The sequence below is a fragment of the Gorilla gorilla genome, chromosome X, assembly GCF_029281585.2.
Source record: "Gorilla gorilla gorilla isolate KB3781 chromosome X, NHGRI_mGorGor1-v2.1_pri, whole genome shotgun sequence".
Classification (NCBI taxonomy): domain Eukaryota; kingdom Metazoa; phylum Chordata; class Mammalia; order Primates; family Hominidae; genus Gorilla; species Gorilla gorilla.
Genome location: NC_073247.2, coordinates 147493751 through 147562512, shown reverse-complemented (window position 1 = coordinate 147562512; position 68762 = coordinate 147493751). Strand labels below are relative to the sequence as shown.

The window sequence follows — 68762 nt, the reverse complement described above, 5'->3', positions numbered from 1 at the left end:
TACCCCTGAAGTATTTTGAGCCTTTCGCATACAAAATGCAAATTACAATACCAAAGTCATTTGATGTGGCCAAATGGGTGGGGATTCTTGGGATTAAGCACCCCATCTTCAAAGCTGCATTCTTCTTCAGGTACCTGAGGCAATGTCTGGGGTTATTACGGGGAAACTCACTGGGGTACCAACAAATGCTGAAAGGAGAGAACATTGGTAGAACCGGACAGCCTCACAGTGGTGGCCTTGGACTGTAGCAGTTGGAGCTGGCTCTGGCAGCTGCCCTCATCTTGGGTCCTGGGGTGCCTGCCCATAGGCTCTCAGCTGCCCTGCACTGCCGGGGCTCCGCATCCTCGCCTGGCAGCTGCAGCTCATCAGACTAGGAGCCGCCAGGGCTCAGTGTCACCTCGGTCCTCCCAGTTCAGCACCCAGGTCTGTCCTGGGAGAAGCCCTGCCTGAGCCCCACCCCAGCCCTCTTTGTTCCCTGTACTGCCAGCGGACTTGCCTCCTGGGCACACTCATCCATCAGTGGCCAGGGGCCTGCAGGACCCAGCCAAGCAGCCTCTGCCCACTCCAGCAGTGACTGGCTGGGGTGGGCTTTTGCAGATGGCATAAACTCCATATCTCAGTTATCCCTGAGGTGTCTCTGTGGATGGGCCTGCCACACTCAATTGAGTCCTTTAAAAGCAGACAGAGATGGGCGTGGTGTTTCACGCCTGTAATCCCAGTGCTTTGGGAGGGTGAGGTGGGCAGACCACTTGAGTCCAGGAGTTCGAGACCAGCCTGGCCAGCACAGTGAAACCCCTGTCTCCAAACACAATTGTTTTTTCAAATTAGGTGGGTGTGGTGGTGCGTGCCTATAGTCCCAGCTACTTGGGAGGCTGAGGCGAGAGGATCATTTGAACCCAGCAATTTGAGGCTGCAGTGAGCCATGATCACATCACTGCACTCCAGCCTGGGAGACAGAGCGAGACCCTGTCTAACAAACAAACAAACAAATGAACAACACCACTGATGCCCCCCCACCCACCCCAATAAAAACACATAAAAGCAGACAGATTTCTTCACCAGAGAGCAGAAACAGAAGTACAAGATAGTCAAAGGACAAGAGGGATTTGATTGGGCTTTACTGTTTTGAAGATGTAGGAGTACACAACGAAGCTATGCCGGAGGGCCTAGGAGCTGAGAGTAGTCCCTGGCTGTCACCCAGTAAAGAAACCAGGACCTCATTTCTACAACCTTAAACACAGGAATAGATCATCAATGTCCTCAGACATCAAGGAAATGGAAATCAAATCCACAAGGAGATACTACTTCACCTCACTGGGATGAATATTAACAAGTAATTAACAAGTGTTATAGAGGAGAAATTGGAACCCTCCACCATTGCTGCTGGGAATGTAAAATGATGCAGCATCTTTGAAAAATAGTCTGGCATTTCTTCACAGAATTGATAATAAAGTTATCGAACAACCTGCAAATTCCACTTCTAGCTAAATATCCAAGAGAAATACAAGCATATATCCACAGCAAAACTTGCACACAAATATTTGAAGCCAGATCCAATATTATATTTTGTACACCTTCATACCCCAGCCTTAAGAACTACTCTCACACATTTACCAGAGACCACTATATTGGAAAAATCATACAGTTGTTTTGGTGACTATCACACCTCTTGACAGGGCTCAGTGTTTAACTCACTGTTTTGCCAGCAGGAACTTGAATTTAAGTGTAGGTTAAGAAGCAATGAGGGGTGCTGGTGTTAGTTTCAGAGGAGGAGCAGCGGTGCCCTTCAAGGCAACAATCTCAGGTGAGACCCTTACAGCTCTTCGGGTAAAGGGGAACCTCGGGCAGGAGGAGTGGGAGGGCTGCTTCTATTGACAAAGACACCGGGAGAATTTAGGGATTTGCAATGGACTGAATGTTTGTGTCCCCTGCCACATTCATTTATTGAAATCCTAACTCCTATTGTGATGTTATTAGGAGGTGGAGCCATTGGAAGGTCATGAAAGTGGAGCCCTAATAAATGGGAATATTGTCCATATAAAAGGGACCCCAGAGAGCTCTCTGTGCCCTGGCAACATGGAAGAGGGCCCTCACCAGAACCTGACCATGCTGGCACCTTGATCTCAGACTTACAGCCTCTAGAAATGTGAGAAATACAATTTCTGTTGTTTGTAAGCTACCTAGTATATGGTATTTTATTATAGCAGCCCTAACTGACTAAAACACAGTTCTAAGTGCCCAGATTCATTGGCATAAACCTATATGTTTCCATTGCAGTTTTCAGTATCTGATTTCTCCCTATTAGTGCCCTAACATTAGCAGAAGAGACCCTTTTGAGGTTGTGAATTCAATTTGTGTTGTAATTCAGCCACTGACAGGAGTAGACTTTGGATTTCATTTCCCAAATCTTGGCCTGGTTGCTATAGGAGATGACAGTTTCTTTCAGGCCAGTCATAGATGTTATCAATTCCTTCATTCAGACCTTGAGCAAGAACTTTAACGACTTCTTCATGTTCTACAGTACATTAGAAACAACAAATCAACCACTCAATACTCCTTATTTTGACCAAACCATTCTAAGATATCAAAGCACAAGAAAGCCAACCAGGTCAGGGCTGGTGGCTCATGCCTGTAATCCCAGCACTTTGGGAGGCTGAGGCAGGAGTATTGCTGGAGCCCAGGAGTTAGAGACCAGACAAAAAATTTACAGTTAGTCACCCAGGGACTTGTCTTTTATAGGCACTTCATTATAGGACTCTAAAGGTGTAAACGTGAGTAATTCTTTTGCTATTTCTTACTGTGCACTACCAGTGCTCATTTTACTACTGCAAACTGTTGGGGTGATCAGACCCAGCACCAGGTCGTGGGAGCGACAAAGTCCAGCGGGGTGAAAGGATTGCGAAAAAGACAGTTTGAGAAGGAAAGTGGGACCATGGGGCCATCATGATTGTGGAGGCTGTGAAGTCCCTGAGCTCTGGGAGCCCATGCTATTTATTGGTAATCCAACAAAGAGACAGGTGGTGAGAATGTAAGGGTCAAAAGGGCAGGTGCATGATCTACAGCTGTGACGCTTTACCATTTATATGGAACATGTTCTGCTACTTGAGATAATGGGAATAGAATTGATCTAGGAGCCTAGGAGGTCTAGAAGCAAGGAGCCAGCAAGTCTGGACACATTCCAGAGGACATTATGTCAGACATGCAAGCCCTGCCTCAATTTTTTTTTCCCAACACTCAGCATTTTCCCAAGAAAAACAGGTTCATTAAAGCCTCTAAATTTAATCGCAATTAAGAAATATTCCAGAAAACCCAGAATGAATTCAAGGAAGGTGTCATTAAGAATTTCTTTGGAAGCACTCTCAATGTTGAAATCTGTATCAGTCAGCCTTCAACGAAAAGGCAGAACTAATGGGAGATTTTAATGTGTGTATACACACACACACACATTAAAATCTCCCATTTATATATACACTTTAAAATACACACACACACACACACACACTTTAAAATCTCCCATTATACATGTAATACACATTATACCTGTGTGTGTGTGTGTGTGTTTGTGTGTGTGTGTTCGTAGGGGGTATATATACATACACACACACACTTTATAATCTCCCATTATACATATAATACACATTATACTCATTACACATATTATATATACACGCCCATATATATATATGTATGTGTGTGTGGGAGGGTATATCCAATATATATAATATAGGTAGTTCCTAGATAGGATTGGTCTGATACAAGAATTTGTAGCTGCAGTAGCAGTGCCTGTAAGGCTGTTGTCTCCAGATATGACTTGCACATTCTACACTTTTTTATTTCATTTTTTAAAGACAGAATCTTGCCCTGTTGCCCAGGCTAGAGTGCAGTGGCATCATCACAAGTCACTGCAACCTCCACCTTACCCTGGTTCAAGCGATCCTTGTGCCTCAGCCTCCCAAGTATCTGGGATTACAGGTGCACCACAGGTGCCATCACGCTGCTAATTTTTGTATTTTTAGTGGAGATGGGGTTTTGCCATGTTGGCCAGGCTGGTCTCGAAACCTGGCCTCAAGTGATCTGCCCGTCTCAGCCTCCCAAAGTGCTGGGATTACAGGCATGAGCCACTGCACCCGGCCCATTCTATGATTTTAAAGCACAAAAAGAGCAAAATATTGTGTGGTTTTACCTTTAATATTTTACAAAGGTTTACATTTATAAGTAATGTTTTGTTTCTTATTAATTTGCAAACATTTTGTGTACAAAATGATTTCAACTTTTCATATATACAAATAAAACATTTTGTTAATTTTCACAAATCCATTAATGCTGGAGAAATTTCTAGTTGTCTTTTCTTTCTTTCTTTCTTTCCTTTTTTCTTTCTTTCTTCCTTCCTTTCATTCTTCCGTTCATTCTTTAATTCTTTCTATCTTTCCTTCTTTTCTTTCTTTTCCTTTCTTTCTTTCCAACAGAGTTTTGCCCTGTTGCCTAGGCTGGAGTGCAGTGTCAGAATCTTGCCTCACTGCAGCCTTGGCCTCCCAGGCTCAGGCGATCCTCCCACCTCAGCCTCCCGAGTAGCTGGGACTACTGGTGCACACCACCATGTCTGGCTAATTTTTGTATTATTATTATATTTTTTGTAGAGCTGGGGTCTTGCCATATTGCCCAGTCTGGTCTCTAACTCCTGGGCTCAAGCAATCCTCCTGCCTCAGCCTCCCAAATGGCTGGGATTACAGGCATGAGTCACCACACCCAGCCTAGTTGTCTTTCTTGTGCTTTGTTATTCCTTCATAGAAAAGTAAATTGTACTATTTTCTTTCAGAATATTCAGGTAAGAACATCACAATTTAGACTTCAAAACTACACTCACTGTCAACAGTGGTATTTGTTCATGCTTGATTATGAAATATTGACCTTAGCAGCAAGGACATTTTTAAAAATGGATTTCAGGACAGGCCGTGTGTACTAGTTATCAGCATAGAGTAAAACTATGCAACTCTATAAGCAGGTGATACAATGAGGCTTAATAAAGGCAGTGGATAGATGCACAAATTGAATGATTGATTTATTAAAAAGAATTGGTCTTACACAATTGTGAAAGGTGGTAACGCAGTCTCTATAAGGCTTTTATTGTCTCTACTGAGGATGGCGATGTAACAAATAGGCTGAAACCTACAAAGAGGATCTGGAACATTATGAGGGCAGATGGAGGTACACGTTCATTTTTGTTGCCTCTGATCTTAGTGATGAGGGCGTCCTGCGGTAGCCAGGAAAGGCTCTTTCAGAACCTAGCAGAGCTAAACATATACACCTGGCCCAGAAGATAGAGAAGGTGAAAGAGCATCCAGGGGAAGGAAGAGAAATTGCAGGTCTGGCTGTAGCTTCGTACCAATAAGGTGAATCCAGAGAGCAGCAACAACATGTGTAGCTACAAATGGCTGCTGCCTCCTATCCACTGCCCTGCACAATTTTCAAAGAACCTCCACGGGGAACACCAGATACTTCCCAGAAAGACAACTGTGGCTAATATAATTCGGCCTAGCCAAGCTGACAAATTGCATGTTATACCCTTGTCACTTGAAAATACGAACTCTTCTCCAAAAGAGGGCACTAAAGCCCCACATTTTTCTTAAATCTTGTTCAATCTGCTGCTACCTAATTCACACTGTGCCTTTAATATCCTGCATCTTAAATTCTGAAAAATAAAGTTAACTTAATAACACATCTTGTGGTAGATCAGGGGATGTCAGGAGGTCAAAACCAAAAATATTTAGTTTATATATATATTATAAAACATATATGTGACACATGTAATATTAATATATATGCAAATGAATTAATATCAAAATAAGGAAGTGATACTCTTTATTCTGAAACAAACAGAGAAACAAGGACTTATGTTAGTGTTTGTATCTGCCTATGGTCATGTAGTCACTTCTCCCACTACCCATTTCATACTCCCTTTATCCTCATCAAGCACCTTCCCTGGTGACAGACCTTTTCAGAGTGGGGTGACTCAAACCTCCAATCTTGAGGTTCATGGCCATAATCAGTCCTGATTGAATTAGGCTGTTGTAGTTTTCATTGACTTTCATCACTGGACACAGGAGTACTAAGAGGTGCTCTATAGGATCTCCTGAATTTTAGACATATCCCTCCTTAACCCCATGATGACTGAAAGGTTGTGCCTCAATCAACTTGCAGACTTGACTAGTTTATAGACCTAAAACCTCATGAATTAAGACAAGGCCTCTTGAGGAGGGACCTTTCTAAAATGAAAAAGTTTATACCACCACTCTTTCTCCCATTCTTACTCAAAGAAGGCCTGTAGCCCTTCACTAAGGTGAAAGTACATGTGGAAGAGAAATTATTAGATTTCTCAATGACTACAGGACCCCAGTTCTGAATTGACACGAATTTCTTGAAGACACAAACATCATGCTGATTCTTTCGAAAAATATGTGATTTATTACTGAGCCTTGGGTGACATTCAATGTTTGACCATGGACGCCAAATTATAATGCTACTTAGACATGCCTGTCTTATCCTAGGTGCTTTCTGACCCACCAAGTTACAGCAATGGGTATGCATAGAAGCACCCCATTATTAAATGGAAGTGGTATGTACAAGATCAAGCATGTCCTGAAGGCGAAAGTAAGTTCCATGATGAAGTGGCCAAAATACACATGGATCCTATTCCTGCTACACAACTTTCTCCATCTATGATTGGCAGGATACTAAAATGGTCCCCATGAATTTCACCCCCTGATTATGTCACCTAGCATGACAAAAGCGATTTTGCAAATGTAATTAAGGTTACTAACGTGTTAACCTAAATATAGAGGAATTCTCCCGGTGGGCCTAACCCACACACATGAGCCTTTAAAAGCAGAGTCTTTTCTCTAGCTGGTACCACAAGAGGATGAGACAGTTATGAAGAATGAGAAGAATTTGACATGCTGATGCTGGCTTGAAGATAGGGAAGGGACCTCGTGAAAAGATCTGGTAAGCCCCTTTATGAGTTGAGAGTGAGTCCCAGTTCACAGCCAGCCAGAATCAAGGATTTCAGTTCTGCACGGCAAGGAATTGGATTCTGCCAAATATCCGAATGAATTTGGAATTGCATTCCACCCCAAACTTTTTAGATGAGAACACTGCTTGCATACAATTTTGATTTTGGCCTTTTGAGACTCCAAGTAGGGAACCAAGTCAAGACCTCCCAGATTTCTGAACTGCAGAACTGTGAGATAATAAATAATAATTCGGTGATGCTTTTAGCCATTTAATTTGGAGTTGTTTGTTACACGGCAATAAAACTAATATATTCTCTCAATCTGTACCTATATCCCTAAGGGGAGTACACTATAACCAGTTGAATGAAGAAGCAGTACCTCAGGGCTAGCTTACCAATAGAGGTGAATGATATGCAGGCACCACTTATATTAGTTTTCATACAGGAAAAAAGAGAGAAAATATAAATTACAATCTCCTTTGTTGGATTTATATTTAGGTTAAAATGTAACATATAGGAGAAGACTACTGGAATCACGGAGGAGAGACCAGTGAAAATCCATGCTTTTATTTTTAAAAAGTGGCAAATATTGTCAACATAGAAATTCTTGGAATTCTGGGAATTCAACAGTCCGAAGAATATTTATTCAAGAAAAATGGCTAAATCACACTACAAACCATAAGCTTTGTGGTGATTTAACCTGTTCCACTCCCCCATTCCCCTCCTCTGCTCCATGTTAGCCTTTAAACTTACACCCTCACAACTCTGGTAGCTCTGAATATCAGCAAATTATCAGCCACTGCAGGGAGCTACTGGTTGGAGCTCCCCTAAAATCTCTATTTCCAGACAATCACCACTATTAATACTAGTATTATTATTATGTTTGAGACAGGGTCTCTCTCTGTCTCCCAGAATGGATGGCAGTGGCACAATTATGGCTCACTTCAGCCTCGACCTCCTGGGTTCAAGAGATCCTCCTGCCTCAGCCTCTGGAGTAGCTGGAACTACAGGCATGAGCCACCGCGGCCAGCCTAATCATCACTATTTAGCATGCCACCAAAACTCCCTGAGAAGCACCATTCTCAGAGCTTGTGTTTAATTAAACTGTCTGATAGCTGGCTTTGTGTGAATACCCCACCCGCTATATTCAGGTGTAAGCTAGGAATTCCTGTAGGGCTGTGTTGCACAGAAGTGATGGCAGTGGGCAATTCTGTCCTGTTTTGGTTTTACAAGGAATGCATCTCATATTTCTCCCCTAGGAATAATGTGTGCAGTGGATTTCTGATAGACCCACAGCTAGTATGATACTGAATGATAGAGACCTTTCTTAAATGCTTTTACATTTTTTCTCATGAATAGGTTATTGCATTTTTAACATGATTTATGCTTTAAATGCGATGATAACATACTTCTTTTTTGTGCATTAATATAGTGTGCCATCCATGAACTTACTGGCGGTCAGGTACAAATTCACCCCATTCTTTTTGAGACAGGGTTTGGCTCTGTCGCCCAAGGTGGAGTGCAGTGGCAGGATCTCGGCTGATGGCAACTTCTGCCTCCCAGGTTCAAGTGATCCTTCCACGTCAACTTTCTGAGTAGTTGCGGCCACATGTGCGCGCCACCACGCCCAGCTAATTTTTGTGTTTTTCTTTTTCTTTTTGGTTGGTTGGCTGTTTTGTACAGCCATGGTCTGGCTATGTTACCCAGGCAATTTCATCCCGCTGTGTGAGAAAGTTCTGCGTTCCTCTCCCTACGTAGCTGTGCAGTTGTTACTGAAGGCCGACTGTAGAGGGCGCCAGAGTCAGAGAATGGGAGGGCTGTGCTTCCTGGTTCTCCTGGCTTGCGCCCGAGGTCCTACAAAGCGCGAGGGCTTCACCTCGGGACTCTGGCGACCCCAACAGGTTCCCAGTGTTCAGCTGGGGCAGGACAAGTGGTGGTGGGCAGCTTCCCTTCCATCCCTCTTGGGCTGTATGGGATCTGTGCTTCTGGTGAGATGAGTCCCATGCACATCATTCGCAGGTGCCCTAAGGGGCACATTTCCCACAACTCTCAGAGGGCAGGTTTCTAGAAAGTTCAGCCAGTGGTGCAATTTTCGCTGCCATTTTGTGAGGTGTCGCCGCCGCTCCTCCGGCAAGGTCAGGACTTCAGAACTGTGAGTGGGGCGGTTTTTCTCTGGATGTTTTAATTTCGCCCTGGAAAGTGTCTTTTCTGGGCTGCACTGAATCGGGTGTCGGATGTGTGATACGGCACCCTGCGTGATGTGGTTCTGCTCTGGAGGCACCACCGTGGGTGCCTGTGTTAGCCGTGGGAGAGCGTTTTCCTTGGGCACCTTGTCTCGGCTATGTTGTGGGGCCAGGGGGCTTTTCTTGGGGGCTCCCTCTCGATGATGTGAGGGACTTTTCCTGCTGAAATGACCTGAGCCCGGGGGTGGGGACCCTGCCTTGGGTCCCTTTGTCAGACTCGGGTTTGGGGATGTTTCTTCCCCATTCAGTCACAGCCCTGAGTGGGGACTCTGCCTTGGGCACTCTGTGCTCAGGAGCTGGGGTGGGGGTGACTGTTCTCCGGATGCATGATCGTCGCCCTGTGGGGTTACTCTCCATCGGGGGCTTTATCTCAGCCCGCGAGGGACTCTTCCTTGGGTGCTGATGTCGGCCGTGGGGCGCATTTGTCCTTGGATGTCGCTCATTCTCAGCTAGGATGTGTTCGCTTTTCTTTGGATCTGTTTATCCCTGATGGGGACGCTTACCGGATGCTTTCTCTTGGTGCTGGGTTTTAAAATAATATTATCTGTGGGTTCTCTCTCTCGGTGCCACGGGAGGGTGGAGTGCTGTTCTTTGGATTCTCTAAGCTTATGGTGGGACTCGGGGAGCTCTGTGTCAGCCATGAGGGAGGGCACCTGACCTTGGGAGTTCTGTCTCGCCCTAGGGTGGGGTGCTTTTCCTCAGTTGGTTGATCTCAGTCCTGAAGGAGCTCTTCTTTGGGGTTCTGTCTGACCTTTGGGCCATAGCCCTGGGTATCTGTGTGGAAACCGGGGTCCAGAAATACTCGAAGGTTCCAACTGTACCACTTTCGCTCAATCGCTGTACAGTTACTCTTTCATTCCAGCCACTCCGATGGGTGTGCAGTGATCTCTCTTTATGTCTACACTTGCATTTCTCTGCCGATTAATGAGATTGAGCACTATTTTTTAAAAAATTGTTTTCATTTATTGATTTTTGTTTGTCTTCTGAGACAGGGTCTCACTCTGTCGCCCAGGCTGGAGTGCAGTGGCATAATCTCGGCTCACTGCAATCTCAACCTCCCGGGGCTCAATTGACTCTCTTCCCTCAGTCTGCCGAGTAGCTGGGACTACAAGCGCACACCACCAAGCCCGGCTAATCTTTGTATTTTTTGGTAGAGACGGGGTTTCACCAAGTTGCCCAAGCTGTTCTCCAACTCTCGGGCTCAAGTGATCCACCCCCTTGGCCTCCCAAAGTGCTGGGATCACAGGCGTGAGCCACCGCGCCCAACTATTTATTGATTATTTTTTTTTTTTTGGAGTATCTTTTTATGTGTTTATTGGTCCTTTAACTACAGCTTTTCGGAAGTTCCTTTTCAGGTCTTTTCCCCCAAATTTTATTGAGATGTTTGTATTTTAAAAATGGATTTGTGGTTTACATATATTCTGGATTTCAGTTATACACAGGCATATATGTACATATAGACAAATATGTATACAATTTTAGTATCTTCTACAAATCTGTTTTGCTTTTACACCATCTTAATAATGTGTTTTAGATGAACAGATTCTCTTAATTTTATTCATCAGTGCTTATTTATGGCTATTCCTTTTTATTATTTTAAGAAACATCTTTGCCTCACCCAATGCCATGATGATAATATTCTAAGTATTCTTCTAGATCTCCCATTCATCTCAAATAAATTTTCATGGAATGGAGTACAGTCAGAGTCCAGGTATATTTGAGGTGTTTATTAGCTATTTGAGTATGACTCTTATGAAGTGCATATTCAGGTTTTCTCCCCAGATTTTATTGAGATGTTTGCTTTTTGAAAATTGATTTGTAGTTCTGGATATATTCTGGATTCCACTCAGTTGTTGTCAGATGTATATACAGATGTATATGTGTGTGTGTGTGTGTGTGTGTGTGATTAATATATATTTACATGTATAACCTATACATATATACTGTATGATATATAATCTACAAATATACTTCGTTTTTTCATTGTCTTAATAGTGTCTTTTGAGGAATAGAAGTTTTCCATTTAATTATGTGTAATTCAACAATTCATTCTTATTTATTTATTTATTTATTTTTGAGACGGAGTTTTGCTCTTGTTGCCCAGGCTGGAGTGCAATGGCACGATCTCAGCTCACTGCAACCTCTGCCTCCCGTGTTCAAGTGATTCTCAGGCCCCAGCCTCCCGATGAGCTGGGATTACAAGCACCCACCACCACGCCCAGCTAATTTTGTATTTTTAGTAGAGATGGGGTTTCTCCATGTTGGTCAGGCTGGTCTCAAGCTCCTGACCTCAGGTGATCTGCCCACCTCAGCCTCCCAAAGTGCTGGGATTACAGGTGTGAGCCACCGCGCCCAGCAAACAATTCATTCTTTATGGTTAATGCTTTTTTATCCTCGTTAAAAACATCTTTGCCTATTCTATAGTTGTGAAGATAATATCTTAAGTGTTTACTAGATTGTCTATCCATCTTCAGTAAAGTTTTTGGAGTGGGATGAGGTAAGATTCAAGGTTTGTATTTTCCCTGCATTTATCACATTTATCAAGTGCATTTATTAAAAGCACTGTCCTTTCCACAATGATTTCCAGGAGCTCTCCTGTGGTAAATCTAGCTATTTTGTATTTCCAGATTGTTTCTGGCCTCTGTGTCCTCTTCCGTTGGTGTATTTGCCTGTCAATGCTCCAATATCACACTGTTTTAATTACTCTACCTTTATAGTAAATCTCATATTTAATAGTGTATATCTACCAACTTAGTTCTATTTCTGTTCTTTTTTTTTTTTTTTTTTTTTTTGCAGATGGAGTTTTGCTTTTGTTGCCCAGGATGGAGTGCGATGGCATGATCTCCACTCACTGCAAATCCGGCCTCCCAGGTTCAAGAGATTCTCCTGCCTCAGCCTCCCAAGTAGCTGGAATTACAGGTGCCTGCCACCATGCCCGGCTAATTTTTATATTTTTAATAGAGATGGGGTTTCACCATGTTGGCTAGGCTGGTCTCGAACTCCTGACCTCGTGATCTGCCCGCCTCGGCCTCCCAAAGTGTTGGGATTACAGGCGTTAGCCACCGCGCCCGGCCACTTCTATTTCTTAAAGATTGTCTGGGGTTTTCCAAATCTTAAATGTCCATATACTTTTAAAAATAATTATCAGCTTGTCAATTTTCAGAAATCTTTTTTTACATGGTGGAATTTTAAATAAGATTGCTATGATCATTCTGGGAGAATTAAAAATAAAGCCTCTTAATAATGTCTTCCATTCCATGGAAATAATATTTTTTCTCCATTTACTGTAGTCTTGAATTTCTCTCAGTGATGTTTTATAATTTTTATGTAGTGCTGTAGCACATCATTGGATTTATTCCTAAATATTTTATTTTTTTGGTGCTGTTATTAATGACATTTGAAATTTTATTTTTTTCAGTGTCACATCTACTCTTTTTTTTATTATTATACTTTAAGTTTTAGGGTACATGTGCACAACGTGCAGGATTGTTACGTATGTATACATGTGCCATGTTGGTGTGCTGCACTAGAAATACCATTTGACCCAGCCATCCCATTACTGGGTATATACCCAAAGGATTATAAATCATGCTGCTATAAAGACACATGCACACGTACGTTTATTGCGGCACTATTCACAATAGCAAAGACTTGGAACCAACCCAAATGTCCAACAATGATAGACTAGATTAAGAAAATGTGGCACATATACACCATGGAATACTATGCAGCCATGAAAAATGATGAGTTCATGTCCTTTGTAGGGACATGGATGAAGCTGGAAACCATCATTCTCAGCAAACTATTCCAAGGACAAAAAACCAAACACCACATGTTCTCACTCACAGGTGGGAATTGAACAATGAGAACACATGGACACAGGGTGGGGAACATCACACACCAGGGCCTGTTGTGGGGTGTGGGGAGCGGGGAGGGATAGCATTAGGAGATATGCCTAATGCTAAATGATGAGTTAATGGGTGCAGGACACCAACATGGCACATGTATACATATGTAACAAACCGGCACATGTATACATATGTAACAAACCTGCACATTGTGCACATGTACCCTAAAACTTAAAGTATAATAATAATAAAAAAATTAAATTAAATTAAAAAATTAAAAATAAAAAAATAAAAAAAACTTTTAAACAGCCAGTAAACATTGTTTCTGATTCAGCTTATGTAGTGCAAGCCAAACAAAATATTGATTGTGCCTTAATTCGAAATGTGACTGAACAACTTAATTTTTTATTTCATTCTTTACAGCAAGCAGTACAACAAAGGCATTCACCTTTCTATATCACTCATATGAGAGCACATACTAACCTCCCTGGCCCTTTAACTAAACTTAATCAAAGGGAGGATGCATTGGTGTCTGCAGCTTTTGCTGATGCACAAACATTTCATTCTTTAACCCATCTTAATGCTGCTGAAAAAGATATGGTCTATAATGGAAACAAGCTAAAGAAATTGTGCAACACTCTTCTGCCTGCCAAGTCCTGCATTTGCCACATCAAGGAACAGGAGTTAACCCTAGAGATTTATCTCCAAATTCCATTTGGTAGATGGATGTAGCACATATTCCTGCTTTTGGAAAATTGTCCTTTGCTCATTTTTCAGTACATACTTATTCATATTTTATCTGGCCCACATGTCAAACAGGGGAGGCTACAGCTCATGTTAAAAGACATCTTTTATCTTGCTTTTCTGTTATGGGAATCCCAGAAAAAAATCACAACTGATAATGGCCCCGGATACTGTAGCATTCTTTCAACAATGGAATATTGCCCATACTACAGGTATTCCATATAACTCACAAGGACAGGCAATAGTGGAAACAGCTAATCATACTTTAAAAACTGAAATACAAAAGCAGAAGGCAGGAGACCAGGAATATAAAATACCACATATGCAATTGCATCTAGCTTTATTAACATTAATTTTTTTAATGTACAAAAAGATCAACCCATAACTGCAGCGGTACAACACCTGACAGGACAAAAGGAAAATAAAAAGGCTGGAGAAGATATATGGTGGAGGGATGCACATACAAAGAACTGGGAAAAAAGGAAAGATAATTATACGGGGAAGAGGATTTGCTTGTGTCTCTCCAGGTGACAATCAGGTGCCTGTGTGGGTGCCCACCAAACATCTGAAGATCTATCATGAGCCACAGCATCTAGTGGACCCACCTGTACAGTGCGAATTGAAGGTTTGAAAAGCCTCGATTTGCTTTCCCTGTGCCTTCTGTTAGAAGGGGCCTGTTTCTCATTTTCAGTGGCCTCCCAGCTACAGCTACAAAGGTTTTTGCTTCTGTTTCAGTAGATTTACTAACGTGGGGGTGAGGGTGTGCATGTGGATGCCCTCAAGATGTGTACAACCATGGAACGGGAGACCGGAGGGACCCATGGATCCCAACCATGGACCAGGTTCCCCCAGTACGAGCCATGAGCCAGTTGAATCTGAATGTGAAGATGGAGTGAAGACTGACCAGAGTCACGATGCTTAATGGACTAGTGCTTTCTGACTCAGCTCCTCTCTACCCTGAATACAAGAGACCCTAATAGTTAGGCAGGAATATCATTGCCCCTATTCAGCATGAAAAAGTTACAGAAGACGGACCTTCATCCTTCTGCAACCCCTAGAATTAAGGGTCCTCTTGTAAAAGGGAAAGGGGAGATATGTGGGAAGCATTCAAATCAGAGTGACTCCAGTTTGCATAAGGGCTAAGAAAAATGAAGCTGGATCACCAACCGGCAATTAAGGGCTGCACAACCTGCAATTGACTTGCGGAATTAAAAGAGGCCACCTTTTATGCTAGTAATAATGATAGCTAGTAATAATGATAGTAATAATGATACCATCTCTTTTACGAAAAAGAGAAGCGGGGTATATTGGGAAAAAGCTGAGTGTTGGGAAAAAAACTGAGGCAGGGCTTGCATGTCTGACATAATGTCCTCAGGAATGTGTCTATACTTGCTTGCTCCTAGCTTCTAGCCCTCCTAGGCCCCTAGATCAATTCTATTCCCATTATCTCAAGTAGCAGAACATGTTCCATATAAATGGTAAAGCGTCACAGCTGTAGATCATGCACCTGCCTTTTTGACCCCCACATTCTCACCACCTGTCTCTTTGTTGGATTACCAATAAATAGTGTGGGCTCCCAGAGCTCAGGGCCTTCACAGCCTCCACAATCATGATGGCCCCTTGGTCCCACTTTCCTTCTCAAACTTTTTCTCAATCCTTTGACTCTGCCAGACTTCATCGCCCCCATGACCTGGTGCTGGGTCTGATCACCCCAACAGCTTGCAGTAGTAAAATGAGCACTGGTAGTGCACAGTAAGAAATAGCAAAAGAATTATTCGAATTTACACTTTTAGAGTCCTATAATTAAGTGTAGGGACCAGCCCCACAGGGTCGGTGGGTTTCTCCCCATGTGTGGAGACGAGAGAGTGTAGAAATAAAGACACAAGACAAAGAGATAAAAGAAAAGGCAGCTGGGCCTGGGGGACCACTAATACCAAGACGCAGAGACCAGTAGTGGCCCCTAATGCCAGGCTGCACTGATATTTCTTGGATACAAGACAAAGGGGCAGGATAAGGAGAGTCAGCCATCTCCAATGATAGGTAAGGCCATGTGGGTCATGTGTCCACTGGACAGGGGGCCCTTCCCTGCCTGGCAGCTGAGGCAGAGAGAGAGAGGAGACAGAGAGAGAGAGACAGCTTACGCCATTATTTTTGCTTATTAGAGACTTTTAGTACTTTCACTAATTTTGCTACTACTATCTAAAAGGCAGAGCCAGGTGTACAGGATGGAACGTGAAGGCAGACAAGGAGCGTGCCCACTGAAGCACAGCATTACAGGGAGACGGTTAGGCCTCCGGACAGCTGTGGGCGAGCCTGACTAATGTCAGGCCCTCCACAAGAGGTGAAGGAGTAGAGTCTTCTCCAAACTCCCCCGGGGAAAGGGAGGCCCCCTTTCCCAGTCTGCTAAGTAGTGGTTGTTTTTCCTTGACACTTATGCTACCGCTAGACCACGGTCCGCTTGGCAATGGGCGTTTTCCCAGACACTGGCGTTACCGCTAGACCAAGGAGCACTCTGGTGGCCCTGTCCGGGCATAACAGAAGGCTCACACTCTTGTCTTCTGGTCATTTCTCACTATGTCTCCTCAGCTCTTATCTCTGTATGGCCTGGTTTTTCCTAGGTTATGATTATAGAGTGAGGATTATTATAATATTGGAATAAAGAGTAATTGCTACAAACTAATGATTAATGATATTCATATATAATCATATCTAGGATCTATATCTGGTATAACTATTCTTATTTTATATTTTATTATACTGGAACAGCTCGTGTCCTCAGTCTCTTGCCTCGGCACCTGGGTGGCTTGCCGCCCACAATCAAGTGCCTATAAAAGACAAGTCCCTGGGTGACTAACTGTAAATTTTTTGTCTGGTCTCTAACTCCTGGGCTCCAGCAATACTCCTGCCTCAGCCTCCCAAAGTGCTGGGATTACAGGCATGAGCCACCAGCCCTGACCTGGTTGGCTTTCTTGTGCTTTGATATCTTAGAATGGTTTGGTCAAAATAAGGAGTATTGAGTGGTTGATTTGTTGTTTCTAATGTACTGTAGAACATGAAGAAGTCGTTAAAGTTCTTGCTCAAGGTCTGAATGAAGGAATTGATAACATCTATGACTGGCCTGAAAGAAACTGTCATCTCCTATAGCAACCAGGCCAAGATTTGGGAAATGAAATCCAAAGTCTACTCCTGTCAGTGGCTGAATTACAACACAAATTGAATTCACAACCTCAAAAGGGTCTCTTCTGCTAATGTTAGGGCACTAATAGGGAGAAATCAGATACTGAAAACTGCAATGGAAACATATAGGTTTATGCCAATGAATCTGGGCACTTAGAACTGTGTTTTAGTCAGTTAGGGCTGCTATAATAAAATACCATATACTAGGTAGCTTACAAACAACAGAAATTGTATTTCTCACATTTCTAGAGGCTGTAAGTCTGAGATCAAGGTGCCAGCATGGTCAGGTTCTGGTGAGGGCCCTCTTCCATGTTGCCAGGGCACAGAGAGCTCTCTGGGGTCCCTTTTATATGGACAATATTCCCATTTATTAGGGCTCCACTTTCATGACCTTCCAATGGCTCCACCTCCTAATAACATCACAATAGGAGTTAGGATTTCAATAAATGAATGTGGCAGGGGACACAAACATTCAGTCCATTGCAAATCCCTAAATTCTCCCGGTGTCTTTGTCAATAGAAGCAGCCCTCCCACTCCTCCTGCCCGAGGTTCCCCTTTACCCGAAGAGCTGTAAGGGTCTCACCTGAGATTGTTGCCTTGAAGGGCACCGCTGCTCCTCCTCTGAAACTAACACCAGCACCCCTCATTGCTTCTTAACCTACACTTAAATTCAAGTTCCTGCTGGCAAAACAGTGAGTTAAACACTGAGCCCTGTCAAGAGGTGTGATAGTCACCAAAACAACTGTATGATTTTTCCAATATAGTGGTCTCTGGTAAATGTGTGAGAGTAGTTCTTAAGGCTGGGGTATGAAGGTGTACAAAATATAATATTGGATCTGGCTTCAAATATTTGTGTGCAAGTTTTGCTGTGGATATATGCTTGTATTTCTCTTGGATATTTAGCTAGAAGTGGAATTTGCAGGTTGTTCGATAACTTTATTATCAATTCTGTGAAGAAATGCCAGACTATTTTTCAAAGATGCTGCATCATTTTACATTCCCAGCAGCAATGGTGGAGGGTTCCAATTTCTCCTCTATAACACTTGTTAATTACTTGTTAATATTCATCCCAGTGAGGTGAAGTAGTATCTCCTTGTGGATTTGATTTCCATTTCCTTGATGTCTGAGGACATTGATGATCTATTCCTGTGTTTAAGGTTGTAGAAATGAGGTCCTGGTTTCTTTACTGGGTGACAGCCAGGGACTACTCTCAGCTCCTAGGCCCTCCGGCATAGCTTCGTTGTGTACTCCTACATCTTCAAAACAGTAAAGCCCAATCAAATCCCTCTTGTCCTTTGACTATCTTGTACTTCTGTTTCTGCTCTCTGGTGAAGAAATCTGTCTGCTTTTATGTGTTTTTATTGGGGTGGGTGGGGGGGCATCAGTGGTGTTGTTCATTTGTTTGTTTGTTTGTTAGACAGGGTCTCGCTCTGTCTCCCAGGCTGGAGTGCAGTGATGTGATCATGGCTCACTGCAGCCTCAAATTGCTGGGTTCAAATGATCCTCTCGCCTCAGCCTCCCAAGTAGCTGGGACTATAGGCACGCACCACCACACCCACCTAATTTGAAAAAACAATTGTGTTTGGAGACAGGGGTTTCACTGTGCTGGCCAGGCTGGTCTCGAACTCCTGGACTCAAGTGGTCTGCCCACCTCACCCTCCCAAAGCACTGGGATTACAGGCGTGAAACACCACGCCCATCTCTGTCTGCTTTTAAAGGACTCAATTGAGTGTGGCAGGCCCATCCACAGAGACACCTCAGGGATAACTGAGATATGGAGTTTATGCCATCTGCAAAAGCCCACCCCAGCCAGTCACTGCTGGAGTGGGCAGAGGCTGCTTGGCTGGGTCCTGCAGGCCCCTGGCCACTGATGGATGAGTGTGCCCAGGAGGCAAGTCCGCTGGCAGTACAGGGAACAAAGAGGGCTGGGGTGGGGCTCAGGCAGGGCTTCTCCCAGGACAGACCTGGGTGCTGAACTGGGAGGACCGAGGTGACACTGAGCCCTGGCGGCTCCTAGTCTGATGAGCTGCAGCTGCCAGGCGAGGATGCGGAGCCCCGGCAGTGCAGGGCAGCTGAGAGCCTATGGGCAGGCACCCCAGGACCCAAGATGAGGGCAGCTGCCAGAGCCAGCTCCAACTGCTACAGTCCAAGGCCACCACTGTGAGGCTGTCCGGTTCTACCAATGTTCTCTCCTTTCAGCATTTGTTGGTACCCCAGTGAGTTTCCCCGTAATAACCCCAGACATTGCCTCAGGTACCTGAAGAAGAATGCAGCTTTGAAGATGGGGTGCTTAATCCCAAGAATCCCCACCCATTTGGCCACATCAAATGACTTTGGTATTGTAATTTGCATTTTGTATGCGAAAGGCTCAAAATACTTCAGGGGTAGGCTGGTGTTCGATTTTTGCTAGAGAACAACCACTACTTTACCCCAGACTTTTACCATGTCTTCAAAAAGATGTAGCTATCAGAGTGGCAAGAGTGCCCTGGGTGTGATGTTCTCTTTCCAGGGACTTACATTGCCAGCTGCAGTTTCTACAGCACTGCTGATGAAGTGCATATAAAAACTTGGAAAAGAAAGGAAACTAGTATATGAAAGAGGTATCTGCACTCCCATGTTTGTTGCAGCACCATTCACAATAGCTAAGATTTGGAAGCAACCTAAGTGTCCTCCAACAGATGAATGGATAAAGAAAATGTGGTACATATACACAATGAAGTACTATTCAGCCATAAAAAAGAATGAGATCTCATCATTTTCAACAACATGGGTGGAACTGGAGGTCATTATGTTCAGTGAAATAAGCCAGGCAAAGAAAGACAAACTTCACATGTTCTCACTCCTTTGTGGGAGCTAAAAATTAAAACCACCGAACTCATGGAGATAGAGAGTAGAAGGATGGTTACCAGAGGCAGGGAAGAGTAGTGGGGGTGTCAGGGGGAAGCAGGGATGGCTCGTGGGTACAAAAATATAGTTAGGTAGAATGAGTAAGATGTAGCATTTGATAGCACAACAGGGTGACTGCAGTCAATAATTTATTATAAATTTTAAAATCACTAAAAGAGTATAATTGGATTGTTTGTAACACAAACGAAGGATAAATGGTTGCGGTGATGGAGACTATTTACCCTGATGTGATTATTATACTTTGTATGCCTTATCAAAATATCTCGTGTAATCCATAAATATATACACCCACTAGGTACTGACAAAAATGAAAAATGAAAAAAAAACCCTGGAAATCCACAGAGCATGATATGGGTCTAGCCTTCACCTGGGATGGCAATTAGACACTGATTGAATGCACAGACATTTTCTCTTCTGATGGTGATTATAACCGGGACTGGACTCTTCAATATTTGTATCTTGGCTTCCAAAATTCTGGAAAGCACTAGTTCCTCAAGTTCCTAGGGTTATTCATTCTGGAGACTCTAGTATACTCTGCAAGAAAACCTGTAGGCCATCCACTGGAATGCCCAAATGGAGTCACTCTTAAATAACAAGCCCTGCATGTTTCCAAAACCTCTAATTATCAGTGAAAAGTTTACTACGGCAGCCATTTCGCCACCCAGGGCAATTGGAGAATGGCAGATACTAGGGACCATTAATTCTGTAAAAGCTGTAGAAGACTGCAGTCAAGAATCACAGTTACAGAACCAAAAGTGACAGTCTTCTATTTTGGATGTTTGTACAAAGAGGATATACAATAAAGTGGTCGAGGAACAGTTTTCTGCTTTAACACCAAAAACTAACATAGAAACATGTAAAGGTGTCCAAGTATAGTAATCCTTTTCATGTATATCTGGTTAAGATTTAAAACCGAAGCTTTCTTTTCTAACCTTTTTAAAATTATAGATGCAAGACGGGTACATGTACAAGTTTCTCACTTGGATATAATTGCATAATGCCGGGGTTTGGGCTTCTAGTGAACCCATCTCCCAAATAGTGAAGAGAGTATCCAATAGGTAGTTTTTCAACCCTCCAACCCGCTCCCTCCCTCCCCTCCACTTCCCTTTTGGAGTCCTCAGAGTCAATGGTTTCTACCTTTATGTTCATGTGTACCCATTGTTTAGCTCCCACATATGAATGAGAACATGCAGTATCTCATTTTCTGATTATCTGATTTTGTTTCTGCGTTTCACTTAAAAGTAAGTTTTCGCTGGACACAGTGGCTCACGCCTGTAATCCCAGGATTTGGGAGGCAGAAGTGGGTGGATCGCTTGAGGTCAGGAGTTCCAGATAAGGCTGGCCAACATGGCGAAACCACAGCTCCACCAAAAATACAAAAAATAGCCGGGGCCTGGCGCGGTGGCTCGCGCTTGTAATCCCAGCACTTTGGGAGCCTGAGGTGGGCAGATCACTCGAGGTCAGGAGTTTGAGACTAGCCTAGCCAACATGGTGAAACCCTGTCTCTACTAAGAATTGCAAACAACTAGCCAGGTGTGATAGTGTGTGCCTATAGTCCAGCTACACAGGAGGCTGAGGCAAGAGAATTGCTTGAACCCAGGAGATGGAGGTGGCAGTGAGCCGAGATCGGACCATAAACTTAATCAAATTGTTGTTCCAACTGCAGCTGCTGTACTGCAGGTGGTTTTGTTGCATCGGCAACTGTGACATCCCTGGGAACCTGATATATAATCCTGATTAGGTGAATGTTTTGTTTTCTTTCAGTAGTTGTCATAAACGAGAGTTTGGGTCCAGCTAGAAAGGACAGCAATGTACTATCATCTCCTCTTTCAACCTTATATCAACTCTCAAGGTTTATATCCTAAACGAGTCCTTAGGGACCATGACCACCTTTCTCTTAAACCAGATGTAACACCATTCTTTGCACTGATGACATTATGCTGACTGCGCAGGAGGTAGCAACTAATCCAGACACATTAGCGACACACTTACAAGACATTATGTGAGAAATAATTCCCAAACAACGTCAGGGGTCTTCTACCTGAGGGAAACGTTTAACAGCTTAGTAGTCTGGCATGTCAAGATGGTAGTTATAAGGTGAACAGCATGTTCTTACATCTTGCCTTTTTTACCACTAAATAAGGAACGCAGAAACGAGTTCCATAATAGATGTTGTCTTAGTATATACCTCAATGTTGTGCAGTACTGTGACCCATTGACAGGTGCCTGAAACCCTGCTAGCATGGATTGGGGCCCAGAAAAAGAGAAGCTTCCTTAGTCCTGCACCTGCGGTCTCATGGGGAGTTCCCTGCGACCAGTTGATGAGAAAATAAAAAACATCATGCCTGATTTTCATTTGTTACTTCAGAATATGCCGGCACCATGTCTATTAAGTTTGTTACTACTGCAAAAGAAATTATCCCCAATTTAGCAGCTTAAAACAACACAAATATATAAGCAGTTCTGTAGATCAGAAATCCATGCAGCCTAGATTGGTATCTCTGCTTAGGATCTCACAAATCAAAGGTAAGGTATCAACCAGGCTGCTGACTAACTGAGGACTCAGAGAGAAATTATTTTCAAGCTCATTTGGGTTATTGGCAGGTCTAACTTCTATTTATTTATTCATTTATTTTCATTATACTTTAAGTTCTAGGGAACATGTGCACAGCATGCAGGATTGTTACATATGTATGCATGTGGCATGTTGGTGTGCTGTACCCGTTAACTCATCATTTACGTTAGGTATATCTCCTAATGCTATCCTTCTCACCTATGAGTGAGAACATGCGGTGTTTGGTTATCTGTCCTTGTGATAGTTTGCTCAGAATGATGGTTTCCAGCTTCATCCATGTCCCTACAGAGGACATGAACTCATCCTTTTTTATGGCTGCATAGTATTCCATGGTGTATATGTGCCACATTTTCTTAATCCAGTATATCATTGATGGACATTTGGGTTGGTTCCAAGTCTTTCCTATTGTGAATAGTGCTGCAATAAACATACATGTGCATGTGTCTTTATAGCAGCATGATTTATAATTCTTTGGGGATACACCCAGTAATCGGATGGCTGGGTCAAATGGCATTTCTAGTTCTAGATCCTTGAGGAATGGCCACACTGTCTTCCACAATGGTTGATCTAATTTACAGTCCCACTAACAGTGTAAAAGTGTTCCTATTTCTCCACATCCTCTCCAACACCTGTTGTTTCCTGACTTTTTAATGATCACCATTCCAACTGGTGTGAGATGGTATCTCACTGTGGTTTTGATTTGCATTTCTCTGATGACCAGTGATGAGGAGCATTTTTTCTCCCATTCTGTAGGTTGCCTGTTCACTCTGGTGGTAGTTTCTTTTGCTGTGCAGAACCCCTTAGTTTTATTAGACCCCACTTGTCAATTGTGGCTTTTGTTGCCATTGCTTTTGGTGTTTTAGTCATGAAGTCCTTGCCCATGCCTACTATGTCTTGAATGGTATTGCCTAGGTTTTCATCTACGGTTTTTACTGTTTTAGGTCTAACATTTAAGTCTTTAATCCATCTTGAATAAATTTTTGTATAAGGTGTATGGAAGGGATCCAGTTTCAGCTTTCTACATGTGGCTAGCCAGTTTTCCCAGCACCATTTATTAAATAGGGAATCCTTTTCCCATTTCTTGTTTTTGTCAGGTTTGTCAAAGATCAGATAGTTGTAGATATGTGGCATTGTTTCTGAGGGCTCTGTTCTGTTCCATTGGTCTATATCTCTGTTTTGGTAACAGCACCATGCATACCAGAATCTCTGGGACACATTCAAAGCAGTGTGTAGAGGGAAATTTATAGCACTAAATGCCCACAAGAGAAAGCAGGAAAGAGCTAAAATTGACACCCTAACATCACAATTAAAAGAACTAGAGAAGGAAGAGCAAACACATTCAAAAGCTAGCAGAAGGCAAGAAATAACTAAGATCAGAGCAGAACTGAAGGAAATAGAGACACAAAAAACCCTTCAAAAAATCAATGAATCCAGGAGCTGGTTTTTTGAAAAGATCAACAAAATTGATAGACCGCTAGCAAGACTAATAAAGAAGAAAAGAGAGAAGAATCAAATAGACGCAATGAAAAATGGTAAAGGGGATATCACCACCGATCTCACAGAAATACAAACTACCATCAAAGAGTACTATAAACACCTCTATGCAAATAAACTAGAAAATCTAGAAGAAATGGATGAATTCCTCGACACATATACCCTCCCAAGACTAAACCAGGAAGAAGTTGAATCTCTGAATAGACCAATAACAGGCTCTGAAATTGAGGCAATAATTAATAGCTTACCAACCAAAAAAAGTCCAGGACCAGATGGATTCTCAGCCGAATTCTACCAGAGGTACAAGGAGGAGCTGGTACCATTCCTTCTGAAACTATTCCAATCAATAGAAAAAGAGGGAATCCCCCCTAAATCATTTTATGAGGCCAGCATCATCCTGATACCAAAGCCCGGCAGAGACACAAGCAAAAAAGAGAATTTTAGACCAATATCCTTGATGAACATTGATGCAAAAATCCTCAATAAAATACTGGCAAACCGAATCCAGCAGCACATCAAAAAGCTTATCGACCACGATCAAGTGGGCTTCATCCCCGGGACGCAAGGCTGGTTCAACATTCGCAAATCAATAAATGTAATCCAGCATATAAACAGAACCAAAGACAAAAACCACATGATTATCTCAATAGATGCAGAAAAGACCTTTGACAAAATTCAACAACCTTCATGCTAAAAACTCTCAATAAATTAGGTGTTGATGGGACGTATCTCAAAGTAATAAGAGCTATTTATGACAAACCCACAGCCAATATCATACTGAATGGACAAAAACTGGAAGCATTCCCTTTGAAAACTGGCACAAGACAGGGATGCCCTCTCTCACCACTCCTATTCAACATAGTGTTGGAAGTTGTGGTCCGGGCAGTCAGGCAGGAGAAGGAAATAAAGGGCATTCAATTAGGAAAAGAGGAAGTCAAATTGTCCCTGTTTGCAGATGACATGATTGTATATATAGAAAACCCCATTGTCTGAGCCCAAAATCTCCTTAAGCTGATAAGCAACTTCAGCAAAGTCTCAGGAGACAAAATCAATGTGCAAAAATCACAAGCATTCTTATACACTAATAACAGACAAACAGAGAGCCAAATCATGAGTGAACTCCCATTCACAATTGCTTCAAAGAGAATAAAATACCTAGGAATCCAACTTACAAGGGATTGTGAAGGACCTCTTCAAGGAGAACTACAAACCACTGCTCAATGAAATAAAAGAGGATACAAACAAATGGAAGAACATTCCATGCTCATGGGTAGGAAGAATCAATATCGTGAAAATGGCCATATTGCCAAGGGTAATTTATAGATTCAATGCCGTCCCCATCAAGCTACCAATGACTTTCTTCACAGAATTGGAAAAAACTACTTTAAAGTTCATATGGAACCAAAAAAGAGCCCGCATTGCCAAGTCAATCCTAAGCCAAAAGAACAAAGCTGGAGACATCATGCTACCTGACTTGAAACTATACTACAAGGCTACAGTAACCAAAACAGCATGGTACTGTTACCAAAACAGAGATATAGACCAATGGAACAGAACAGAACAGAGCCCTCAGAAATAATGCCGCATATCTACAACTATCTGATCTTTGACAAACCTGACAAAAACAAGAAATGGGGAAAGGATTCCCTATTTAATAAATGGTGCTGGGAAAACTGGCTAGCCATCTGTAGACAGCTGAAATGGGATCCCTCCCTTATACTTTACACAAAAATTAATTCAAGATGGATTAAAGACTTACATGTTAGACCTAAAACCATAAAAACCCTAGAAGAAAACCTAGGCAATACCATTCAGGACATAGGCATGGGCAAGGACTTCATGTCTAAAACACCAAAAGCAATGGCAACAAAAGTCAAAATTGACACATGGGATCTAATTAAACTAAAGAGCTTCTGCATGGCAAAAGAAACTACCATCAGAGTGAACAGGCAACCTACAGAATGGGAGAAAATTTTTGCAATCTACTCATCTGACAAAGGGCTAATATCCAGAATCTACAATGAACTCAAACAAATTTACAAGAAAAAAACACACAACCCCATCAACAAGCGGGCGAAGGATATGAACAGATACTTCTCAAAAGAAGACATTTATGCAGCCAACAGACACATGAAAAAAATACTCATCATCACTGGCCATCAGATAAGTGCAAATCAAAACCACAATGAGATACCATCTCACATCAATTAAAATGGCAATCATTAAAAAATCAGGAAACAACAGGTGCTGGAGAGGATGTGGAGAAATAGGAACACTTTTACACTGTTGGTGGGACTGTAAATTAGTTCAACCATTGTGGAAGTCAGTGTGGCAATTCCTCAGGGATCTAGAACTAGAAATACCATTTGACCAAGCCATCCCATTACTGGGTATATACCCAAAGGATTATAAATCATGCTGCTATAAAGACACAATGCACACGTATGTTTATTGCGGCACTATTCACAATAGCAAACACTTGCAACCAACCCAAATGTCCATCAATGATATACTGGATTAAGAAAATGTGGCACATATACACCATGGAATACTATGCAGCCACGAAGAATGATGAGTTCATGTCCTTTGTAGGGACATGGCTGAAGCTGGAAACCATCATTCTCAGCAAACTATTCCAAGGACAAAAAACCAAACACCGCATGTTCTCACTCATAGGTGGGAACTGAACAATGAGAACACATGGACACAGGAAGGGGAACATCACACACTGGGTCCTGTTGTGGGGTGTGGGGAGGGGGGAGGGATAGCATTAGGAGATATACCTAATGTTAAATGACGAGTTAATGGGTGCAGCACACCAAAATGGCACATGTATACATATGTAACAAACCTGCACGTTGTGCACATGTACCCTAAAACTTAAAGTATAATAAAAAAAAAGTACCTGGCACAATTAATATTTGTTGAATAATTGAATGAATTAATTTTTTAAAAAAAAGGATAGAATGGGCTGGGTGCAGTGGCTCATGCCTGTAATCCTAGAACCTTGGGAGGCTGAGATGGGCAGATCACTTGAGGCCAGGTTTCGAGACCAGCCTGGACAACGTGGCAAAACCCCATCTCCACTAAAAATACAAAAATTGCAGCGTGATGGCACCTGTGTTGCACCTGTAATCCCAGCTGCTTCGAAGGCTGAAGCACAAGGATCGCTTGAACTGGGGTGAGGTCGAGGTGGCAGTGACTTGTGATCGTGTCACTGCACTCTAGCCTGGGCTACAGAGCAAGATTCTGTCTTTAAAAAAAATAAAAAGCATAGAATGTGCAAGTCATATCTGGAAACAACAGCATTACAGGGACTGCTACTGCAGCTCCAAATTATTGTATCAGACCAATCCTATCTAGGAACTACCTTTATTATATATATTGGATATACCCCCCCCACACACACACACGCATACATATATATATATGGGGGTGTATATATAATATGTATAATGTGTATAATGTGTATTATATGTATAATGGGAGATTACAAAGTGTGTGTGTGCATGCATATATACCCCCTACCAACACACACACACACAAACACACACACACACACATTAAAATCTCCCATTAGTTCTGCCTTTTCGTTGAAGGCTGACTGATACAGATTTCAACATTGAGATCGGGTTCCCACTACACCAGGGGCTAAGGAAGAGTATGTGTGATATGTCTAGAGAGCTTCTTAGTCCTCCCGTGTTTTTCGATTAGAGTTAATGGAAAATCACAGCAACTCCATCCAGGCAGGACATCTAATGGTTCAGACTCTTCCGTAATGAAGGTTTGAGTCATCCTGCCAGGCCAAGCATCATGACCAACTGACATGCTATCTTAGGGCAAAGGGAACGCGAAATGAGTAGCGAAAGAACGTAGTGATAAATACCAGCTACAACACTGTGAGCTGCTGCAGAAACCATGACTGTAATAGTATTTACCTAATGGGTTAATAATATCTACCAGCATAGGTGGGAATACAAAATAACCAAAACACAAGTTATCCTTTCAAATAAAACGCTTTGGGAAAAATAACATCTTTTACTAACAGAACTTTCTTAGCCTCTGGAAGGCTATTTGATTCGGTAACATATGCCAGGAGACTTCAGCAATATCCTGCTCCATTGTAGAAAACAGCAATCTGATCCTTTTCTCTCCTCAATCATTAACGAGATTATGCATTTGGGGTGTGATAATCCTCCAGGGACAAGTATTCTCAAATCATACGTTTCAGTTTCCTCTTAAGGTGCTTAACAAAGTCTCGTCTCATACATCTGAAAAGAAAGAGACATGTCATTAACCAAAAGATAGCTAAAGAACCTATGCTGTAGGAAGCACTGTGATGGATAGAAAGATGAAGTAACAGTCAGCATGGAAATAGAAATGTATCTGCATGGTAGGAGGTAGTCTAGCCGGCAATAACAAATGCTGGCGAGGGTGGGGAGAAAAGGGAACCTTCATACACTGTTGGTGAGAATATAAGTTACTACAACAACTATGAAGAACAGTTTGGAGGTTCCTCAAACAACTAAAAATGGAGCTATCATATGATCCAGCAATCCCACTGCTGGGTATATACCCAAGAGAAAGGAAGTCAGTGTACCGAAGAGATATCTGCACTCCCATGTTTGTTGCAGCACCGTTCACAGTAGCCAAGATTTGGAAGCAACCTAAGTGTCCACTAACAGATGAATGGGTAAAGAAAATATGGTACATATACACCATAGAGTACTGTTTAGCCATAAAAAAAAGAATGAGATTCAGTCATTTGCAACAACACGGATAGAACCGAAGGTCCTTATGTTAAGTGAAATAAGCCAGGCACAGAAAGACAAACTTCACATGTTCTCACTTATTTTTGGGAGTAAAAATGTAAAACAACTGAACTAATGGAGATAGAGAGTAGAATGACAGTTACCAGAGGCTACAAAGGTTAGTGGGGGTGGAGGGTGTGGGAAGTGGGGATGATTAATACGTAGAAGTATGGAATAAATAAGATGTCGTATTTCATAGCCCAACAGGGTGACTATAGTCGGTAATAATTTAATTGCACATTTAAAAATAATGAAGAGTATAATTGCATTCTCTGTAATGCAAAGGATAAAAGCTTGAGGTGATAGAAACCCCACTTACCTTGATGTGATTATTACACATTGTTGTCTGTATCACAATATCTCATATACCCCAGAAATATATGCATCTGCTATGTGCCTACACAAATTTTTTAAAAAGAGGTAGTCTAGCAAATACAAAGAGTGTCAATTGAGGGACAATGCGCACCTCAGACTATGGTGAAAATGGAAGTCTCCATAGTATTCGAAAAATGAGTTAGACTCAGATAACATTAGCCTAAGTAACTGTGGAGACAGCCATAACTGTGAGTGAGGACCGGGGTTTGAGAAACGCAAGGCAGGGACTGTTCCCCAACGCTCACCCCCAGTACTCTATTGAGCCCAAGTGCTTAAAGAAATTGGACAGTTCCTATTTCTACCCACCTTGCTGCTTCCTTGATGATGGAGTCAAAAAACCGTTTCCTGACTGCAGTAGGTCCTTGCACTCCTTCAAGCATTTCGAAGATTGTTTCATATTCTGAAGATGTTGAAAAAAAAACTTCAGTATTATCAAATATAAAGAAGAATAGAAGTGAATCTACACCTCAGCAATCCTGCTTCAGAGGCTGAAATGTTTTAAATGCTTAAATCAAGATACCTGCACATACAAAACCTAAATAATAAAAAAGGCACCTGCACATACATACGAATGTAACTCCTTTAACCATAACCAAGTAAGAAAAGAAAAAGAAAAAATGTACATGCTTTAGTCAAAGAAAAGAGGAACCACCATAAATTATGTCCAATCTCAACTCTGGCAAAGAATGAAACTCAACAGGCAACATGAATATCTTCTGAATCATAGAAAGAGAGACTTCCTATAGTTTTATAAAACAGACATTCTTATACTACTTACTTTGTCCAATGCATCGGAGTTCCTTCACTAATTGACGTTTTATATCAGCATTAATTTCTTCTTGGCTTTTGGGAGAGGAGGCTGTTTCTCTGCATTCTAGGTCATCTCCAGAGAAACTGCTGGTAACGTTTCCTCCCACAGGTGCATTGCTACCAGGTTTCCACATCATCCCATCTTTGGTGAAACCAGTGAAGTCATCAATCTGAGAATCCAATTGGCTGTGTGGAATAGCATCTCCTGTCATAAGCTCTGGTGAAACAAATTTTGAGTAAAAGCCATCAGTTGGTGTTTGACCACTTTCTTTCCCCTCCACATAGACCTCATGAATGACAGCTCTGGAAATCAAACTGAGAAGCTGAGCTGTGAGATATGTGTGTTTCATCACCCCTCTGGGTACATCTATGTGCTCCTCAGTTTCTAGGGAATTATTTATTTCATAAATGGGAGGATACACCAGGGAGAAATCCCAGGCCTGACAAACGGAGGCCAGGACACGTAATACAATAAAACCACGTCTTATTTTCTGGCCCTATGAATAGACATGGAAACCAAGTAAGGCAGTACAACTCTAAAGCAACATTCACAGATCCCTGGTACTCATGGGACAGTTTCAGCTTGTTATGCTTTACAAGTTGAAAGCAGCAAGTCTCACTTGATATCATGATTTCTCAAATTCACTTACAAACTGCCATGCTTTACTGAGCTGGAACCCAGGCAACTGGGATACAACTCAACCGCTCTCCTGTTATATCAAACACATTCTGAGAAAATAGAGGCGGCCGTTACTGCTGAAAGTTCTATACACACTCCATCACCAAAAAGTTCCTTTTACTGTATGATTTTCCTCATCCTTCCTTTCTGTCTCACAAAAGTGACTTTCTTTTCACTCCAGGTCTGACACCTCTCATTTATTCATCGTCTGTGGCAGGCAGCATGCCAGTAGCTGGGGATCAGCAGTAAACAGCCCAGAGAGCAACGTTCCCTGCCCTTGTGGAGCTCACATCCTCATGGGGCGGTCGGACAGTACGTGCACAATGAGCAAATGAAACATACAGTGTTGGGCTAGTGGTAAGGAAGCAGTCCACAGGCCTGTGGGCAACAGCAGCAGAGGGAGCCCCAGGAGCTGCTGCTGGTTGGGCAGAGCCTTCTGTGGAGGTACCCTTGGGCAGGGCTTGAAGGAAAAAGCAGAGCTGCCTGCGCAGAGGCAGAGGGGGAGTTCCAGGTTGCGGTGAGGCCAAGGATATGGGCTGGAGTGGGGATGGACCGGGCACTACGGGGTGAAGGACAGTAGCAGAGAGAGTCAGGAGATGATGGGGCCCGTGTGAGGAGAGGGTGACGGAGGCCAGGCCACGCAGAACCTCGCAGACCAAAGCTGCTTCACAGTCGGTTCTGAGTGCTTAGGAGTGTTGAGGATGGGTGTTCAGGAGCGACATGGCATCACGTGATTTACATGCCAACATCATGACCCGGCTGCAGGGTTGGAGGGTATGTGTTTGATGCGGGAAATCATGGGAAACATGGAGGTATCTCGGGAGCTCAGTGATTGATCGTGGCAGAGTGGAATAGAAGGAGAGAGAGAGATGCTGGGGTTCAGGAATTTTTTACAGTATTTAGAGAAGAGAAGAAAAAGAAATGTAGAAAAAAACAATGATGGGGTCGGGGGCGGTGGCTCGTGGGTGTAATCCCAGCATTTTGGGAGGCTGAGGTGGGTGGATCACCTGAGGTGGGGAGTTCGAGACCAGCCTGGCCGACATGGCGAAACCCCATCTCTACTAAACTTACAAAAATTAGCTGGGTGTGGTGGCTGGTGGTTGTAATCCCGCTACTCGGGAGGCTGCGGCAGAAGAATCACTTGAACCCAGGAGGCGGAGATTTCAGTGAGCCGAGATCGCGCCACTGCACTCCAGCCTGGCTGAGAAGAGCGAAACTCCATCTCAAGAAAAAAATGATAGGGATTCACCAATACGGACAAGAAATTAAAAAAAAAAAAAAAGATTGTCGGAAATGGAAATCCTAGAAGGTTTTCATGAAGAAGCGAGTGAACAACTGTCAAATGCTGCTGAGAAATTAATGGCAATGTCAGCCGAAATTGTTGACCTTGACAAGGACAGTTTCTCTGGAGGGGATGAGGCAGGAGCATGAAGAGGAGGTGAGGACAGGCTTACTTACTCTTTTCTTTGGACATGGCAGAGCCTGCAATAAGGCTGTCTCCTGCTCCTTGTTTCCTTGCCAACAGGGCCATCCTCTGCCTTTTCTGATACGAAGGACTGTCACATTCCCTGGGACGTTTAAACACAGTTTCAGGATCTACAGCCACCTTCTCTGTTTTATCGGTCATTGTTTCCTGAAAAACATCAATGAATATATTCTGTTCATGACAAAAATCTAACAATCACAAAATGGCGAGCAATCTGCATATGTGTATACAACCAAGACTTTGAATCATTAATTTCACTTTTAATCATGAGCCAAGATTTACCAAGTCTGAACAAACACTGTGTTCTCAGGAAAAGAAACCTAATTTTAATGTACACAAAGTAAAACAGAAGAAAGATGGTATAACCAAATCAATCAGAATGCTTGTGGAATAAGCAGCTGACATCAACCAAAAAGAGATAAAAATATTATTACCTATTTGAAGATGTATAAGCCAATCTGTATTAACCCTTATTAGAAAAAATAGATGTGTAAACCAATCTGTATTAACCCTTATTATACATTATGTTTTAAATTATATATTATATATCATATATATTTAATATATAAGTATTTATGCTTATATATTCAAACAGATGTATAAACCAACGTGTATTAACCCTTATTAGGAACCCTTATTAGAAGATTGATACAAAACTGATAACAACATCTGACAAGGACTTCAGAAGGAAGAAAAACTACAAGATCAAGCCAAAAATACAAGCCAAGATCACCCCGAACTTAGACACAAAAATTCCAAACTAAACGTGAGCAAGTAAAATGTACTAGTACTTAAAAAGGACATACATCAGCCATGGTGGAGTATATTGCAGAAAGGCAACATTGATTTAACATTTGAGTATCGACAAATGTAGTGCACCACATTAACAACAACAACAACAACAACAACAACAACAACAACAACAACAACAAAACCAGGGAAACACCGCATGATCATTTTCATACATGGGTCTATGTTTAAAGTCCATTTGTGATAAAAACTATCACCAATTTACAAAAAAGGCAACTTTCTTATTCTGGTTAGCGTATGTACAAAAAAATTGTAAATGCCATACTTTATAGTGACGTATCAGTATTTTCTCCCTGAGTTTGAAAACAAGACAAAGATGTCCACTATCCATTCAACAATTTACTGGAGGTTCTAAAAAGTGCCATAGCATCAGGAAAATACAATAGGTTTAAAATTTGGAAAGAAATAAAACTGTCATTATCCACAGATGACATTGTTCTGTGCATAGAAAAATGCAGAAGAATAAAATTATTATGGTTAATAAGCAAATTTAGTCAACTTACTAGATATAATGAAAACCAATGGCATTTCTGTATAATGAATAGCAATTCTGTATAGTGAATGGCATTATACAGAATGGCAATTCTGTATAACGAATAATTGGAATATGAGATTTCAAATGTCATTAAAAACAGTTCCAAAAACATCAAATATTTAGGAATAAATCTAATCAAGATGTGCTAGAGTACTTCACAAAAATTATAAAACATCACTCAGAGAAATTCAAGACTGCAGTAAATGGAGAAAAATATTCTTTCCATGCATTGGAAGACATTACTATTTTTTTTTTGAGTCGGAGCCTCGCTCTGTCACCCAGGCTGCAGTGCAGTGGCACAGTCTCTGCTCACTGCAACCTCCACTTCCCAGGTTCAAGCAGTTCTCCTGCCTCAGCCTCCTGAGTAGCTGCGATTACGGGGGCCTGCCACGACGCTGGATAAAGAAAATGTGGTACATATACACCACGGAATACTATGCAGCCATAAAGAAGAATGAGTTCATGTCCTTTGAAGGGACATGTGTCAGCAAGCTAACACAGGAACAGAAAACCAAACACCACGTGTCCTCACTCATAAGTGGGAGTTGAACAGTGAGAACACATGGACGCAGGGAGAAGAACATCACACAGTGGGGCCTGTCAGGGGTTGAGGGGCTAGGGGAGGGATAGCATTAGAGAAATACCTAATGTAGATGACGGGTCAATGGGTGCAGCAAACAACCATGGCATGTGTCTTCCTATGTAACAAACCTGCGCGTTCTGCCCATGTATTCCAGAACTTAAAGTATAATTTAAAAAAAAAGGAATATTATCGTAACGGCATTGGGTGAGTCAAAGATGTTTCTTAAAATAATAAAAAGCACTATCCATAAATAATACACTAATTAATAAAATTAAGAGAATCTGTTCATCTAAAACACATTATTGAGATTGTGTAAAAGCAAAAAAGATTTATAGAAGATACTAAAATTGTATATGTATTTTTATATATGTACATATACGCCTGTGTGCCTGTGCATATAACTCAAATACAGAATATATGGAAACTACAAATCCATTTTAAAAATACAAACATCTCAGTAAAAGCTGGGGGAAAATACCTGAAAAGGAACTTCATAAAAGGCATAGTTAAATGACCAATAAACACATAAAATGGTGCTTAAAAAGAAAAAAAAAAAAGAAAACAATAAATAGCTGGGTGCGGTGGCACTGCAATCCAGTCTGGGTGACAGAGGGAGACCCCGTCTCAAAAGACAAACAAAAATCAATAAATAAAAACAATTTCTTAAAAAGGTGCTCGATCTCATTAATCAGCAGAGAAATGCGAGTGTAGACATAAGGAGAGATCACTGCACACCCATCAGAGTGGCTGGAATGAAAGACTAACTGTACTGCGAGTGTTCGAATGTGGCACAGCTGGAACCTTCGAATATTTCTGGACTCCCATTCCCACACAGACACCTGAGGCTGTGGCTGAAAGGTCAGATAGAATCCCAGGAAAGAGCTCCTTCAGAATTGCAATCAACCAACCGAGGAAAAGCACCCCAACCTGGGTCGAGACAGAGTTCCCAAGGTCACGTGGCCTCCTTCATGGCTGACACAGAGCTCCCTGAGTCCCACCATAGGCTTAGAGAATCCAAGGAACATTATCCCATTCCCCGGCGGCACCGGGAGAGAGCACCTACAGATAATAATTTTAAAAACCCAGCACCAAGAGAAAGCATCCAGTAAGCGTCCACAACGGGGATAAGCAGAACCAAAGAAAAGCCAACACATTGTAACTGAGAGCGAGCAACATCCGAGGACAAATGCGCCTCACGGCCGACATCAGCACCCAAGGAAGAGTCCACCAGAGGTTGAGATAAAGCCCCCGACAGTGACCCCACAGGGCTACGATCATGTGTCCGGGGCACAGCCACCCCCACCACGTTCCATGAGCACAGATAGTGTCCCCAGGGCAGAGTCCCCCCTCAGGACAGCGACTGAGCGGGAAAGAAACACCGCCGCACCCGAGGCCGACACAGGCAACCAAGGCATGGCCCCCACCCCCCGGGCTCAGGTCACTTCAGCAGGAAAAGTCGCCTTTTCCATCACCGACAGAGAGCCCCCAAGAAGAGCCCCCAAGAAAAGCCCCCTGGCCCCACAACATAGCCGAGACGGGGTGCCCAAGGAAAACGCTCCCCTGCGGCTGACACAGGCGCCCATGGCGGTGTCCCCAGAGCTAAGCCACTTCCCCAAGGGAGCCCTCCCACACACCGGACAGAGAACACCACAGAAAAGACTCTTTCTGAGGAAAAAGGACACTTTCCAGGGCGAAATTAAAGCATCCAGGGAAAACTGCCCACTCACAGTCCTGAAGTCCTGACCTTGCTGGAGGAGAGACGGCGGCACCTCACAAAATGGCAGTGAAGTTGTGGCGCCTCCCCACTGGTGGCACTTTCTAGAAACCTGCCCTCTGGGAGTTGTGGGAAATGTGCCCCCTAGGGCACCTGGGAGTGATGTGCATGGGGAGGCGTCTCACCAGAAGCACCGATCCCGTTTGGCCCAAGGGGGATGGGAGGAAGGGAAGTAGCCAGCCACAGCGTGCCTGCCCCAGCCGACACTGGGAACCTGTTGGGGGCGCCAGAGTGCTGAGGAGAAGCCTCGTGCCCCAGAGAACCAGGAAGCGCAGCCCTCCCCTTCGCTGACTCTGGCGCCTTCTACAGGCGACCTTCAGTAACAACCGCACAGCAACGTATGCGGAGGAAGGCAGAACCTTCTCACACAGCGGGATGAAATCGCCTGGGTAACATAGTGAGACCCCGGCTCTACAAAGCAACCAACCAATCAAAAACGAAAGAAAGAAAGAAAGAAACACACAAATTAGCCGGGCCTAGTGGCCTCGCACCTGTGGTCCCAACTACTCAGGAAGTTGAGGTGGGAGGATGGCTTGAACCTGGGAGGCGGAGGTAGCAGTGAGCCACTGCACTCCAGCCCAGGCGGTAGAGGAGACCCCATCTCAGGAAAAAAAAAAAAAGAAAGAAAGAAAGAAAGAAGGAAAAGAAAAGGAAAAGAAAAACAACAACGACAAACTGAAATTTTCATTTGAGGGGGTTGTGTTTTAAAGTCAACCCCGGCCCGCCACAGTGGCTCACGCCTGTAATCTCAACACTTTGGGAGGCCGAAGGGGTTGGACCACCTGAGGTCAGGAGTTCGAGACCAGTCTGTCTGACCAACATGGTGAATCCCGTCTCTACTAAAAATACAGAAAATTACCGGGCGTGGTGGCATGCACCTACAATCCCACCAGCTACTTGGGAGGCTGAGGCTGGAGAATCGCTTGAACCGGGCAGGCAGAATTTGCAGTGAGCTGAGATCATGCCACTGCACTCCAGCCTGGGTAACAGAGTGAGACTCTGTCTAAAAATAAAAATCAATCAATCAATAAAAATAAATAAAGTCAACCTCTATCTGTTAAAGGTAACCATTATTGTTAATTGATAAGAAAAATGAGGTCCCCAGTGCGGTCGCTCACGTCTGTAATCCCAGCAATTTGGGAGACCAAGAGGGGTGGATTCCTTGAGCCCAGGAGTTCAAGAGCAGCCTGGGCAGCATGGTGAAACCCCATCTTAACACAAAATACAAAAATTAGCTGAGCGTGTAACTGTGGTCCCAGCTGCTTGGGAGGCTTGACACCAGGAGGTTGAGGCTGCGTTGACCTTTGTTCGCACCATTGCACTATAGCCTGGGTGACAGAGTAAGACTGTCTACAAAAAAAAAAAAAGAAAGAAAGAAGGAAGGAAGGAAGGAAAGAAAGAAAGAAAAGAAAGAAAGAAAGAAAGGAAGAAGGGAAGAAAGGAAGAAAGAAAGAGAGAAAGAAAGGAAGGAAGGAGGGGAAACCTTATTATATTGCATCTATTAATCATTTTAACCTGGAACTTTGTATATTTTTCCACCTTTTTTATTTTTTTTGAGACAGTCTGGCTCTGTCACCCAGGCTGGAGTGCAGTGGCATGATCTCGGCTCACTGCAACCTGCGCCTCCCAGGTTCAAGCAATTCTCCTTCCTCCGCCTCCCGAGAAGCTGGGATTACAGGCATGCACCACCATGCCCGACTGGTATTTGTATTTTTAGCAGAGACGGTGTTTCACAATGTTCGCCAGGCTGGTCTCAAACTCCTGACTTTAAGTGATTCATCTGCCTTGGCCTCCCAAAGTCCTGGGATTACAGGGGTGAGCCACCATGCCCGGCCCATTTTTCCACTTTCACAACTTATTTTAAGTGCAGCAAAATTTACTTGAATTGTCCATAGTGGTAAAAAATATTACAGCGAAATTTTTAGAGTTTTAATGGAACAGGCAGTTTCACTATTGACACAATTATTTGGAAGGGATTACTTCACTGGTTTTGTAATTCAAAAGTTATGTTTGTAAAAAAATTAAAATTAAAATTAAAAAATATAGCCAGGCATGGTGGTGGGCACCTGTACTCCCTGCTACTAGGGCAGCAGAGGCAGGAGAATCACTTGAACCTGAGAGGTGCAAGCTTCAGTGAGCAGAGATCGCGTCACTGCACTCCAAAGGAGCAGAGATCCATTGTCACTGGGGGACAAAGGGAGAGTCCGTCTCAAAATAAATTAATTAATTAAAATTAAAATTAAAAATTATGTTTGTTAAGTACCCTGTTAGAAGAGAGTCATATTCAGTATTACAGCTTCTTAGCCTATTGTGTTAATATTTGCCTGTGCTTCAGAACCTTCATAGAACACATTTTCTTTTGGAATATATTTGATTGATAAGAAAGCTTAAACATTGTTTTCACTTGGATGTAGGAACAGTTGTTTTGTTTGTTTCGTCTAGTGCTATCAAAATAAAATACTCATTTTTTGCATTAAAAAATCCCACCAGAGCAGTACTCATAGGAGTATTTGATTGAATAACCATGAGACTGGAATCTTGGTGGGGCTTAATTAGAATCCTGCCTACCACACAAGCCACAAGTGGACAGCTGCATACGACAGTCCTGACTGGGACGGCCCTGAAGGACAGTGATGAAGGGAAATCCTCCCAGAGGGAAGAACTTTGAGCAGTGCACCTTCTTGGAGGAGGCATATCCAGACGTGTAAGTATGTATCATGCATAGGCTGTGTCCCACTCATTCGCTGAATTGTCAGGGACTTTGAGAACACACGATTAAAAATGTGTGACAAGGAGGTCTGAGAAAAAATATATGTGGACAGGCCTGTCCAAACGGACATACAATGTGAAGATATTGGGGTCTCATGAGAGTTCTCAGCAAAGGGTATCCTCAGCAGAGCAGAATTTTAATAATCAGATGGATAAGGTACTTATTATCTGGGTATTAATCAGCCTCTTTCCCCAACACGTGTGTCACAATCTTACCGGCTCAACAAACAAAGTGGTCAAACTGGCAGGGTTGGAGATTATGCGCAGTAGCATGGACCTCCACTCACCATGGCAAACCTGGCTACGGTCATTGCTGAGTGAACAATCTTCCAGGAATGGAGACCAACACTAAGCCCCCAATTTGGCACCAGACTCCAGAATGATCTGCCAGCCACTAGTTGGTATGTGGATTACAATAGATCACTTCTATTGTAAAAAGAGAAGTGCTTTCTTCTTACCTGACAGACATTTAGTCTAGATATGGATTTTCTTTCCCACTTGCAGTGCTTTTGAGAAAACCAATATTTGTATCTTGGCTTTCAAAATTCTGGAAAGCGCTAGTTCCTCAAGTTCCTAGGGTTATTCATTCTGGAGACTCTAGTATACTCTGCAAGAAAACCTGTAGGCCATCCACTGGAATGCCCAAATGGAGTCACTCTTAAATAACGAGCCCTGCATGTTTCCAGAAACTCTAATTATCAGTGAAAAGTTTACTATGGCGGCGATTTCGCCACCCAGGGCAATTGGAGAATGGCAGATACTAGGGACCATTAACTCTGTAAAAGCTGTAGAAGACTGCAGTCAAGAATCACAGTTACAGAACCAAAAGTGACAGTCTTCTATTTTCGATGTTTGTACAAAGAGGACATACAATTAATAAAGTGGTCGAGGAACAGGTTTCTGCTTTAATACCAAAAACTAACATAGAAACCTGTAAAGGTGTCCAAGTATAGTAATCCTTTTCCTGTGTATTTGGTTAAGATTTGAAACTGAAGCTTTCTTTGTTAACTTTTTTAAAATTATAGATGCCAGAAGGGTACATGTACAGATTTCTCACTTGGATATAATTGCACAGTGCCGGGGTTTGGGCTTCTAGTGAACCCATCACCCAAATAGTGAAGAGAGTATCCAATAGGTAGTTTTTCAACCCTCCGACCCGCTCCCTCCCTCCCCTCTACCTCCTTTTTGGAGTCCCCAGAGTCAGTGGTTTCTACCTTCATGTTCATGTGTGCCCATTGTTTAGCTCCCACATATGAATGAGAACACGCAGTATCTCATTTTCTGATTGTCAGATTTTGCTTCTGCGTTTCACTTAAAAGTGAAGTTTTCACCGGACACAGTGGCTCACGCCTGTAATCCCAGGATTTGGGAGGCAGAAGCGGGTGGATCACTTGAGGTCAGGAGTTCCAGACGAGGCTGGCCAAAGTGGCGAAACCACATCTCTACCAAAAATACAAAAAATAGCCGGGGCCCTGTGCAGTGGCTCGCACTTGCACTTTGGGAGTCTGAGGTGGGCATATCACTTGAGGTCAGGAGTTTGAGACTAGCCTGGCCAACATGGTGAAACTCTGTCTCTACTAAGAAATACAAACAATTAGCCAGGTGTGATAATGCGTTTCTATAGTCCCAGCTACACAAGGAGGCTGAGGCAAGAGAACTGCTTGAACCCGGGAGGTGGAGGTTGCAGTGAGCCGATTGCACCATGAACTTAATCAAATTGTTGTTCCAACTGCAGCTGCTGTACTACAGGTGGTTTTGTTGTGTCGGCAACTGTGACATCCCTCGGAACCTGATATACAATATTGATTAGGTGAATGTTTGGCTTTCTTTCAGTAATTGTAAACAAGAGTTTCGATTCAGCTAGAAAGGACAGCAATGTACTATCATTTCCTATTTCAAGCTTATATCAACTCTCTAGGTTTATATCCTAAACGAGTTCTTAGGGAAAATGGCCACCTCTCTCTTAAACCAGATGTGACACCATTCTTTGCAGTGATGACATTATGCTGACTGAAAAGGAGGTAGCAACTAATCCAGACACGGTAGCAACACACTTGCAAGACATTATGTGAGAAATAATTCTCACACAAAATCAGGGGCCTTCTAACTGAGTGAAGCGTTTAACAATCTGGTAGTCTGGCACGTCAAGATGGTGGTTATAAGGTGAACAGCAAGTTCTTACATCTTGCCTTTCTTACCACTAAATAAGGAACATGAAACGAGTTGCATAATAGATGCTTGTTTTAGCATATACCTAAATGTTGTGCAGTACCGTGGACCCACTGACAAGTGACTGAAACCCTGCTAGCATGGACCGGGGCCCAGAAAAAGAGAAGCTTCCCTAATCCTGCACCTGTGGTCTCATGTGGAGTTCCCTGAGACCAGTTGACTAGAAAATAAAAAACATCATGCCTGATTTTCATTTGTTACTTCAGAATATGCAGGCACCACATCTATTAGGTTTGTTACTAATGCAAAAGAAATTGAAGAAATTGTCCCCGATTCAGCAGCTTAAAACAACACAAATATATAAGCAGTTCTGTAGATCAGAAATCCATGCAGCCTGGATTGGTTTCTCTGCTTAGGATCTCACAAAATCAAAGTTAGGGTATCAACCAGGCTGCTGACTAACTAAGGACTCAGAGAGAACCTGTTTTCAAGCTCATTTGGGTTACGGGCAGGTCTAACTTCTTAAAGTTGTGGAACTGAGGTAGCCGTATACTTGCGGTCTTGGCTGAGGCCACTCTAAGCTACCTGAGACACCTCCATACCTACTTGGGTGCACCCCTCTATCTTCTAAGCAGTAATGGTGCATCATGATTATGGTGGCTGAGATAAAGCTTATTTACGGGTTTGGCAACATGAACTTTCATTTACCAGGTCCATCTCACTACAGCCACTGCTCACTATTCAATCTGACAGCAGCAGAGACCAACACTGAGTCCCCAGTATGGCACCATGTCCCAGAGTGGTCAGTCAGCTTCCAGGTAGCACTGTGATTACTTGGGTCTCCTTCCACGATTGAAGGGGTATCACTTTGATCTTGCTCAAATAGACACTTATTCTGCATATGGATTTTCATTCCCACCCATGGAACTTCAAGGAAATTGGTACTGTGGTATGAGGAAAGGCTGTATCCACCATCGTGGTATTCCACACTGCACCAGTTTTAAACATCAAACTCACTTTACAGGCAATGAAGTATGGGAATGGGCTCATGCTAATGTACTTCACTAGTCTTGTGATGTTCTTCAACATCCTGAAATGGTTGGCTCAATAGAACATTGGAGGACCTTTTAAAGCCTGAGTTGCCATTGCAGCTTTGTGGCAGTGCCTTGTGGGGCTTGGCTGACAATCTAGAAAGTGGCAAAGCTGAATCCTAGCCTCAAGTATATGGAACTATTTCTCCCATAGCCACATTTATGACTTCAAGAATGAAGGAGGCAATATGTGGGCCTTCTCTCGCTATTACTCCTGGGTATCTAGTAACAAAATGTTGCTTCTTATGCTCAAGAAGCAAACTGTGCATCAAGAAGCCAACTTTTGGCTCTGCTGGACTAGAGGACTTAGTTACACATTGAGGAATTTTTTCAACAGGGGAAACCAAAGTGATTCCACCAAAATGAAAGTTGTTCCATATGAACTTTAAAGTAGTTTTTTCCAATTCTGTGAAGAAAGTCATTGGTAGCTTGATGGGGATGGCATTGAATCTATAAATTACCTTGGGCAGGAGGCCATTTTCACGATATTGATTCTTCCTACCCATGAGCATGGAATGTTCTTCCATTTGTTTGTGTCCTCATTTATTTCATTGAGCACTGGTTTGTAGTTCTCCTTGAAGAGGTCCTTCACGTCCCTTGTAAGTTGGATTCCTAGGTATTTTATTATCTTTGAAGCAATTGTGCATGGGAGTTCACTCATGATTTGGCTCTCTGTCTGTTATTGGTGTATAAGAATGCTTGTGATTTTTGCACATTGATTTTGGAACCAAAAAAGAGCCCGCATTGCCAAGTCAATCCTAAGCCAAAAGAACAAAGCTGGAGGCATCACGCTACCTGACTTCAAACTATACTACAAGTCTACAGTAACCAAAACAGCATGGCACTGTTACCAAAACAGAGATATAGACCAATGGAACAGAACAGAGCCCTCAGAAATAATGCTGCATATCTACAACTATCTGATCTCTGACAAACCTGACAAAAACAAGAAATGGGGAAAGGATTCCCTATTTAATAAATGGTGCTGGGAAAACTGGCTAGCCATCTGTAGACAGCTGAAATGGGATCCCTTCCTTACACTTTATACAAAAATTAATTCAAGATGGATTAAAGACTTACATGTTAGACCTAAAACCATAAAAACCCTAGAAGAAAACCTAGGCAATACCATTCAGGACATAGGCATGGGCAAGGACTTCATGTCTAAAACACCAAAAGCAATGGCAACAAAAGTCAAAATTGACACATGGGATCTAATTAAACTAAAGAGCTTCTGCATGGCAAAAGAAACTACCATCAGAGTGAACAGACAACCTACAGAATGGGAGGAAATTTTTGCAATCTACTCATCTGACAAAGGGCTAATATCCAGAATCTACAATGAACTCAAACAAATTTACAAGAAAAAAACAAACAACCCCATCAACAAGCGGGCAAAGGATATGAACAGATACTCCTCAGAAGAAGACATTTATGCAGCCAACAGACACATGAAAACATGCTCATCATCACTGGCCATCAGATAAATGCAAATCAAAACCACAGTGAGATACCATCTCACATCAGTTAGAATGGCAATCATTAAAAAGTCAGGAAACAACAGGTGCTGGAGAGGATGTGGACAAATAGGAACACTTTTACACTGTTGGTGGGACTGTAAACTAGTTCAACCATTGTGGAAGTCAGTGTGGTGATTCCTCAGGGATCTAGAACTAGAAATACCATTTGACCAAGCCATCCCATTACTGGGTATATACCCAAAGGATTATAAAACATGCTGCTATAAAGACACATGCACACGTATGTTTATTGTGGCACTATTCACAATAGCAAAGACTTGGAACCAACCCAAATGTCCAACAGTGATAGACTGGATTAAGAAAACGTGGCACATATACACCATGGAATACTATGCAGCCATGAAAAATGATGAGTTCATGTCCTTTGTAGGGACATGGCTGAAGCTGGAAACCATCATTCTCAGCAAACTATTCCAAGGACAAAAAACCAAACACCGCATGTTCTCACTCATAGGTGGGAACTGAACAATGAGAACACATGGACACAGGAAGGGGAACATCACACACTGGGTCCTGTTGTGGGGTGTGGGGAGGGGGGAGGGATAGCATTAGGAGATATACCTAATGTTAAATGACGAGTTAATGGGTGCAGCACACCAAAATGGCACATGTATACATATGTAACAAACCTGCACGTTGTGCACATGTACCCTAAAACTTAAAGTATAATAAAAAAAAGTACCTGGCACAATTAATGTTTGTTGAATAATTGAATGAATTAATTTTTTTAAAAAAGGATAGAATGGGCTGGGTGCAGTGGCTCATGCCTGTAATCCTAGAACCTTGGGAGGCTGAGATGGGCAGATCACTTGAGGCCAGGTTTCGAGACCAGCCTGGACAACGTGGCAAAACCCCATCTCCACTAAAAATACAAAAATTGCAGCGTGATGGCACCTATGTTGCACCTGTAATCCCAGCTGCTTCGAAGGCTGAAGCACAAGGATCGCTTGAACTGGGGTGAGGTCGAGGTGGCAGTGACTTGTGATCGTGTCACTGCACTCTAGCCTGGGCTACAGAGCAAGATTCTGTCTTTAAAAAAAATAAAAAGCATAGAATGTGCAAGTCATATCTGGAAACAACAGCATTACAGGGACTGCTACTGCAGCTCCAAATTATTGTATCAGACCAATCCTATCTAGGAACTACCTTTATTATATATATTAGATATACCACCCCACACACACGCATACATATATATATATGGGGGTGTATATATAATATGTATAATGTGTATAATGTGTATTATATGTATAATGGGAGATTACAAAGTGTGTGTGTGCATGCATATATACCCCCTACCAACACACACACACACAAACACACACACACACACATTAAAATCTCCCATTAGTTCTGCCTTTTCGTTGAAGGCTGACTGATACAGATTTCAACATTGAGATCGGGTTCCCACTACACCAGGGGCTAAGGAAGAGTATGTGTGATATGTCTAGAGAGCTTCTTAGTCCTCCCGTGTTTTTCGATTAGAGTTAATGGAAAATCACAGCAACCCCATCCAGGCAGGACATCTACTGGTTCAGACTCTTCCGTAATGAAGGTTTGAGTCATCCTGCCAGGCCAAGCATCATGACCAACTGACATGCTATCTTAGGGCAAAGGGAATGCGAAATGAGTAGCGAAAGAACGTAGTGATAAATACCAGCTACAACACTGTGAGCTGCTGCAGAAACCATGACTGTAATAGTATTTACCTAATGGGTTAATAATATCTACCAGCATAGGTGGGAATACAAAATAACCAAAACACAAGTTATCCTTTCAAATAAAATGCTTTGGGAAAAAGAACATCTTTTACTAACAGAACTTTCTTAGCCTCTGGAAGGCTATTTGATTCGGTAACATATGCCAGGAGACTTCAGCAATATCCTGCTCCATTGTAGAAAACAGCAATCTGATCCTTTTCTCTCCTCAATCATTAACGAGATTATGCATTTGGGGTGTGATAATCCTCCAGGGACAAGTATTCTCAAATCATACGTTTCAGTTTCCTCTTAAGGTGCTTAACAAAGTCTCGTCTCATACATCTGAAAAGAAAGAGACATGTCATTAACCAAAAGATAGCTAAAGAACCTATGCTGTAGGAAGCACTGTGATGGATAGAAAGATGAAGTAACAGTCAGCATGGAAATAGAAATGTATCTGCATGGTAAGAGGTAGTCTAGCCGGCAATAACAAATGCTGGCGAGGGTGGGGAGAAAAGGGAACCTTCATACACTGTTGGTGAGAATATAAGTTACTACAACAACTATGAAGAACAGTTTGGAGGTTCCTCAAACAACTAGAAATGGAGCTATCATATGATCCAGCAATCCCACTGCTGGGTATATACCCAAGAGAAAGGAAGTCAGTGTACCGAAGAGATATCTGCACTCCCATGTTTGTTGCAGCACCATTCACAGTAGCCAAGATTTGGAAGCAACCTAAGTGTCCACTAACAGATGAATGGGTAAAGAAAATATGGTACATATACACCATAGAGTACTGTTTAGCCATAAAAAAAAGAATGAGATTCAGTCATTTGCAACAACACGGATAGAACCGAAGGTCCTTATGTTAAGTGAAATAAGCCAGGCACAGAAAGACAAACTTCACATGTTCTCACTTATTTTTGGGAGTAAAAATGTAAAACAACTGAACTAATGGAGATAGAGAGTAGAATGACAGTTACCAGAGGCTACAAAGGTTAGTGGGGGTGGAGGGTGTGGGAAGTGGGGATGATTAATACGTAGAAGTATGGAATAAATAAGATGTCGTATTTCATAGCCCAACAGGGTGACTATAGTCGGTAATAATTTAGTTGCACATTTAAAAATAATGAAGAGTATAATTGTATTCTCTGTAATGCAAAGGATAAAAGCTTGAGGTGATAGAAACCCCACTTACCTTGATGTGATTATTACACATTGTTGTCTGTATCACAATATCTCATATACCCCAGAAATATATGCATCTGCTATGTGCCTACACAAATTTTTTAAAAAGAGGTAATCTAGCAAATACAAAGAGTGTCAATTGAGGGACAATGCGCACCTCAGACTATGGTGAAAATGGAAGTCTCCATAGTATTCGAAGAATGAGTTAGACTCAGATAACATTAGCCTAAGTAACTGTGGAGACAGCCATAACTGTGAGTGAGGACCAGGGTTTGAGAAACGCAAGGCAGGGGCTGTTCCCCAACGCTCACCCCCAGTACTCTATTGAGCCCAAGTGCTTAAAGAAATTGGACAGTTCCTATTTCTACCCACCTTGCTGCTTCCTTGATGATGGAGTCAAAAAACCGTTTCCTGACTGCAGTAGGTCCTTGCACTCCTTCAAGCATTTCGAAGATTGTTTCATATTCTGAAGATGTTGAAAAAAAACTTCAGTATTATCAAATATAAAGAAGAATAGAAGTGAATCTACACCTCAGTAATCCTGCTTCAGAGGCTGAAATGTTTTAAATGCTTAAATCAAGATACCTGCACATACAAAACCTAAATAATAAAAAAGACACCTGCACACACATACGAATGTAACTTCTTTAACCATAACCAAGTAAGAAAAGAAAAAGAAAAAATGTACATGCTTTAGTCAAAGAAAAGAGGAACCACCATAAATTATGTGCAGTCTCAACTCTGGCAAAGAATGAAACTCAACAGGCAACGTGAATATCTTCTGAATCATAGAAAGAGAGACTTCCTATAGTTTTATAAAACAGACATTCTTATACTACTTACTTTGTCCAATGCATCGGAGTTCCTTCACTAATTGACGTTTTATATCAGCATTAATTTCTTCTTGGCTTTTGGGAGAGGAGGCTGTTTCTCTGCATTCTAGGTCATCTCCAGAGAAACTGCTGGTAATGTTTCCTCCCACAGGTGCATTGCTACCAGGTTTCCACATCATCCCATCTTTGGTGAAACCAGTGAAGTCATCAATCTGAGAATCCAATTGGCTGTGTGGAATAGCATCTCCTGTCATAAGCTCTGGTGAAACAAATTTTGAGTAAAAGCCATCAGTTGGTGTTTGACCACTTTCTTTCCCCTCCACATAGACCTCATGAACGACAGCTCTGGAAATCAAACTGAGAAGTTGAGCTGTGAGATATGTGTGTTTCATTACCCCTCTGGGTACATCTATGTGCTCCTCAGTTTCTAGGGAATTATTTATTTCATAAATGGGAGGATACACCAGGGAGAAATCCCAGGCCTGACAAACGGAGGCCAGGACACATAATACAATAAGACCACGTCTTATTTTCTGGCCCTATGAATAGACATGGAAACCAAGTAAGGCAGTACAACTCTAAAGCAACATTCACAGATCCCTGGTACTCATGGGACAGTTTCAGCTTGTTATGCTTTACAAGTTGAAAGCAGCAAGTCTCACTTGATATCATGATTTCTCAAATTCACTTACAAACTGCCATGCTTTACTGAGCTGGAACCCAGGCAACTGGGATACAACTCAACCGCTCTCCTGTTATATCAAACACATTCTGAGAAAATAGAGGCGGCCGTTACTGCTGAAAGTTCTATACACACTCCATCACCAAAAAGTTCCTTTTACTGTATGATTTTCCTCATCCTTCCTTTCTGTCTCACAAAAGTGACTTTCTTTTCACTCCAGGTCTGACACCTCTCATTTATTCATCGTCTGTGGCAGGCAGCATGCCAGTAGCTGGGGATCAGCAGTAAACAGCCCAGAGAGCAACGTTCCCTGCCCTTGTGGAGCTCACATCCTCATGGGGCGGTCGGACAGTACGTGCACAATGAGCAAATGAAACATACAGTGTTGGGCTAGTGGTAAGGAAGCAGTCCACAGGCCTGTGGGCAACAGCAGCAGAGGGAGCCCCAGGAGCTGCTGCTGGTTGGGCAGAGCCTTCTGTGGAGGTACCCTTGGGCAGGGCTTGAAGGAAAAAGCAGAGCTGCCTGCCCAGAGGCAGAGGGGGAGTTCCAGGTTGCGGTGAGGCCAAGGATATGGGCTGGAGTGGGGATGGACCGGGCACTACGGGGTGAAGGACAGTAGCAGAGAGAGTCAGGAGATGATGGGGCCCGTGTGAGGAGAGGGTGACGGAGGCCAGGCCACGCAGAACCTCGCAGACCAAAGCTGCTTCACAGTCGGTTCTGAGTGCTTAGGAGTGTTGAGGATGGGTGTTCAGGAGCGACATGGCATCACGGGATTTACATGCCAACATCATGACCCGGCTGCAGGGTTGGAGGGTATGTGTTTGATGCGGGAAATCATGGGAAACATGGAGGTATCTCAGGAGCTCAGTGATTGATCGTGGCAGAGTGGAATAGAAGGAGAGAGAGAGATGCTGGGGTTCAGGAATTTTTTACAGTATTTAGAGGAGAGAAGAAAAAGAAATGTAGAAAAAAACAATGATGGGGTCGGGGGCGGTGGCTCGTGCGTGTAATCCCAGCACTTTGGGAGGCTGAGGTGGGTGGATCACCTGAGGGGGGGAGTTCGAGACCAGCCTGGCCGACATGGCGAAACCCCATCTCTACTAAACTTACAAAAATTAGCTGCGTGTGGTGGCTGGTGGTTGTAATCCCGCTACTCGGGAGGCTGCGGCAGAAGAATCACTTGAACCCAGGAGACGGAGATTTCAGTGAGCCGAGATCGCGCCACTGCACTCCAGCCTGGCTGAGAAGAGCGAAACTCCATCTCAAGAAAAAAATGATAGGGATTCACCAATACGGACAAGAAATTAAAAAAAAAAAAAGATTGTCGGAAATGGAAATCCTAGAAGGTTTTCATGCAGAAGCAAGTGAACAACTGTCAAATGCTGCTGAGAAATTAATGGCAATGTCAGCCGAAATTGTTGACCTTGACAAGGACAGTTTCTCTGGAGGGGATGAGGCAGGAGCATGAAGAGGAGGTGAGGACAGGCTTACTTACTCTTTTCTTTGGACATGGCAGAGCCTGCAATAAGGCTGTCTCCTGCTCCTTGTTTCCTTGCCAACAGGGCCATCCTCTGCCTTTTCTGATACGAAGGACTGTCACATTCCCTGGGACGTTTAAACACAGTTTCAGGATCTACAGCCACCTTCTCTGTTTTATCGGTCATTGTTTCCTGAAAAACATCAATGAATATATTCTGCTCATGACAAAAATCTAACAATCACAAAATGGCAAGCAATCTGCATATGTGTATACAACCAAGACTTTGAATCATTAATTTCACTTTTAATCATGAGCCAAGATTTACCAAGTCTGAACAAACACTGTGTTCTCAGGAAAAGAAACCTAATTTTAATGTACACAAAGTAAAACAGAAGAAAGATGGTATAACCAAATCAATCAGAATGCTTGTGGAATAAGCAGCTGACATCAACCAAAAAGAGATAAAAATATTATTACCTATTTGAAGATGTATAAGCCAATCTGTATTAACCCTTATTAGGAAAAATAGCTGTATAAACCAATCTGTGTTAACCCTTGTTAAACATTATATTTTAAACTATATATTATACATTATATGATACATAATATGTATTTAATATGTAAGTATTTATACTTATATATTCAAATAGATATATAAACCAATCTGTATTAACCCTTATTAGGAACTCTTATTAGAAGATTGATACAAAACTGATAACATCTGACAAGGAATTTAGAAGGATGAAAAACTACAAGATCAAGCCAAAAATACAAGCCAATATCACCCCTGAACTTAGACACAAAAATTCCAAACTAAGGGTGAGCAAATAAAATGCAATAGTACTTAAAAAGGACACACATCATGTTGAAGTATATTGCGGAAAGGCAATATTGATTTAACATTTGAAAATCGATAAATGTAATGCACCACATTAACAGCAACAACAACAACAACAAACAGGGAAACACCACATGATCATTTTCATACATGGATCAATGTTTAAAGTCCATTCGTGATAAAAACTATCACCAACTTAGGAAAAAGGGCAACTTTCCTATTCTTGTTAGCATATGTGCAAAAAATTTTTAAATGCCATACTTCATAGTGACGTATCAGTATTTTCTCCCTGAGTTTGAAAACAAGACAAAAATGTCCACTATCCATTCAACAATCTATTAGAGGTTCTAAAAAGTGCTGTAGCATCAGGAAAATACAATAGATTTAAAATTTGGAAAGAAATAAAACTGTCATTATTCACAGATGACATTGTTCTGTATATAGAAAAACACAGAAGAATAAAATCATTACAGTTAATAAGCAAATTTAGTCAACTTACTAGATATAATGAAAACCAATGGCATTTCTGTATAATTAATAGCAACAAATAATTAGAATATGAGATTTCAAATGTCATTAAAAACAGTACCAAAAACATCAAATATTTAGGGATAAATTTAATCAAGATGTGGTACAGCACTACACAAAAATTATAAAACATCACTCAGAGAAATTCAAGACTGCAGTAAATGGAGAAAAATATTCTTTCCATGCATTGGAAGACATCATTTTTTTTTTTTGAGTCGGAGCCTCCCTCTGTCGCCCAGGCTGGAGTAGAGTGGCACAGTCTCTGCTCACTGCAACCTCCACCTCCTGGGTTCAAGCAATTCTCCTGCCTCAGCCTCCTGAGTAGCTGCGATTACAGGCGCCTGCCACAACGCCTGGCTAATTTTTGTATTTTTAGTAGAGACGGGGTTTCACTATGTTAGCCACACTGGTCTCAAACTCCTGGCCGCAAGTGATCTGCCCACCTCGGCCTCCCACAGTGCTTGGATTACAGGCATGAGCCACCGTGCCTGGCTGGAAGACATTATTAAAAGACAGTATTAAAAGACATTATTGTCAAGTCTCTCAGAATGATCCTAGCAATCATATTTAAAATTCCACCATGTTAACAAAAGTTTTTCTGAAAATTCACAAGCAGATCATTTTTTAAGTATATGCAAATTAAAGATTTGGAAAAGCGAAGTTTTTTTTAAGCCAAGGAAAATACAAAGTTTTTTTTTAAAGAAAAAGAACTAAGTTAGTAGATATGCACTACTATATATGAAACTTACTATAAAGGTAGAGTAATTAAAACAGTGTGGTACTGGAGCAATGACAGGCAAATACACCAAGGGAAGAGGACAGAGAGGCCAGAAACAATCTGGAAATACAAAATACAGAAGAGCTGTAAATCATTGTGGAAATAAATGCACTTGATAAATGCACTTGATAAATGCAGGGAAAATACAAACCTTGACTCTTACTTCTTCCCACTCCACAAAACTTTATTAAAGATGGATAGACAATCTAGTAAACACTTAAGATACTGTCTTCACAACTATAGTATAGGCAAAGATGTTTTTAATGAGGATAAACAAGCACTAACCATAAAGAATGAATTGTTTAATTAGACATAATTAAATGGAAAAGTTCTGCTCCTCAAAGACACTATTAAGAAGTGAAAAACCAAATCATGTTTGTAGATTATACATTATGTAGTATATAGTATAGGTTATATATAAAATACATATTACTTACACACATATATACATATTTATCTGGCAACAAATGAATGGAATCCAGAATATATCCAGAACTACAAATGAATTTCTAAAAAACAAACATCCCACTAAAATTTGGGGGGAAAAGCTGAATATGCACTTCATAAGAGTCATACTCTAATGGCTAATAATCACATCAAATATATCTGGACTCTGACTTTACTCCATTCCATGAGAATTTATTTCAGATGATTGGGAGATCTAGAAGAAAACTTAGAATATTATCATCATGAGTTTAAATTAGTTCAACCACTGTGGAAGACAGTGTGGCGATTCCTCAAGGATCTAGAACCAGAAATACCATCTGACTCAGCAATCCCATCACTGGGTATATACCTAAAGGATTATAAATCATTCTACTATAAAGACACATGCACACGTATGTTTATCACGGCACTATTCACAAGAGCAAAGACTTGGAATCAACCCAAATGCCCATCAATGATAGACTGGATAAAGAAAATGTGGCACATATACACCATGGAATACTTTGCAGCCCTAAAAAAGAATGAGTTCATGTCGTTTGAAGGGACATGTGTCAGCAAGCTAACACAGGAACAGAAAACCAAACACCACATGTTCTCACTCATAAGTGGGAGTTGAACAATAAGAACACATGGACACAGGGAGGAGAACATCACACAGTGGGATCTGTTGGGGGATGGGGGGCTGGGGAGGGATAGCATTAGAGAAATACCTAATGTAGATGATGGGTTGATGGGTGCAGCAAACCACCATGGCATGTGTCTACCTATGTAACAAACCTGCACGTTCTGCACTTGTATCCCAGAACTTAAAGTATTTTATATATATAAGTGTTATATATATAAGTATTATATATATAATTATTATATATAAGTATTATATATAATATATAAGTATTATGTATATAAGTATTATATATATAATATATAAGTATTATGTATATAAGTATTATATATATAATATATAAGTATTATATATAATATATATGTATTATATATAAGTATTATATATAGAAGTATTATATATAAAAGTATTATATATATAAGTATTATATATATATAATCGTAATGGCATTGGGTGATTCAAAGATGTTTCTTAAATAATAAAAAGCACTACCCATAAATAATACAGTGACTAATAAAATTAAGAGAATCTGTTCATCTAAAATACATTATTGAGATCGTGTAAAAGCAAAAAAGATTTATAGAAGATACTAAAATTGTATACGTATTTTTATATATGTACATATATGCCTGCGTGCATGTGTGTATAACTCAAATACAGAATATATGGAAACTACAAATCCATTTTTAAAATACAAACATCTCAGTAAAAGCTGGAGGAAAATACCTGAAAAGGAACTTCATGAAAGACATAGTTAAATGACCAATAAACACATAAAATGGTGCTTAAAAAAAAAAAAAACAATAAATAGCTGGGTGTGGTGGCACTGCAATCCAGTCTGGGTGACAGAGGGAGACCTCATCTCAAAAGACAAAAATCAACAAATGAAAACAATTTTTTAAAAAAGGTGCTCAATCTCATTAATCGGCAGAGAAATGCGAGTGTAGACATAAGGAGAGATCACTGCACACCCATCAGAGTGGCTGGAATGAAAGACTAACTGTACAGCGAGTGTTCGAATGTGGCACAGCTGGAACCTTCGAATATTTCTGGACTTCCATTCCCACACAGACACCTGAGGCTGTGGCCGAAAGGTCAGATAGAATCCCAGCGAAGAGTTCCTTCAGAATTGAGATCAACCCGCCGAGGAAAAGCACCCCAACCTGGGTCGAGACAGAGTTCCCAAGGTCACGTGGCCTCCCTCATGGCTGACACAGAGCTCCCTGAGTCCCACCATAGGCTTAGAGAATCCAAGGAAAAGCACCCCATTCCCCCACAGCACCGGGAGAGAGCACCCACCACCAAGACAAAGCATCCGGTAAGCGTCCACATCGGGGATAAGCAGAACCAAAGAAAAGCCAACACATCCTAGCTGAGAGTGAGCGACATCCAAGGACAAATGTGCCTCACGGCCGACATCAGCACCCAAGGAAGAGTCCCTCGCAGGTTGAGATAAAGCCCCCGTCAGCGATCCCACAGGGCGGCGATCATGCGCCTGGGACACAGCCACCCCCACCATGTTCCATGAGAACAGATAGAGTCCCCAAGGCAGAGCCCCCCCCCCCCCCAGGACTGTGACTGAGTGGGAAAGAAACAGCACCGCACCCGAGGCCGACACAAGCAACCAAGGCATGGCCCCCACCCCCGGGCTCAGGTCATTTCAGTAGGAAAAGTCCCTAGCATCACCGAGAGAAAGCCCCCAAGAAAAGCCCCCCGGCCTCACAACACAGCTGAGACGAGGTGCCCAAGGAAAACGCTCCCCCGCGGCTGACACAGGCGCCCATGGCAGTGTCCCCAGAGCTGAGCCACTTCTCCAAGGGAGCCCTACCACACACCAGACAGAGAACACCACAGAAAAGACTCTTTCTGAGGAAAAAGGACACTTTCCGGGGTGAAATTAAAGCATCCAGGGAAAAACTGCCCCACTCACAGTCCTTAAGTCCTGACCTTGCTGGAGGAGAGACAGCGGCACCTCACAAAATGGCAGTGAAGTTGTGGCGCCTTCTCACTGGTGGCACTTTCTAGAAACCTGCCGTCTGGGAGTTGTGGGAAATGTGCCCCCTAGGGCACCTGGGAGTGATGTGCATGGGGAGACGTCTCACCAGAAGCACCGATCCTGTTTGGCCCAAGGGGGATGGGAGGAAGGGAAGCAGCCAGCCACAGTGTGCTGGCCCAGCCGAACACTGGGAACCTGTTGGGGGCGCCAGAGTCCTGAGGTGAAGCCTCGTGCCCCAGAGAACCAGGAAGCGCATCCCTCCCCTTCGCTGACTCTGGCGCCCTCTACAGGCGACCTTCAGTAACAACTGCACAGCAACATAAGCAGAGGAACGCAGAACCTTCTCACACAGTGGGATGAAATCGCCTGGGTAACATAGTGAGACCCCGGCTCTACAGAGCAACCAACCAGCCAAAAAACACACACACACAAAAATTAGCTGGGCATGGTGGCGCGCGCCTGTGGTCCCAACTACTCGGGAAGTTGAGGTGGGAGGATCGCTTGAACCCAGGAGGCAGAGGTAGCAGAGAGCCGAGAACCCACCACTGTACTCCAGCCCGGCCATAGAGGAGACTCCATTTCAAAAAAAGGAAAGAAAGAAAGAAAGAAAGAAGGAAGGAAGGAAGGAAGGAAGGAAGGAAAGAAAGAAAGAAAGAAAGAAAGAAAGAAAGAAAGAAAGAAAGAAAGAAAGAAAGAAAGAAAGAACAACATCAACAAACTGAAATTTTCATTGGATGGGGTTGTGTTTTAAAGTCAACCCCAACGGGCGCTGTGGCTCGCGCCTGTAATCTCAGCACTTTGGGAGGCCAAAGCAGCTGGACCACCTGAGGTCAGGAGTTCGGGACCAGCCTGGCCAACATGGTGAATCCCGTCTCAACTAAAAATACAGAAAATTAACCGGGTGTGGGGCGCACACCTGTAGTCCCACCAGCTACTTGGGAAGCTGAGGCAGGAGAATCACTTGAACTGGGGAAGTGAGGTTGCAGTGAGCTGAGATCACACCACTGCACTCCAGCCTGGGTAACAGAGCGAGACTCTGTCTAAAAATATAAATAAATGAATGAATGAATAAATAAATAAATAAATAAATAAATAAATAAATAAATAAATAAATAAATATAAATTCAACCTCTATCTGTTAAAGGTAACAGATAGTTGTTAATTGATAAGGAAAATGAGGGCCCCAGTGTGGTGGCTCACGCCTGTACCCCAGCACTTTGGGAGGCCAAGGTGGGTAGATTCCTTGAGCCCAAGAGTTCAAGAGCAGCCTGGGCAGCATGGTGAAACCCCGTCTGTACACAAGATACAAAAATTAGCTGAAAGTGTACTTGTGGTCCCAGCTACTTGGGAGGCTTGAGACCAGGAGTTTGAGGCTGCATTGAGCTTTGATCGCATAGCCTGGGTGACAAAGTGAGACTGTCTAAAAAAAAAAAGAAAGAAAGAAAAAAGAAAGGAGGGGAAACCTTATTATATTGCATCTATTAATCATTTTAATCTGGAACTTCGTATATTTTTCCACCTTTTTTATTTTTTTTGAGACAGAGTCTGGCTCTGTCACCCAGGCTGGAGTGCACTGGCATAATCTCGGCTCACTGCAACCTCCGCCTCCCAGGTTCAAGTGATTCTCCTGCCTCAGCCTCCCCAGAAGCTGGGATTACAGGCATGCACCACCATGCCCGGCTAATTTTTGTATTTTTAGTAGAGACAGTATTTCACCACGTTGGCCAGGCTGGTCTCAAACTCCTGACTTCAAGTGATTCATCTGCTTTGGCCTCCCAAAGTCCTGGGATTACAGGTGTGAGCCACCACGCCCCGCCCATTTTTCCACTTTCATAACTTATTTTAAGTGCAGCAAAATTTACTTGAATTGTTCATAGTGGCAAAAAATATTACAGCAAAAGTTTTGGAGTTTTAATGGAATAAGCAGTTTCACTCTTGACACAATTATTTGGAAGGGATTACTTCACTGGTTTTGTAATTCAAAAGTTATGTTTGTAAAAAAAAAAAATTAAAAATATAGCCAGGCATGGTGGTGGGCACCTGCAATTCCAGCTACTCGGGAGGCAGAGGCAGGAGAATCACTTGAACCTGGGAGGCACAAGCTTCAGTGAGCAGAGATCGAGCCACTGCACTCCAGCCTGGGCGACAAAGGGAGACTCCGTCTTAAAATAAATAAATTAAAATTAAAATTAAAAATTATGTTTGTTAAGTACCCTGTCAGAAGAGAGTCATTTTCAGTATTATAGCTTCCTAGCCTATTGTATTAATATTTGCCTGTGCTTCAGAACCTTTACAGAACACATTTTCTTTTGGAATATATTTGATTGATAGGAAAGCTTAAACATTGTTTTCACTTCAATGTAGGAACACAGTTGTTTTGTTTGTTTCTTCTAGTGTTATCAAAACGAAATACTCATTTTTGCATTAAAAAAATCCCACCACAGCAGTACTCATATGAGTATTTGATTGAATAACCATGAGACTGGAATCTTGTTGGGGCTTAATTAGAATCCTGCCTACCACACAAGCCACAAGTGGACAGCTGCATACGACAGTCCCGACTGGGACAGCCCTGAAGGACAGTGATGAAGGGAAATCTTCCCAGAGGGAAAAACTTTGAGCAGTGCACCTTCTTGGAGGAGGCGTATCCAGACTTGTAAGTATGTATCATGCATAGGCTGTGTCCCACTCATTCACTGAATTGTCAGGGACATTGAGGACACATGATTAAAAATTTCTGTCAAGGAGGTCTGAGAAAAAAAAACAAATATGTGGACAGACCTTTCCAAGTGGACATACAATGTGAAGATATTGGGGTCTCATGAGAGTTCTCAGCAAAGGGTATCCTCAGCAGAGCAGAATTTAATAATCAGATGGATATGGTGCTTATTATCTACATATTAATTAGCCTCTTTCCCCAACACTTGTGTCACAATCTTATGGGCTCAACAAAGTGGTCAAATTGCCAAGGATGGAGATTATGCGCAGTAGCATGGACTTCCACTCACCATGGCAAACCTGCCTACAGTCATTGCTGAGTGAACAATCTTCCAGGAATGGAGACCAACACTAAGCCCCCAATTTAGCACCAGACTCCAAAATGATCTGCCAGCCACTAGTTGGTATGTGGATTACAATAGATCACTTCTATTGTAAAAAGAGAAGTGCTTTCTTCTTACCTGACAGACATTTAGTCTAGATATGGATTTTCCTTCCCACTTGCATTGCTTTTGAGAAAACCAATATTTGTATCTTGGCTTCCAAAATTCTGGAAAGCGCTAGTTCCTCAAGTTCCTAGGGTTATTCATTCTGGAGACTCTAGTATACTCTGCAAGAAAACCTGTAGGCCATCCACTGGAATGCCCAAATGGAGTCACTCTTAAATAACAAGCCCTGCATGTTTCCAGAAACACTATTTATCAGTGACAAGTTTACTATGGCAGCCATTTCGCCACCCAGGACAGTTGGAGAATGGCAGATATTAGGGACCATTAACTCTGTAAAATCTATAGAAGACTGCAGTGAAGAATCACAGTTACAGAACGAAAAGTGACAGTCTTCCATTTTGGATGTTTGTTCAAAGAGGATATACAATTAATAAAGTGGTCAAGGAATAGGTTTCTGCTTTAATACTAAAAACTAACATAGAAACCTGTAAAGGTGTCCAAGTATAGTAATCCTTTTCATGTATATCTGGTTAAGATTTAAAACTGAAGCTTTCTTTTTTAACCTTTTTAAAATTATAAATACCAGAAGGGTACAGGTACAGGTTTCTCACTTGGGTATAATTGCATAATGCTGGGGTTTGGGCTTCTAGTGAACCCATCACCCAAATAGTGAAGAGAGCATCCAATAGGTAGTTTTTCAACCCTCCAACCTGCTCCCTCCCTCCCCTCCACTTCCCTTTTGGAGTCCTCAGAGTCAATGGTTTCTACCTTTATGTTCATATGTATCCATTGTTTAGCTCCCACATATGAATGAGAACATGCAGTATCTCATTTTCTGATTATCTGATTTTGTTTCTGTGTTTCACTTAAAAGTGAAGTTTTCGCCAGACACAGTGGCTCACGCCTGTAATCCCAGGATTTGGGAGGCAGAAGTGGGTGGATCGCTTGAGGTCAGGAGTTCCAGACAAGGCTGGCCAACATGGCAAAACCACATCTCTACCAAAAATACAAAAAGTAGCCGGGGCCCGGCCAGGTGGCTCGCGCTTGTAATCCCAGCACTTTGGGAGTCTGAGTTGGGCAGATCACTCGAGGTCAGGAGTTTGAGACTAGCCTGGCCAACATGGTGAAACCCTGTCTCTGCTAAGAAATGCAAATAATTAGACAGGTGTAACAGTGCGTGCCTATAGTCCCAGCTACACAGGAGGCTGAGGCAAGAGAACTGCTTGAACCCGGGAGGTGGAGGTTGCAGTGAGCCGAGATTGCACCATAAACTTAATCAAATTGTTGTTCCAACTGCAGCTGCTGTACTGCAGGTGGTTTTGTTGCGTCAGCAACCGTGACATCCCTGGCAACCTGATATATAATATTAATTAGGTGAATGTTTTGTTTTCTTTCAGTAATTGTCATAAACAAGAGTTTCGGTTCAGTTAGAAAGGACAGCAATGTACTATCATCTCCTCTTTCAACCTTATATCAACTCTCTAGGTTTTATATCCTAAATGAGTCCTTAGGGACCATGACCACCTTTCTCTTAAACCAGATGTGACACCATTCTTTGCACTGATGACATTATGTTGACTGAGCGGGAGGTAGCAACTAATCCAGACACATTAGTGACACACTTACAAGACATTATGTGAGAAATAATTCCCACACAAAATCAGGGACCTTCTAACTGAGTGAAACGTTTAACAATCTAGTAGTCTGGCATGTCAAGATGGTGCTCATAAGGTGAACAGGAAGTTCCTACATCTTGCCTTTCTTACCACTAAATAAGGAACACGAAACGAGTTGCATAATAGACGCTTGTTTTATCAATGTTGTGCAGTACCGTGACACATTGACAAGTTAGTGAAACCCTGCTAGCCAAGACAAGGTGCCCAAGGAAAACGGTCCCCAATGGCTGACACAGGCACCCACGGTGGTGTCTCCAGAGGGGAACCACATCACCCAGGGAGCCGTACCACACACCCAAAGCAGAGCACCCCAGAAAGACACTTTCTGGGGCGATATTAAAGCATCCAGAGAAAAACTGCCCCACTCACAGTCCTGAAGTCCTAACCTTTCCAGAGGAGCGGCTGTGGCACCTCACAAAACGGCAGCGAAAATTCCACCACTGGCTGAACTTTCTGGAAACTTGCCCTCTGGGAGTTGTGGGATATGTGCCCTCTAGGGTACCTGTGAATGATGTGCATGGGACGCATCTCACCAGAAGCACTGATCCCGTACAGCCCAAGGGGGATGGAAGGGAAACTGCTGGCCACCACTTGTCCTGCCCCAGCTGAACACTGGGAACCTGTTGGGGGCGCCAGAGTCCCGAGGTGAAGGCTTGTACTCTGCAAGACCATGGGCTCCAGCCAGGGGAACCAGGAAGCACAGCCCTCCCATTCTCTGACTCTGGCGCCCTCTACAGTCGGCCTTCAGTAACAACTGCACAGCTACGTAGGGAGAGGAACGCAGAACTTTCTCGTACAGCGGGATGAAATCGCCTGGGTAACATAGCCAGACCATGGCTGTACAAAACAGCCAACCAACCAAAAAGAAAAACACAAAAATTGGCTGGGCGTGGTGGCGTGCACCTGTGGCCCCAACTACTAGGAAAGTTGACATGGGAGGATCACTTGAACCTGGGATGCCGAGGTTGCCTTGAGCCGAGATCCCGCCACTGCACTCCACCTTGGGCGACAGAGCCAAACCCTGTCTCAAAAAGAATGGGGTGAATTTGTACCTGACCGCCAGTAAGTTCATGGCTGGCACACTATATTAACACACACACAAAAAGAAATCTATGTTATCATCACACTTAAAGCATAAACCGTGTTAAAATGCAACAACCTATTCATGAGAAAAAATGTAAAAGCATTTAAGAAAGGTCTCTATCATTCAGTATGATACTAGCTGTGCGTCTATCAGAAATCCACTGCACACGTTATTCGTAGGGGAGAAATCTTAGATGCATTCCTTGTAAAATCAAAACAGGACAGCATTGCCCACTGCCATCACTTCTGTGCAACACAGCCCTACAGGAATTCCTAGCTTACACCTGAAGATAGTGGATGGGGTATTCACACAAAGCCAGCTATCAGACAGTTTAATTAAACACAAGCTCTGAGAATGGTGCTTCTCAGGGAGTTTTGGTGGCATGCTAAATAGTGATGATTAGGCTGGCCGCGGTGGCTCATGCCTGTAGTTCCAGCTACTCCAGAGGCTGAGGCAGGAGGATCTCTTGAACCCAGGAGGTCGAGGCTGAAGTGAGCCATAATTGTGCCACTGCCATCCATTCTGGGAGACAGAGAGAGACCCTGTCTCAAACATAATAATAATATTAATATTCAAAGTAGTGATTGTCTGGAAATATAGATTTTAGGGGAGCTCCAACCAGTAGCTCCCTGCAAGTGGCTGATAATTTGATGGTATTCAGAGCTACCAGAGTTGTGAGGGTGTAAGTTTAAAGGCTAACATTGGAGCAGAGCAGGGTGTGGGGGAATGGAACAAGTTAAAACATCACAAAGCTTATGTTTGGTAGTGTGATTTAGCCATTTTTCTTGAATAAATAGTCTTCGGACTGTTGAATTCCTGGAATTTCAAGAATCTTTATGTTGACAATATTTGCCACTTTTTAAAAATAAAAGCGTGGATTTTCACTGGTCTTTCCTCCGTGATTCCAGTAGTCTTCTCCTATATGTTACATTTTAACCTAACTATAAATCCAACAAATGAGATTGTAATTAACTTATATTCTCTCTCTCTTTTTTCCTGTATGAAAACTAATATAAGTGGTGCCTGCATGTCATTCACCTCTATTGGTAAGCTAGCCCTGAGGTACTGCTTCTTCATTCAACTGGTTGTAGTGTACTCCCCTTAGGGATATAGGTACAGATTGAGAGAATGTATTAGTTTTATTGCCCTGTAACAAACAACTCCAAATGAAATGGCTAAAAGCAACACCGAATTATTATTTATTATCTCACAGTTCTGCAGTTCAGAAATCTGGGAGGTCTTGACTTGGTTCCCTACTTGGAGTCTCAAAAGGCCAAAATCAAAATTGTATGCAAGCAGTGTTCTCATCTAAAAAGTTTGGGGTGGAATGCAATTCCAAATTCATTCGGATATTTGGCAGAATCCAATTCCTTGCCGTGCAGAACTGAAATCCTTGATTCTGGCTGGCTGTGAACTGGGACTCACTCTCAACTCATAAAGGTGCTTACCAGATCTTTTCACGAGGTCCCTTCCCTATCTTCAAGCCAGCATCAGCATGTCAAATTCTTCTCATTCTTCATAACTGTCTCATCCTCTTGTGGTACCAGCTAGAGAAAAGACTCTGCTTTTAAAGGCTCATGTGTGTGGGTTAGGCCCACCTGGATAATTCCTCTATATTTAGGTTAACAGGTTAGTAACCTTAATTACATCTGCAAAATCGCTTTTGTCATGCTAGGTAACTTAATCAGGGGGTGAAATTCATGGGGACCATTTTAGTATTCTGCCAATCATAGATGGAGAAAGTTGTGTAGCAGGAATAGGATCCATGTGTATTTTGGCCACTTCATCATGGAACTTACTTTCGCCTTCAAGACATGCTTGATCTTGTACATACCACTTCCATTTAATAATGGGGTGCTTCTATGCATACCCATTGCTGTAACTTGGTGGGTCAGGAAGCACCTAGGATAAGACAGGCATGTCTAAGTAGCATTATAATTTGGCATCCATGGTCAAGCATTGAATGTCACCCAAGGCTCAGTAATAAATCACATATTTTTCGAAAGAATCAGCATGATGTTTGTGTCTTCAAGAAATTCGTGTCAATTCAGAACTGGGGTCCTGTAGTCACTGAGAAATCTAATAATTTCTCTTCCGCATGTACTTTCACCTTAGTGAAGGGCTACAGGCCTTCTTTGGGTAAGAATGGGAGAAAGAGTGATGGTATAAGCTTTTTCATTCTAGAAAGGCCCCTCCTCAAGAAGCCTTTTCTTTTCTTTTATTTTATTTTATTATTATTATACTTTAAGTTTTATGGTACATGTGCCTGATTCATGAGGTTTTAGGTCTATAAACTAGTCAAGTCTGCAAGTTGATTGAGGCACAACCTTTCAGTCATCATGGGGTTAAGGAGGGATATGTCTGAAATTCAGGAGATCCTATAGAGCACCTCTTAGTACTCCTGTGTCCAGTGATGAAAGTCAATGAAAACTGCAACAGCCTAATTCAATCAGGACTGCTTATGGCCATGAACCTCAAGATTGGAGGTTTGAGTCACCCCACTCGGAAAAGGTCTGTCACCAGAGAAGGTGCTAGCTGAAAACAAAGGGAGTATGAAATGGGTAGTGGGAGAAGTGACTACAAGACCATAGGCAGATACAAAGACTAACCTTGTTTCTGTTTTTGTTTCAGAATAAAAAGTATCACTTCTTTATTTTGATATGAATTCATTTGCATATATTAATATGTGTCATATATAAGTTTATATATATATAGTAAATATTTTTGGTTTTGACCTCCTGACATCCCCTGATCTCCTAGCATAAGATGTGTTATTAAGTTAACTTTATTTTTCAACATTTAAGATACAGGATATTAAACGCACAGTATGAATTAGGTAGCAGCAGATTGAACAAGATTTAAGAAAAATGTGAGGCTTTTAGTGCCCTCTTTTGGAGAAGAGTTCGTGTTTTCTTGGTTGCAGGTGGGAGAATTGGACCACATTAGGGAGAATTGTGATTTGTTATTGTCTTTACGTAGAGATTAAGAACGGCGTAAGGAGATGTGCATGGATATCAAAGTGACAAGGGCATCACTTGCAATTTGTCAACTTGGCTATGCCGAATTATATTAGCCACGGTTCTCTTTCTGGGAAGTATCTGGTGTTCCCCGTGGAGGTTCTTTGAAAATTGTGCAGGGCAGTGGATAGGAGGCAGCAGCCATTTCTAGCTCATACACATTGTTGCTGCTCTCTGGATTCACCTTATTGGTACGAAGCTACAGCCAGACCTGCAATTTCTCTTCCTTCTCCTGGATGCTCTTTCACCCTCTCTATCTTCTGCGCCAGGTGTATGTGTTTAGCTCCGTTACAAAGAGCCCTTCTTGGCTTTTCGTCTCCAAGATCAGAGGCAACAAAAATGAACGTGTACCTCCATCTGCCCTCATAATGTTCCAGATCATGTTCGCGGGTTTCAGCCTGTTTGTTACGCCACCATCCTCAACAGAGATGACAAAAGCCTTATAAAGACTGTGTTACCACCTTTCACAATTGTGTAAAACCAATTCTTTTTAATAAATCAATCAATCTGTGTATCTATCCACTGCCTTTATTAAGCCTCATTGTATCACCTGCTTATAGAGTTGCATAGTTTTACTCTATGCTGATAACTAGTACACACGGCCTGTCTTGAAATCCATTTTTAAAAATATCCTTGCTGTTAAGGTCAATATTTCTTAATTAAGCATGAACAAATACCACTGTTGATAGTGAGTGCAGTTTTGAAGTCTAAATTCTTATGTTCTTAATATTCTTAAAGAAAATAGTACAATTTACTTTTCTATGAAGGAATAACAAAGCACAAGAAAGACAACTAAGCTGGGCATGGTGGCTCATGCCTGTAATCCCAGCCCTTTGGGAGGCTGAGGCAGGAGGATTGGTTGAGCCCAGGAGTTAGAGACCATACTGGGCAACATGGCGAGACCCCAGCTCTACAAATAATAATAATAATAATAATAAAATTAGCCAGACATGGTGGTGTGCACCAGTAGTCCCAGCTACTCAGGAGGCTGAGGTGGGAGGATCACCTGAGCCCGGGAGGCCAAGGCAGCAGTGAGCCAAGATCCTGACAGTGCACTCCAGCATAGGCAACAGGGCAAAACTCTGTCAGAAAGAAAGAAAAGAAAGAAGGAAAGAAGGAAAGAGAAAGAAAGACAGAAAGAAAGAAAGAAAGAAAGAAAGAAAGAAACAAAGAAAGAAAGAAAAGAAAGGAAAGAAAGAAAGAGAAAGAGAAAAAAAGACAACCAGACATTTCTCCAGCATTAATGGACTTGTGAAAATTAAAATGTTTTATTTGTATTTATGAAAAGTTGAAATCTTTTTTATACAAAATGTTTGCAAATTAATAAAAAAATAACATTACTTATCAATGTAAATATTTGTAAAATATTAAAGGAAAAACCACACAATATTTTGCTCTCTTTGTGCTTTAAAAGCATAGAATGGACCGGGTGTGGTGGTTCACGCCTGTAATCCCAGCAATTTGGGAGGATGAGATGGGCGGATCACTTGAGGCCAGGTTTTGAGACCAGCCTGGCCAACATGGCAAAACCCCATCTCTACTAAAAATACAAAAATTAGCAGCGTGATGGCACCTGTAATGGCACCTATGTTGCACTTGTAATCCCAGCTACTTGGGAGGCTAAGGCCTCCACGCCCGGCTCATTTTGTATTTTGGGGGTTTCTCCATGTTGCTCAGGCTGGTCCGGAACTGCTGACCTCAAGTGATCCTCCCACCTCGGTCTCCCAAATAGATGAGAGTACAGCCTGGCCCCTGGCTTAGATTTTGAACCTATTGTGTAGTAGACTGGGTTTCGGGTTTGATAAACAGGTCTAAGGTAAGGAAGGGTCTCCCAGAAGTCATCTCAAACGGACTAAGTTTTGTCTTTTCTTTGGGTGCCACTCGTATTCTCATGAGGGCTATAGGCAACAGAGTGTTCCAAGACTCAGAAGTTTCCTGGCACAGTTTCGCCAGGGTCTACCTTAAAGTTTGATTAATCCTATTAACCTTGCGGGAGGATTGTGGCCTCCATCAGGAGTGGAGATGAAATTTAATTTTCAAAGCTTGGGCTATCTATTGGGTTACAGTTGCAGGAAAACAGGGGCCTTTGTCGCTCTGCAAGGAGCATGGGAGGCCAAATCCTGGTATGATCTCTTTTGGCAGTGCCTTGGCCACTTCTGTAGCTTTCTCTGTTCTGGCGGGGAACGCTTTTACCTATTCAAGAATGGTGTCTACAAAAACTAAAAGGTATTTAAAAACTCGAAAGGAGGGCCTTTGGGTGCAGTCAATTTGCCAGTCCTCACCACGATAGTTCTTTGCCACTGGACTGAGGTTAATAAAGGAGGAGACCCTTGTTTTGTTTGCCTCGTGGTAATTTTGAGACCAAAGTTCACAGGCCTGAGTGACCTTTTTATGGTGGTTGCCAGGCCTTTACCTGTAAACACATGGTCCATGCAGGTGATCATAGCATCCTGCCCCCTATGGAAGGAATTGTGCAAATTTTTTATCAATTTTTCATGGGTGGGACTAGCAAGAGTTTAAACCTATGAGCCTCCAACCCTCAGGATTTAGGGTCTTCTAATTTTCTTTAGCCTATGCTTATTTTCTATACTATAGGATAGATTTACAAGAAAAGAATGGGGCCGTGCACGGTCGCTCACATCCGTATGAAATTCACCACTTTGGGAGGCTGAGGTTGGTGGATCACTTGAGGTCAGAGGTTCAAGACCAGCCTGACCAACATGGTGAAACCCCGTCTTTACTGAAAATACAAAAATTAGACAGGTGTGGTGGCATGTGCCTGTAATCCCAGATACTCGGGAGTCTGAGGCAGGAGAACTGCTTGAGCGAGAGAGGTGCAGATTGCAGTGAGCTGAGATTGCACCACTGCACTCCATCCTAAGCAACAGAGCAAAACTCCATCTCAAAAAAAAATAAAAAATAAGAAATAAAGAGAATGAGCTGAGAAGAATAGGGTCCTAGCTTCCCTGCCAGCCCTTGCATTGCCCAGTGCAATTGAGGAGTTTCCTTTTTGATGTTCTTGACAGTGAATGACTGCCATTTGATTAGGATCATGCACAGCCCCGTAAATCTGCAGTGTTTCCTTTGCATGTTTAATGGGGGAATTCCGTGCATTTAGAAGACCCCGCTTTTTTCAGATACCTGCATGTGGTTGAAGCACAAAGAAGGCGTTCTTGGAGTCAGCGTATATGTTAAGTGCCTTTCCCTGACCTAGATCCAGGGCCTTAGGGAGAGGGACCAGGATTCAGGGTGAGGGCGATTAGCCCTGCTTTTTGTGCTGAGGTATTAGGTGGCAGTGTTTGGGCGTCTATTGTTTGGTATAGACTTACCACAGTACATCCTACCCTTATTTTTCCATTTTTTAGAAAACTACTTCCATCAGAATGTAGAAAACTATATTCATCATCAGGATTCTTGAGAGATGTATCTCTTAGATCTCTTCTACCTAAGTAGATCCGCTCTATGGTTTTAATACAGGAATGAGTTAGGTTCTCTGAGGAATTGACTGGTATGAGTAGAGCTGGATTAAGGGTGTCACAAGTTTTTATAGTAACCTTGGGGCAGTCCAAGAGGAGAGCCTGACGTTTGGTGAGTCTTCCTCTCGAGAGAGATCTAGGAATCAGGGTTCTACAGAACCCAGACATTCAAAAAAAGTTCTGTGTTGTCTCTTGGTTTGGGAACTAGGCAATCTAGTATGGCTTGTTTTCTTTTTCCTGATAGCTGCCTTATTCCAGCGGTTATAATGTACCCTAAGTAAGTTACTCCCTGTTTGCTTAATTGTGCCCTTTTATTTGAAAACTTATATCTACTTGCTCCAAGGGAATTTAAGACTGTGATGGTATTCTTGTCAGATGTTTCCTTGGTAGGGCTACATATCAAGATGTTATCTACATAGTGTAGGACACCGCATTCCCTAAGTGGTAACTCTCAAAGATCTTTGTCTAGGGCTAGTGAAAACAGGTGAGGGCTATCTTGAAAGCCCAGGCGCTATAACACCCAGGTGTACTGGTGGGTGTTGCCTGTATTTGGATCTGTCTTTTCAAAGGCAAATAGAAACTGAAAGGACAGGTGCACTGGGATTAAAAACATGACATCTTTAAGGCCTAGTACACTAAACCATTGGCAATGTCCCAGAATTTGGGTTAACAAGATATAACGGTTCTCTACCAAGTGAGAAAGAGAGTTCCTGCCTCATTTATGATTCTCAAGTGTTGTGCCAGTTGATATTCCCCATTTGGTTTTATGACTGGTCAGCGTAGGAGTATTAAGGACACTAGTAAACCATGCTGTAAGAATCTAGAAATTAAGGGCCTCAATACTTTTTTTGCTTCTAATATTAGGGGATATTGCTTTTATTTGGGGTACTTATTGGGGTCCTGTAGTTTAATGACCACAGGTTGAGCCCAAAGGGCTCTTCTGAGCACTCTGTTGTTCCAGATGCTGGATTTACATGTTCTAAGATTGACAGACATAGGGAGGTGATCTGCTGGCCCTTCAACGAGGACCGTTTGGGAGGGGCTGGTGCCTTTGAGTGGTATGATGACACCCATGTTAGTTAATAAATCTCTGCCTAAGAGCAGGGTGGGTAGGACACTCAGAAATTAGCAAGAAAGAGTGTGGCATAAACTGATGTGTATACTGACATGTGAGTAAGGAAGTAAAATAGTAAGAATGGGGTTGATTATTGACCCCAGTTATGGTACAACTTTTGGAAGTAAGTGGCCCAACATGAGAAGTTAATACACAGTAGGAGGCCCCTTTATCCATTAAAAAATCAATATTCTTACCTGCCACATCAAGGGTCAGCTAGAGTTCCAGATTGGTGACTGGAATGTTCTTTTCAGTGGGGGCCGTCTGGAATCCTGGGCCTCCTTAGTCTTGACTTAGTGCCATCTCAAGGGAGGATGTTCGCTTTCCCCTTCAGGACTGAGGAAAATCCATTCCCCAGTGGCTATCTTGTTTACAGACTGGGCGTGGCCCAGGGGCAGCTGTGTGCACTTTCTGGCCTGGTGCTCCGATTGCTTGCATTGAAAGCAGGCTCCTTGATAGCTGTTACCCTGTTGGTGACCAGTTTCCAAGCTTCAAGGTTCCTGGGTGTGATTTCGAGGTGGCAGGACACTACTAACAGAAAGAGCTATCATTTTAGCCTGAGCCTTATCTCACCTGTTCTTGCACTGGACTCTGCCTTCCTCCTCATTCAGATTCCTATTATGAAATACTCCAAAATCCATTTCTGTTAGTTGAGACATAGGTGTTTCTGGCCCTAATTGTAATTTCTGTGGTTTTCTCCTGATAT

General features: G+C 42.5%; 2 protein-coding genes across 7 annotated transcripts; both read right to left on the bottom strand.

The window, feature by feature from the left end:
- Positions 1-27520: 27520 nt before the first annotated feature.
- Positions 27521-36162, bottom strand: LOC115932144 (cancer/testis antigen family 45 member A6). 2 transcript variants are annotated; one of them, XM_031005778.3, is made up of 5 exons: positions 35828-36162; positions 32128-32302; positions 29959-30207; positions 29487-29580; positions 27521-28265 (listed from the first exon to the last, which is right to left on the bottom strand). In XM_031005778.3, exons 2-5 carry the CDS (start codon positions 32294-32296, stop codon positions 28208-28210), a joined length of 570 nt encoding a protein of 189 aa, XP_030861638.1. In that variant the 5' UTR covers positions 32297-32302; positions 35828-36162; the 3' UTR covers positions 27521-28207. The 2 variants fall into 2 exon arrangements, with proteins under 2 accessions (XP_030861638.1, XP_030861637.1); XM_031005777.3 differs by having other exon boundaries at positions 35983-36156.
- Positions 36163-45216: 9054 nt separating this feature from the next.
- Positions 45217-60035, bottom strand: LOC115932143 (cancer/testis antigen family 45 member A6-like). 5 transcript variants are annotated; one of them, XM_063702814.1, is made up of 6 exons: positions 54474-54685; positions 51429-51517; positions 49329-49503; positions 47162-47410; positions 46691-46784; positions 45217-45469 (listed from the first exon to the last, which is right to left on the bottom strand). In XM_063702814.1, exons 3-6 carry the CDS (start codon positions 49495-49497, stop codon positions 45412-45414), a joined length of 570 nt encoding a protein of 189 aa, XP_063558884.1. In that variant the 5' UTR covers positions 49498-49503; positions 51429-51517; positions 54474-54685; the 3' UTR covers positions 45217-45411. The 5 variants fall into 5 exon arrangements, with proteins under 5 accessions (XP_063558884.1, XP_055232035.1, XP_030861635.1 ...); XM_055376060.1 differs by lacking the exons at positions 51429-51517; positions 54474-54685 and adding an exon at positions 59899-60035; XM_031005775.2 differs by lacking the exon at positions 51429-51517 and having other exon boundaries at positions 54629-54713.
- Positions 60036-68762: the final 8727 nt, after the last annotated feature.

Bases quoted from the DNA above. Each gene is read 5' to 3' on its own strand.
- LOC115932144 (XM_031005778.3), bottom strand. From the start codon at position 32,296: ATGACCGATAAAACAGAGAAGGTGGCTGTAGATCCTGAAACTGTGTTT. The intron at 30,208-32,127 runs GTAAGTAAGCCT...TTGTTTCACCAG, and splicing joins TGCCATGTCCAAAGAAAAGA to AGCTTATGACAGGAGATGCT. The intron at 29,581-29,958 runs GTAAGTAGTATA...CAACATCTTCAG, and splicing joins ACTCCGATGCATTGGACAAA to AATATGAAACAATCTTCGAA.
- LOC115932143 (XM_055376060.1), bottom strand. From the start codon at position 49,497: ATGACCGATAAAACAGAGAAGGTGGCTGTAGATCCTGAAACTGTGTTT. The intron at 46,785-47,161 runs GTAAGTAGTATA...CAACATCTTCAG, and splicing joins ACTCCGATGCATTGGACAAA to AATATGAAACAATCTTCGAA. The intron at 45,470-46,690 runs GTGGGTAGAAAT...CTTTCTTTTCAG, and splicing joins ATCATCAAGGAAGCAGCAAG to ATGTATGAGACGAGACTTTG.